The 72089-nt window shown below is 40.9% G+C and overlaps 4 long non-coding RNA genes across 6 annotated transcripts; all 4 read right to left on the minus strand.

Moving 5' to 3' along the window:
• Positions 1-11535: 11535 nt before the first annotated feature.
• LOC107310837 (uncharacterized) lies at positions 11536-18069 on the minus strand. Of its 3 annotated transcripts, XR_014944477.1 has the most exons (4): positions 17683-17747; positions 16258-16455; positions 16007-16104; positions 11536-12571 (listed from the first exon to the last, which is right to left on the minus strand). It is a non-coding gene; the product is annotated as an uncharacterized LOC107310837 (long non-coding RNA). The 3 variants fall into 3 exon arrangements; XR_004306826.2 differs by having other exon boundaries at positions 11537-12571; positions 16258-18069; XR_014944478.1 differs by lacking the exon at positions 11536-12571 and adding an exon at positions 13713-14018 and having other exon boundaries at positions 16258-18069.
• Positions 18070-24164: 6095 nt separating this feature from the next.
• Positions 24165-29710, minus strand: LOC146761286 (uncharacterized). Its single transcript, XR_014944479.1, has 3 exons — positions 29599-29710; positions 27633-27764; positions 24165-24294 (listed from the first exon to the last, which is right to left on the minus strand). It is a non-coding gene; the product is annotated as an uncharacterized LOC146761286 (long non-coding RNA).
• Positions 29711-30590: 880 nt separating this feature from the next.
• On the minus strand, positions 30591-38848 carry LOC116653267 (uncharacterized). The gene is made up of 4 exons (XR_004306836.2): positions 38630-38848; positions 35286-35381; positions 32202-32291; positions 30591-30678 (listed from the first exon to the last, which is right to left on the minus strand). It is a non-coding gene; the product is annotated as an uncharacterized LOC116653267 (long non-coding RNA).
• Positions 38849-63066: 24218 nt separating this feature from the next.
• LOC107310833 (uncharacterized) lies at positions 63067-67168 on the minus strand. The gene is made up of 4 exons (XR_001553749.3): positions 66945-67168; positions 66717-66846; positions 65579-65711; positions 63067-63347 (listed from the first exon to the last, which is right to left on the minus strand). It is a non-coding gene; the product is annotated as an uncharacterized LOC107310833 (long non-coding RNA).
• Between the last annotated feature and the right edge of the window lie 4921 nt (positions 67169-72089).

The following is a 72089-nucleotide window of genomic DNA, read 5'->3' on the forward strand; positions in this document are numbered from 1 at the left end:
TGACAGGTCTGTAATTACCAGGGCCTTCTTACTTGCCCTTCTTGAGAGCTGAGACAATATTTGCCAGTTTCCAGTCAACTGGGACTTCCCCAGATTCATGAAACAATAGAAAAATAATTAACAGAGGTCCTGTGATGACATCAGCCAGCTCTTTAAGTACCCTGGGATGAATCCTATCTGGCCCCTCATACTTATGTGCAAGATCTGCTCCTCCAGCTGGATGCATAATTTCAAAATCAGCTGGGAGTTTGTGGTTAACACAGTCATGGTCCTCAACTCAGGGCTCCAGGGGGTGAAGAACACATAACTGGTGGGGAAGACAGATGCGAAGAATGCATTAAATGTTTCTGTTTCATCTGCATCCCAGTTTGTGAGGTGACCATCCTCAACAAGTAATACATCAAGTCTGATCCTTTTTTTGCTATTAATGTATTTTAAAAAAATATCACACTTCTAATTGTCCTCTAAAATACTGACCAGCTTCAACTGTAATTGAGTTTTGGCTGCTTTTATTCTCTCTCTACAAAATTGAACAGCATCACTGTTGACCTCCAGTGTCATATGACATTGCTTCCAGTGGTCACACCTTATTTCTCCTCCTAAGCTCTAGAAGATCACAGCTCTGCCATACCAACCTTCTGAGCCCACCCATGTGACAACTTCTGACACTTTGGAAGCATCAGTTCCTGTGATCTTAAGAGGTGGTACTTAAGAAGAGACCAGCACTGATGGACCCCATTACCTTCAAAAGCAGTTCACCAGGGGATGCTATTAACTAGCTCCTCAAGCACCCTGAAACTCACTCTCCCCGTAACTATTTAAAAGGCCTCCTGCTCTTTTGCCCCTCTCCCCTTTGATTTTTATGCTTCTGCATCTGTGCCACTGCAGCAATGTGGGAAGCAAGCTTGGGAAGCACTGTGGAGTTAGGGTAAAATAATCATAAGAACAGTAAAAGTATCCAAACACCAACACTTCCTTTTTAACCTAACATACTAATGCAACTTTGTAGGGAAGGGGGTATCCTTTACGTAATTTGCAGTGAACTGGGTGCAGGCATAAGAGCAGAAGCCTAGTAATGAAACAGGAGGGGAAGGTGGCAGAGGATCTCTTAATCACAGCTCATTAACAACCTGTGACTTGACCCAGTACAATAACCCACCCACAAAAAAAAAAAAAGAAAAAGTACAGGCTTGCTTTTACTGTTAATGGAAAACAGAACTACTTCAGCTGAGACTTTGGGGCACACATCTAAGGCTCTGTACTGATGGTCTTGAAAAAGACTATGATTTCCCTATGGATTTTATGGTCCTTATTATACAATCCAGTACAGACACAGAACAAGTGTAATAAAGCAGATAAAGCATTAAGAAATGCTAGAACAAGTACACGACATCACACAGACCTGGATTCCTAACATGGGGCCAGTAGAAAACTTACAACCTTGCATATTTGCCAGAGCAAGCACACAATCTCTAGACACACAATTAAGTCTTTCCACTGTAAATAAGCACCTTGGGACAGAGCGCAACAAAGAAGCCACAGTTTAAAAGCACATTTGCAAATTACAAAAGTAATTCTTCCAGTAGCGTGCACTGGGCTTGCAGCTAGAAAAACTAATTGCCAGAAACCAAATCCCAGGAGACCAAAAAAGGACTTTGTAGACTTTGCATTTTAGTAAATGGAAGGAGAAGCTTGACTTTGCACCTACTGGAGAGATGTTGCAACACCCTGCAGTCACCAGAAAACACCTGCACTGAGAAAGTAGTAGCTGAGATTCTTTGGTCTTCCCTCAAAGTATTTAAAGATACCCAAATACTGACCCAAGCAGATCAACAGGCAGGTAGTAACAATCAAAAGCACCACTAGCTAATCTGATACTTTGAGCAGTGGGTAGAATTAGGGCCATCACATCCCTGCACTTCTCTCTGCTTTTCACATCATTTTTCTTAGGGAGAAACTATCACCTACCCTCACAAAAGCCACACAGTTAACCAGGCAGGACATCGACCATTTGGGAAAGGGACCGCTCAAACCCAGCACATCAAGAGAATTCAGGATGAAAGGCAGAAACGTGAGACGATCTTAAATCATTTGCTCTTTACCTTATTAACAGCACATAATGCTATAACGGGATGGAAAGTACCACATTAATATCAGGGTAGCAAAAGTCTTGAGCTACAACAAACGAGAACAAACTCAAATGCAGCCACAGACACAAAAGAAAAGAATTTCTTACCTTGGAAGGCCTCCAGTAGACAGATACCACCAGCAAGAGATCCCCTTGCTGCCACTGCCAACCCTTAAATGAGGCCTGGGAAGGGGTGGATACTGGCTCCACCCCTCTGATCACCCAGCTGCACTGCATAATTGCATGCACCTGAGCTCCCCCGGGGGGTGGCACTGCCCTCCCACCAGGTGCTCAGTCAATGGTTCTTTGTCCACTCAGAAGGCAGTCTGCCCTCAAAAGCCTCAGATTAACCCCTAGTTTGGAAGGAAGTCGAATAAGAGCACTGATCAACCCCTCACATTTTGCAAAGCTGTTGACAGGATTATCAAGAGCAAAGGGATGCTTCTCACTGCCAAGGCATACACTAGGATGCAGCACACAGCTCAGCAAACTGACAGCAAGATTCACTGCATCTGTCAAACTACTGCAGCAGGACCTATTTTGCACAGCTTCAGTCACAGCGTGACACTCGATGTCAAAAAGCATCTGAAACCCTTTGTCAGTCACAAGAGTCAGCCTGTCTGAGAAGCAACTCATAGGCAAGGAAAAGAAAGGACAGCAAGCTAAGTTTCCTTGATGGGGAATCCAAAGTTCATCCCAGGATATCAGGTCCAACAACAGCCTGGTGAAAGCCACAGAAACTTTACATATTCATTGGCTTGCTGATGAAGTAGAACAAATACATCAGTGTTGTGGCCTTATTGTTGGGCCAGATTCATTCACGTATTCATTCCTCCTTGAGCCACAAGCATTATGTTCAAAGTTTACATGGCAGCTCTGGACTAAATGGCTTTTGGCCACTGTTGTGCTTGCACACTGCTTAGAACATAGCTCAGCCATGGTGACAAGTTCTGGCTGTCAGTATGTAATCCCAGAGCACGGAAGCTTCAGCATACCCAAAGTGTTCAGAGTCAACATTAAACAGAGGGCGTGAAAGCAGGGGGAAAAAACTGCGCTTTTTGAAGACCAAAGCAGTTCCTCCATGGAGAATGCAGTGTTGGCCAAAAGAGGACATGGGACTCTACCAGCTTGGTCAGGGTGGGCGGCTGAACAATAGCTCCAGCTCTGTTGATAGATGGAAGCATGCTTCTCCTAGGAGATGGTTTACCTCGTATTGCGAGGACAGAATGTCTCTTTCCTTCTAAAGCTCGGAGTGCTTGATCAAAAGTCCGTTTGATAGACATGTTACAAGCTGACACATATTGATCTCCAAAATACACCAAATGGCTTCATTTACAGGAGGTTGTGAGGGAAATCCATTAGAGGGAAAAAATAGAACATAATTAGAATCATAGAATCCTTAGAGTTGGAAAGGACTTTTAAAGGTCATCTAGCCCAATCCCCCTGCAATGAACAGGGACACACACAACTAAATCAGGCTGCCCAGAGCATGATCCAGCCTTGCGTTGAATATATTGTGCCTCTGCAACAAGCTTTGCTTTCAGGAAAATCAATTAGACACAGATTTCCTGTACCTCATCTCTTCTGAGACTGCTTGGTCACAAGCACTGGTCTCCACCAACCTGAGCACAGCCATTGGAAACTGCCTACCGAAAGGAAACCTTTTGGTGCCTGAAAATGAAGGCAGTCAAAATGAATTGTTTCTGTTGAAAATTTAACCTCTCTGGAAATATAAAATCTCTGATAAAGAAATCAAATAAAACTTTGGAGTTCATTGGCTTTGCAATCAGCAAAAAGTTTTGGCAGATAAAGGTGGTAAATAGGCCCATTCCTGCTATACTACTATGGGAACTGTTGATCACAGCATGAACCTCTAATTGACCACCTGAGGCAAACAATGAGTCAGCTGCAGGAGCACAGGTGAAGGTAATTCAGTTGTGCCACCAAAGGGTGGAGTTTGGCTGCACCTCTCCTAGATCCCATGTAAGGACTGACTGCCACTAAGGCAGGATCTCTCTCTGAAGGTGGTTGCTCCTGTGTGGAGTTTTACTGTGAGCCTTCAATGCTGGTGAACATTTTCAATTATTAAAGTTATCTTTCCTTTGCAATAGTCTTACTTAACCAAACATCTGTATGAGTCTAATCTCTGTACATTTATTGATTGTACAACTACTTTCTTCTAGAGGGATAAAACAGGCCAGTAGCACAACCAAGAGCACTGAGAAACGTCTTTCTGGAGGATCACAGCCCACCCAGTACCACTGCCCAATTTGTGTGAGGCAACAGTGGTGGTGCTGCACTGAAATACCTGCCTGCATCCAGTTATTTCTGAGCTCTGTCACTGCCAGGCCTGGCCCCTGACTTGCTAGGTATGAAAGTCTATGTTTAAGGGACGGAAGAGGCAAAGTGATTTTAATTGTATGAGTGTAAGGCTGTATTCTGCCTCTTGTCTTCAGGTATGGAGAAATGGCGGTATAAAGGTGTAGCCACAATCTTCAGTGAGATGGACAGCAAAGATACAACAATAGCTCTCTATCTGAAGTACCAATAAAGAGTGATTATAGAGTCAAACAAAGTCACTGTAAGCCGATCTCCCTCTCCCTCCCTCCCTCTCTTTTTCCCCTAATTTACATGCTAAGTGGGATTTGACATAAGGAAACATTTTCACACATTAGTTTCAGAGCAAAAGTTTCATTTCATCCCCTGAAGTAGAATACTGATTGCTTAAACCACATATTTTCCAATACATGCCCCAGCTTCAGGCCAACTACATTTTCACAGGCATCACTCCAGTGTCTCTCAATTTTCTTTCTTGCTTCTCTCGCTCTCCCCTATTTTTGCCTTCAGGAATCTGAATACTGCTAGCATTGCTTCTGGGATTTATCATCTATATTTGAAGATGTAGTTGTAAATCTAACGAGCCCCTTTAGAACAAGAAATTCTCAAAAGTTGATTGTGAAAGATAATATTACAACAGATATGTGAGTCAATTTGTAATTTATTTTATGTTCATCTCAATTCCGCATCATGAAAAGGTATAAAGGGAAAACAAGCCCCTTTTGCTTGGACTTCCAGATGCTCACTGGGATAAAGAACATTTACATATTCTTTACTCCAAGAGCTGGGGAAGATTATAATGGCTGGGCACTGAGTAACACTGGAAAAGGGACTTTCCAGGTGGCAAGACTATAAAAAGTAGCTTTGTTTTAAAAAATGAGAGGTCAGATATTTGCCATGTATAAATAGAGGAGATGGGGATGCAAAGATTCTACTGTCCTGTATCAGTAGTTTTCAAAATCTCTGAAGCTGAAGCTTCTTTAGCTACACAGAATCTCAAAGACTCCCAATATCTTGTGTTTGATAAATGTAGGAAGTTTAAGACACATGCTTGCACGTGAGCCATGCAAAGGCACGACTACCCAGCTAAATAATTTGTGGCCCTGTGGATCAGAAAAGCCTAGAGAATACAGGGTTTCAGAGACACCTTAGCTTTCCAGGTTACAGAAAAGATGGAGGACTCTTTATCAGGGATAGGACAAGGGATAATGACTTTAGATTAAAAGAGGAGAGATTTAGATTAGATACTAGGAATAAATTCCTTAGTCAGAGGGAGGTGAGGCAGGCCCCGACATTGCTGCCCAGAGCTGTGGGTTGGCAGCCCAGGTTGGGTGGAGCCCTGGGCAGCCTAATCTTATGGGGAGCAGCCCTGCTTATATCGGGGGGGGGGGGAGGGGGGGGTTGCAATGAAGTGGTCCTTGGAGTCCCAATGCAAATCATCCAATGACTCTGTGAAGTCAGATCACAAATTTCCTAAAGCAGTTTTTGAAGCTCCCATGGAAGAAACAGGCATTGAACTGAACTTCTGAGAGCAAGGGAGCTTCGGTTTGTGTGCTGCACCTGCAGAATAGGAGGCCTTCATAAAACAGTATTTTTCTTTCTTTCTGCAATACATTCTCTGAAAACATAAGGTATATAATCATAAATGAAGTCCTGCTGCACCTTACTCTGCCAGGTGAGAAAAGAGCCCCAAAGCTCTCACAAAAATTAAAGCAAGACAAACGGTGCTTCAAATCCCCAGAAAAAAAGAAAAAACATTTGAACTGAGAAAGGTGATCCATTTCAATCCTATTGAGCTGCAGCACCAGGTATTCGTGTTCCAATGGAAAACGGTGGTGTATAACATCAGCATGGTATATGACACCCCAGCAACATGAACAATAGCCTGGAGTAACTGTTTGGCTGTCTGTTACTGCATCATGTTTACTAAATTTCATCATGTCAGTGTACTTGAAAGGTTAACACATATAACAGTTTAAGTGAAGTGGTCCCAACTTGGCATATCCTTTCCGTGCTTGAAACTGCACTTCCCACTCGCCTTTGCTTCTTTATGGGACATAAACATACTAATGTGGTTTTAAGGAGCTACCTCCTAAATGTTCAGCTGAAAGTGTTTGTTGAGAATAGAGAACTATCCTGGTTTGCATTTTGTGTCCTCTCTCATACCCTCCTATTATACAAGCATCATTTCAAAGCACTCTGAACATATCCATTGTATCAGGCTTTTCTATGCTAAAAGAAGAAATGCTTTATTATTATTCCTTGCCTTTCCCACAGAAGTTATACCAGGGTTTGGAGATATATGGCTATTGTTTCTAGAACAGAGCCTGCAGAACTGCTGCATGTAAGTTACTTCAAGCAGCCAATAATAGACCATTGTTCATAATGCACTGCCATGTGTAAACGGAGCTGTGCATTCAGTAAACTAGAAGATATTTTATATCTTTTGACTCCTTTGCTCCTTCACAACTCATCCAGTGAGCTAAATTTAAAGGTATTTTGCACTAAGAAGACTACTCAGGAAAAGACACAGACAATAATAAAGCTGCTACAGCAGCAGTCCTAGCTTACTGTTAGTTAAAAATACTGTTAATTACTTAGGCATTAAGATCAGTTTAGCACCTCTGCATTACCAAGCATGAAAACCATTAGCAGCTGGGCATTTGATGTTGCTGTTTTGCAGCTTTATTAAGAAGCTTTTTCTTAATGCTTTTGGTGAGCTATACAACCCCTTTGAACTCCTTAACTTTTCCCTCCTAGCCAACAGATGGCAAACACCTGTATTTTTAAATACCTGAGTCACTGGACCACACTTTGTCTTCTCCCACAGCACAGGTGATGACAGATTGCAAGCAGAAAGATTCCTTGGATGGTGCTTTCTCTTAGTGTGAACAAAGCCAGGGGACTCGCATGTGGGAAAACAGCCCCGGCAACAAATCTTTGCACTTTGCACGGCATCAGAGTGGGAAGCCCTTGAGCCAAGGGGGTGCTTTAGGAGTGCAACAGTGAGCAAACTCAATTAGATGGCAAGATCCTGGACACAGCTAAGTGATGTGTGTGCTCCTCATTGCCACATGTTAGATCATTGATGTTAACACATTTGGAGGGAGGCAATCATTATTATTCATTTTACAAGTAGCGCACTAAAGAAGAGAGAGAGAGAGAGAGAGAGAGAGAGAGAGAGAGAGAGAGATCTTTGCAGATGTAGTCTCTGGGGCAGCTATTGACTTCAGATATTATGTCCTGAATTACAAAATTATCATCATTATTATCCCCGGATTTTGATTAGTCATACGTATAATTGCAAAGAAATCTGTAATCAGCAGCTTAAATGGTGTTACAAGAAATGTAGGATACGAAGACTGCAGAGCTTTTGGGTTGGCTTTGCAAATACCATTTGTTGCCATGAAAATTCATGATAAGGAAGTTCATGGAAATTTGCCAGCTGTATCTTGGGCTGCATCCAAAGAAGGGAGGCCATGAGGGTGAAGGGATTTTTGCCCTCTGCTTTGCCCCCTTGGTGCCCTACCTGAAATGCTGCATCCAGGCCTGGGGCAACCAGCATAAGAAAGATGTGGAGCTGTTGGAGTAGGGCCACAGGAGGGCCATGAAGATGCTGGGAGGGCTGGAGCACCTTTCCTACAAAAACAAAAGTTGAGGGAGTTTGGCTTGTTTAACTTCGGATAAGAGAAACCCCAAAGAGACCTCATTGTGGCCTTCCAGTACTTGAGGGGAAGCTTATAAACATATTTAATATGGACATATTTAATACGGACATCATATTTTTAATATATATATTTATTTCCCACATATTTCAACTAGAATTTACTTTAAAATCACAGCGGTTCTTCACAGAGGGTTGAAATCTCAGCTCTTGTTCTTCTCACTCCCCTCTTCCCATTTAATCTTAGGCGAGCTTCAGTCTCTCCGTAAAATGGGAGTAGTTACATTTACTTATTTGAGTGAAGAACAGGGTAAAACTCTTAAGGGCACCACACTCTGCAAGCAGACACGTTTGAGAAAGCAAACCAGAGCAGGAAGTGGTGCAGATCTCAGTCCTTGCTTGTTCCTTTCACCACATGCTGGTGAGCAGAATGAACACCCTTCATTGCTGCATTCCCCATTTAGTGGAGCTCTTCTGATAGAAGGATCCACTCTTACAAATACTAAAATGTAACAAGTTCAAGTCTTATACCAGCTGTAAGGGCTTCAGCGAGCTTAGTTAAAAACCCTGCCCTCAAGTCTTTAATGACTAGCCTTAGATAAACTGAAAATACCAGAAAAAACAACTAGAGACAAAAGTACAGATAAATACCACAACGGGGAACTTCACACCAAAGAAAACTGTTTTTCTGGGGAAAAGGTCTCCCTAAGAGTTGCATGGCTACTAGTTGGGTAACAGCAATAGCACTTGTAATTTCCAATCAATTTATAGGCTCTCTGAAAAAGCCCAGGTGTTTTAAATCACTGAGTCAAGCACCTCAGTCTCCTGTGTATATATCCAGGAGGGGGAAAAAAATAAAACACAACCGTGGAATAATGCATGTTGTTTTGGAATAGCTAATTTCAAAATCACACCTTTCTTTCTTTGTTCTATTTGTAAATCTTACAAAATGAGACAGTTTAAATGACTCAGCTCACCCATTGTGATGTTACTACAAGGATAAACAACAGTGTGTTGTGTTTTAGGAGGGAATACATGGCACTGAAGCACAAGCAATTCAAAGATTCCTGAGTAGATTCTACTTCCAGCAGCCAGAAGCTCTGCCTGTGGATTGAGTCCAAGCATGCAAAATTTCAGCCTCAATGAATTGGCCAAAATTGCAAGCATGTAAACAACAGGGGCTTTGTTGTGATAAGGACACAACACACACCTATTTATGCTCTAAACAGAAACTAAGCCAAGTTAGGATTGTTTGTGGATTCTCTTGTATGTTAGTATGTTGACAAAACAAAAGATTTATAAGCTCAGATAAAAAGAGGTAAGTGGAATTTGGATGCTTTGATGCACCTGGCTAATGGTAACTGGTTGTGTGCAGACACACAATTCAGATCTACCCCAAAGCCTGGTTTTTGTTTTACTTCACTGTCTAATGCTTACAAATGCAATGAATGAGCAGGTCTTGGTTCAGCCCTGAAACCACAAATGGGTGCTCTCAGCACCAGCACCAAGGGCTCCGTTCCAAGGCTACCAAATCCATCCAAATTCCCTTTGCACTTTTGTCACAAACACCTACTGCTCGTGGCCCTGGTCCCCCACAAACCCATTAGCCTGCAGCTGCAGGCAACCTGCTGAGGCAGAGCTGCGTGCAGTGAGATCAGGGTGCAGACCCGGCAGCAAAGTCTGTCCTTTGGGGCTCCCTCCCTGCTGTCTGTCAGTAGCTGACCTTGCACGCTCCCTTCCCCATCACACCCCTGTGCCTCACCCCCAGGCTGCACCGAGTCTCACGCTCACTGGACTGTGAAATAGCTCTTTTTTTCATTTGTGTCTCCTTGAGGAGCTGTGAAGCAGACACAGTGAAGGAGGCGAGGGGCTGTGCCAGCCCTGGCGAGAGCTGCTCTTCCAGCCCTGCTGATGGAAATGTTTCCCTGCAGCAATGCAGGCGTGGGGAAGCAGCAGATACAGCCAGCCCTATACGAATCTCAGAGTAACATATGGGCCCGTGAAAAGAGAAAAAACTTTGCCCACTGAGGCAATTAAGGGCACAGCAAATGTCTCTCCCACTGCTGCTTATGTTATGTTCACCCCATCCCCTGGGATGTGCTGGCTGGCTGTGTGCCCCACTGTGATGGAGACTACTATTTTGAGGCAGTGCTTTACCCACAGAAATGACACTACCATCAGGACTGAGAGAGGTGAAAGAAGAGAGCTGTTCTTGAGACAAACACAAAAATACTTCAAGGCAGGAAAAGCCTTTCAAAACTTTGGATTTCCCTGCTTTGCACTTACATAAAGAGGAATCGGCAGGCTCAGGATGGAAATGGCCCTTTGCCTTATGGGGATGCAAAGCAGCAACAGCAGCTTCTTCATGGCAACAAGCCTGTGTGATCTTAGCAGGTCCATTCTCTTCTGTCTTCATTGATAGCTTTTACCACAGGCTGGGATCCACATGCCACCCTGCACACCATATCCTGTCTTCTGGATGTAACCCCACATTTTCTGTCTGAGCTCTAGACCGTGTGGTAGGAGCTCTAGGAGATCCCACTGTTGTCAAAGCTGTCCTGAAATCCAATGGTGTCCAACATTATCCAGGCAGAGGCATGGTCTCTTCCTCGTCCTCCAGGTCCTGGGCTGAGTTGGGGAACGTGGGTGAGCCTGCTGAGATGGCTGCCCCCAGACAGCTGCCACTGGCATCCTGCTGTCCTGGGTGGGAGAAGGAACCTGCCTGCAGGCAGCCAAAGGCAGAATTAATGACCCTTTCTTGCCTAACTATCTGGCAGTTTAGGTATTTAGTTTTGGCAGAACAGAAAAACACTCGAAGCTTCTGTTCAGTATCTGATGCCTTACTACTACAGGGATTTTAGCCGAGCACTTTTGATGAGCCCTACATTCACCACCAATAAGTATATATCTTGGCTCTTGTAGAAAGTGTCTTAAAAGGAACTTTGAGGAAACCTTTGATAACTCTTCCGTTGCTTAATAACATCCCCTTTGGTTGACAAGGTGATATCAAGTCTTCAAATTGGAAGCTGGTTCAAATGAAAAAGGATGAATTTATCTTAACAGTAATCTATATCTGCTATGTCAGACACTGTGCTGCAGTGTGCCCTGCTGTGTGCAGCATGCCACTTAGAGAGCAATGATAAACCTTTCTAGACGGTGCCTAGCACAGAATATAGATTGCTGTGAATACAGTTAAAAGTTGCTCACAAATAAGAGATCACAGAGGCTGACCATTTGTGAGGGGAACAATGCTGATTTTTGTTGGTGGTTTGTTGTTGTGGTTTTTTTTGTTTTGTTTTGTTTTTTGGGTTTTTTTTGTTTTTTTTTTTTGCCACCAGCATCTAAGTGCAATAAAATATCAGTGAGAAAGAATTGCTATAGCAACAAAGTATGTTCTCTTGATAGAGGCTGTGTGTAACAGCAAATTGCCGCTAGAACTTTAAGGGGAAGAAATAAAATCCATCACAAAAGCAGGAAGAGGAAAAGCATTAAAAATTAAGATTTTATTGTTGCATGATATATGGTTACTTACTTCACATCTCCCTCCAGATGATCTAGAATACTTCTGGTACCTCACTGCTCCTACTTACTGTTTCACACACAAAGTTTTGGGATCACAGCAAGACAACTGTGTGAATGATCCATCTGTAGTGATATAATGACAAAGATTTGCATTCCGTGGTAGTTTTACTGCTAGAAATACTAGGAATTAGGATCATGGAATCACAGAATGGCTTGGGTTGGAAGGGACCTCAAGGATCATCAAGCTCTAAACTCCTGCCACATGCAGGGCTACCAACTACCATATTTAATACTAGACCAGGCTGCCCAGTGCCCCATCCAACCTGGCCTTGAACACCGCTGGGGACAAGGCATCCACAGCCTCTCTAGGCCGCCTGTTCCAGGACCTCACCACTCTCATAGAATTCCCCCCTGATATCTAACCTAAATCTTCCCTTCCTCAACTTAAAACCATTTCCCCTCTTTCTGCCATTATCTACCCTTGTAAAGAGTTGGCACCCCTTCTGGATGTTATATACCAATACCTACACAAAGCAAGAGACTTTGTGGGAAGGAGATTTACCTCAGTCAAACAAGAGAGAAGTTGCCGCTGAGAGATGAAGTAACAACCTGAAGGTCACTCAATGAACTAGTGGCACTGTCAGGACAAGAATGGAGCCAACTGGTTCCCTTACCCACTCCTAGTAAACTCATCACAGTTGATTCAGGTGAGCTACATACACAGGGAAGCTGGCTTGTATCCAAGTTAGCTGTTAAACTATTTCATGCACTCAAGTAGAACCAACAAGCTCTCATCTTCACTGGGGCATTGAAACTATCTTCCTTTCTTCCTTCCTTCTCTGTGGCTCCAGTAGCTGCAGGGAAAACAGGGACCACAAGACAGGGGGAAGATTTTGCCTTCCATAGTCATGACACAGGACCTGGAGAAAAAAAGAAAGATACTTTAAGGAATCCAACTAGTCACAACTAGATTTCTGCTTTTGGGCTGATGAAACTTAAAACACCTTCCAAGCTGTTTTACACTGTCAGAGGTAGCCCTTGTCCTGTGCTGGTCCTCAAATTATAACCTAGGTTAAGAGAAATTCCTTCTTATGTGGATGAACAAATGGAAACACTACACTAGGGTTTGTGGCACAGCGGGGGAAAGCAGCAGCACATTCTGAAGAGCAGAAGTCCTATAGACCTGGTTGAGCCTTGACAAACCCCAGGCAGAGAGTAGCAGAAGGAAAATCAAAAGGCTCTTTGGAAAGATTCTTCCCCACTGAGAAAATATTTTCTGGAATATTTTGCTATGAAGCCCACTTTCTGTGATCCTATTTATAACTCACAAGTCTCCATAACAAACAAGCTCCTTAGAGGAAAGCGAGTGTGATTTGAATAGTGCTGTATATCACAGTTCCACGTTCCCAGTCTGGCTATGATTTATAACGAAAGCACAGCATCATGGATCAACTCATGAGGGGCATTCTGCAGCAAACAATATTGAATAAGTTAAAGTTTTCTTATGTACATGAAGGGCATTTTTCTTGAAAGTTAAAGAGAAAAGGGCTTCAGGCTCACATCCTACTAGACTAAGTATCAGGTTTTCCCTGTGTTTTCAGTATAGTTTCTGATTAAGAGTTCCTCCTCTAGCATCCTTAGAACAAGGCACTTTACCCACTTGTACCCATTAATACAAAAGCTGGGATAAGAAGAAAGAATGTAATTCACTAACAGAAAAAAAAAAAAAATGAAAAAAAAAAACCAACCAACCAAACAAACAAAAAACCCAACAACAAGGATTCAAACAGTTTGGAAATGACAGAATGAAACATTTTGACTATTCGCTGTCAGTGAAAGAAGGAAACAAACACAACAACCAAGATGGGAGTTTCCCATAGACAGCAGAGGGTCAGCTCAGGTTGAAGTCATGCTGGTAAGAATGAGCCCTGAGCAGAGCAGCCAGCAGCTCCTTTGGTGTGAAGGGGCAGTGAGGAGGCAGATGTGCACTCCTGTGACTGCTCCCCTAAACCTGAGGCACAAACAGCTGCATCACTATTTATGGTGAACACAGAGGGGACAGACAAACTGCCTATTTGGAAAGAACAAATGCAGCATGTGGCCCATTCTTAACAGACACTGCAGCTATAGGACATGGTGAGGATGATGATACACCCAGATGATAGAATGAGGCCTGTTTTTCTTACCAATGTAAATGCACGAGCAGTGGAAAGAGCAGGGTTCAGAAAATCAGGGGCTGCCTTCTCCCCGCACAGTGTTGCCTAGTGATCGGAATTATGCTATTTTCATCCCTCTCTGGTCCCATTAAACTTCTATTATTTTCTTGTCCATGGCCTGGCTGTTACCACCATCTGCTCGTCTGGGTGCCTGTCACAAGGAGAAATGTACCGTGGGGTTGCCTATTTCAGAATTTTTTTCTAAATGTTGATTTTCTAAGGGGAAATTCAAGTGTCCTGACTGGATAGAGTGCTTCCCCAGTGCTGCAGACACTGACAGGGTTAATGAAGCCCTGCTTGTTTCCTACTGGTCCTCAGCAACTTATTTTGGGTATCACAGTGAAACACCTATTTCTCCTTAATGGAGAAGGCCAGCTGGCTGAATCAGGACAGTGAGCTCCAATAAGGAGCCAGACAAGTAAACTACAGGCTGTCCAGTTTAAGCTACCACCCAACAAAAGGAGTTTTGAAAGTCTCTTGCCTGTGTGCATTTTCTCTGTAGAGACGAAACTAGCTTTGTTAAGAAGCTGAGCACATGCTGAGCTTCCACTTGATGGCTTTGCAAGTTTGTACCCAGCTGGGAACTGTTTTTCCATTCCCAAAAGATGAAGTTTACATGATTACAAATGACGTTATTTACAGTCTCATATGTGGAAGAAAAAGCAGAATGCATAAGCAGTTTGGACAGGTGAAGAAATGGCCCCATGTGCTTTTCATCATCCTTGTCTTGTTGTCCTCATGTGCCAAACTCATGTCTAGGCACCACCAGGATCTGAGGAAGAAAGCAAAAGCTTCCATGGTTCTCATATACATCTTGTTACAGCTCTCAGTTCCTAGAAGAAGCTCGTGCCATTGCAAACCCCAGAACTAAAAGGACCAGCACAGTCATTCTGGAACCTACGCAATATGGTAACGCTCTGTTCTTCTTAAGAGACTACTGACTCAGTTTAGATGGGTGCACAGGCAACCAGTGCCTCTTGAGATTTCCTATACATGGGTCTAGCAGCTATGAGCCATCATCTTCAAGACATAGATGCTCTTCTCCAAACAAAGCAGCTGTAGGAGACAGCAGGATCCACTGGTATGCTTTAAGTGCACATGTGCAGAGCCAGGCAGCTGACTCTTGCTTCATTTTTCAATGGAATATAGAATAATTAGAATTATGGAATAGTCTGGATTGTAAGGGACCTTAAAGTCTATCCAGCTCCAACCCCTGCCATGGGCAGGGCAGCCCCCACCAGCTCAGGCTGCCCAGGGCTCATCCAACCTGGCCTTGAGCACCTAGGTACCTCAGCATGGTCCTTTCCTAAATATCCTTGGTTTTGGTGTATCGCTTATTCGCCCATGGATCCACAGCCATCTGAGCCTGGACCTGCTCTTTCCCCTTTAAGAACTTCCCTCACCGAAGAATGTAGCGATACATTCTAGCTCTTTGAAAGAGTTATTAGGATTTGCTAGGAATAACATTTCTTGCTCTAACATGACTAAATATTAAATAAACTACAGGGACTCCTTATGTTGTTGTTGACATAATGGGCATTAATTGAAGTTACAACAGACTTTGCTGTTTTCCCAGTCTGCAATTCTACTACCATAACTAGTGCTCAGTCAAGCTTTTCTAACTTATTTTCCTCCTCAAAAAGAAACAAAAAACCAACCCTGCTTTAATTGAAGAATTATTATACATTGTTTACTTTAACATGAAGGCATATGAGAAAAACATAAAATAAAGGCTCGTTCCTCAAAATGAGTGTTATAAAACAAAACAATTAAAAAAATATCCCTTCCATTTACTTGGCTCACAGATGATCTCATTTGTATTGCAGACACAGATTTACCCTGTTCAGATCAAATTTCTATGAATAGAAGAAAAAGAAAAAAAAAAAACAACCAAAAACCTGTAACTGTGATAAACACCCACAATTATAGCACTTGATTTTCTCTTCCATAATTCAGCACAGCTACAGCTGGTAAACTCTCTCTTCTCAGGAGAGAAAGACGTAATGCTGGAATTTTTGCACAAGGGTTTGCAGGGTATACGGTGTACTTCTCTGACTCATTCCATGCTGCCAATGGTGCCCTCAGCAGACACTGCCAGTCGTACAGAGATGTCATGCAGGGCTGTAATGCAATACTCACCATAACCACGGGTTGCTGGGAACAGATTGTGGATCTTGCCTTACTGGTGAGCGGGTTACTTGAAGTCTGTTGCTGTTTTTGCCCGCTGCTAATTGTTTCTGTTCAGTAAATAAATAATAGACTTCAGAAAGATACATTTAAAAATAAATACATAAATTTAAGTGTAGCAAATACTTAGGTGTCTTGAAATTACAAGTGAGAGAAATATACACAAATCAGCCACCCTTTAATAAGTACTTTGTGCAGCTTACCACTCCCAGGTGAGAGAAGCATTAGAAGCAGAAAACCTGCAGACATTCCCTCTGCAAGCTTTCTCTTCCTGAGAGGAACTGGGCAAATTGTCCTGCAGAGGACAGGAGACAGTGCTCACTGCATCACTCCATGCTGGTGTGCTCAGCTCCTGGTGAGGGAAGGGCTGTGCTGTGGGGCAGGAAACCATTCTGCTCCTTCTGCAGGGCAAAGAAAAAGCACAGGGCAGACAGTAAGAACAACAAATGGGAAGAGGTGGATCTGTGGAGTCAGGAGTGGTGGTTCAGAGGGCAGAGAAACCAGCACTGTGACAGGAGGGATAACTCTTGGAGAGAGTCATCATAGCTGTAGAGGGATGGGCTGGGTAGAAGAGAGTGGGAAAGAAAGAAAGTTGAAAATAAACAAGTGAGCAATGGTCACAGTGGCAGAAAGCAGAAACCATTTGCAGTATCAACCAGCCAAAAAATGGTTTACCAATCCTATCCACCCTATTTATTCATGAGATTCCTGAGTATCATTTACTAGCATTTTTCTGAAAGCAATGAGAACACCTAGGGAATAAAACCCAGGGTTTTCTTCCCTTCTTTCTTGTATCTACATGATGAAATAGACAGTGCACATTTCAGGGAGGGGGGTTTACTATAACAGAATAAATGAGCATTCTATACAAAGTGTTCGCCGTCATCGCAATTCTCATTTTCATGATGAGCTGTACACTACGATTCTGGCCCCCATCAGTTTGTTGTGAAAGGAAGTCTGCACATTTTAATTAAATCTGTGATAACAAATTTAGGATCCTGGCTGGGGCCATATTTGTATGAAAATTGTCTGTGGTCATTCAGTCCACAGTTGGAGTCAAGGCTTTCTCCTTTTCATGTGAAATTTGAATAACTTGACTTGAAACGATTTGAAATAATTTCCATTTCTCATAATGAGGAAGGAGCTGCAATAATGAAAATGATCATTAATATTTTAATTGAAGATTAAAAATAAAATAGTCTTCAGATTTCTCTTGCACTTTGTTAAAAGTCCCCCATACTGTAACAGTATTGTAATTTATAGCAATGTATTGTAGATTCACATATTTGCTATTCATAAAATTCATTGATGCCTTTTCTCAAAGGTGCTTTACAAAGGATTTAGAAACATCTTTAATCTTAGAAAATAACATTGCTGTCTGTGATTAAATATCTCTACAGCGTAGCTGTAAAGATACTCTCACACATCATAAAACCAAAATCAGGATATAGCATGATAGTAATGCAAAGCTTTTTCTTAGACTGTCCATTTCTACTGGCAATAATATTTTATTCACTACCCTTCGGACTGCCAGATCACTACTTTTTGTTACACTCCTTACCCAAACACAGAGCCCTTCAGAGCAGCTCATTTCACAACAGCCAGAGGTGATGCTGGAATCTACCTACCTTGCATCAACATTTCATACTTTGAGCTTTAGTCCAAGTGTTCCTATGTCCTTTTAGTCCAAACCTTGAGTTTAAAATAAAATGAATTTTCTTTAGTGGGAATCTGAATAATCAGCCTGAAATAATACCTTCTTAATGCTTTTTTTCTGTTACCTGTCTGTAAGCTTTGTAAGTACTGGAATAAAACATGTTTGCATCTGATGCAAAGTCTAAAATAGTGATTCACAGAATGTAGAACTTTATTCAGGACACTAAGGAGAACATAACACCAATGAAATATATCCTGCTGCTGTTACACAGCTCCTGCCCTAATATCCTACAAGGACTGCAGGAAGCTCAAAGAGTTCCTGAATCATTCTAAAACATTTTGCTTTTAGTGCTGTTTAATACTTCACATACAGTCAGAATACTGTAAAAACAAAACTATTCCAGTATTCAAAAATAAAATAAAATAAAATAAAAAAATAAAAATGGAAGGACAGAAAGTTGGTTTCATCTTTTAAATTGATATTCTTCCTCAGTACTATACTAAGGAATGTTCAATTTTTCATCATTACTGTAGTCCAACAGGATATTTATCTTCTGCTTTCTGAGAACACCCAGAGATGAAATCCTCTCTGACCAGGAGATACAGGGAGCAGACCAGGAACTCTTGTCAGCAGAGCCATTTCCACAGTGCTCTTACTGAGGACAACAATATACAACTTAGAAGCCACATACATTAATGCATGCTCTCTATGGAAATTTTCTGGCTACCAGAAGTTCAGGTCTAATAATTACAGAATGCTTTTAATACTAATTAATTTTATTTGCAGAGAAGTGAGGTGCTGATGTACACCAATTAAAGTTTTTACAAAAGCACAATTATATTCCTTCCAAAACCTAGCATTGCAGAGTAGATACTGGCCTCAGTAGGAGCTATGACCACATAACTGGGGACTAAAAGCTGCTTGATCTCTTCATGCAACACCCAGAGGAGGGTCCACATCCAGCTCTTACACGCGCACATGCTTGGCAGTTGCAACTCTCCCAAGAGAAGCATGATGATCCAACCTGAGCCTTGCTGCTGTATGCAAGCAAGAAATATAATTATATGTCAAGAGGGCACATGGGCATTCTTTGGAAATGAAGAGCTTTTTATCTGAAAGAGAAAACAAGCAACACAGAAGGGAATTTTGGGCATCAGCTTTCACCTTCCCACAATGATCAAAAGGCTCCACCCAGAAGAATAATCATATCTAACCTCCTAGGGCCTAACAAGCCGCTTCTTATCACAGTCAGTGGATGCCGACTGCTTTGCTTCATTCCTCACCTCAGCAAAGAAACCAGCTCAGCTTTTAATCAGTTTGCAACCAGGAAGAAACATTGGAGAAGCAGGTACTGGGCTCTCCTCCCTTTATTTGTGCCCACTGCCTCTCCCTCCTGTCTCAATTCCCCTTGCCCTGCTCCTCATCTGCCACAATGCAGCCTTATCTTGATGAGGCAGAGCAGCTACTCCCTCCAGATACTCGGCCAGCGCCAATAAGCTGGCAGGTGGGGAAGGAATAAAGGTACAGTTACAGAACAAAGAAGTAAATGCCTCTTTCAGAGACTGAACACATCACCTTCGCCACCCTAAGGTCAGAAAATACCAAGTTGTTCTGGAACTTTCCTCTGTGTGAAGGTGCAATTAGGCTGGTTAATCGTAAAATGCCTTCAGCAGCTGTCATCTCCTTTTTTACATTATCCTTAAAACTTTTCAAACGGCAGGCACACATGCCGTGAGAAATAATAGCATGTATACACAGTCCTATAACAAGCAATACACCTGCTTTGTCCACTTCATTTTTACAGGTTTTTGTGTGTTTTCTTTTTTCTCTTTCTGAAATGGAATGAACACCCATCACGCCACAGCTTAAATGCTGCAGTGAAATGTTCTTTTTCTCTCCTTCCCTCCACATTATTCATTTTTTGTTGTTTGTTTTTTTTTTAAAGCCAAAGGTGTGCAGCATGCTAATGGTAAACAAAGTGTATTGTCCCTTGGGAAACTCAGCATAACCCCGGCACAGCACTGTTTCTCCTCTCAGGGCACAGTCTTTGTACTCCCAGCACAGTTGCTCCCTGCCATTGAGTGCTGCTGATGCCACAGGTTAATTAACACAGGGGATGGAGTTAGAACCTGCATAAATAAGAAATACAACTGTATCTGAAAATCAATTTTGAAGCCCAGTAAGAGCAGTAGGAACGAGACAAGCAAGGAGCCCTCAGCCCAAGGCATCTAGAAACATCAGCAAGAGAAGCACGCTTTAAGACAATGCAGTTTCCATGCTGAAATGTTTGTTCTCAACCATTTCTCCTTAGTTTAATGGGGACAGGTAGGGACAGACTATAGATTGCAGGAAAGGAGAAGCTTTGGGAACTCTGTGCTGGCAGGGGTGTCCTATCTGTGGTCTTACCCCAAAAGTGAAAGACAAATAGCAACTCCCTCTAAGAAACTGCTTTTAGTACCATTGCTCTCCAGTGGGTGCCCACAGTGCTCGGGATGGGAAATACTGACTGACTGTGAAGGATGGTTCAGGCCCCTTCACCAGCTCAAACCAAAAAGAATGCGAAGAGGATCACTAAATGCAAAGATGCACCAGAGATGGCAGACCAGGGATTGTCTGATCATGCCTTTTCATCCTTAAAAAAAAAACCAGGGGGGATGAAAACTATGAGAAAATCATGAGGACAATAATTATTGCGGGTACAATTCTGCATCTGTTGCTCATTCTAAGGCCTGCCCTGGCATCATGAAGGTTGGCTCTGCCTTCCTCTGCCCAAAACCCTTCCTCCCTAGTTAAAAGCAATCTGTTTCCAGAGAGAAATGTTATTTCCAATTCCACAAGTGCTGCTTAAAGCAAAGGTCACCATTAGTTCTGGATGTGCTAATGCACTGTACATATAATAGTTCTGTATCAACAGTATATTTCAGAAGATGAGGCCATTATATTTATCCCAGCTAGGATTCTTAGCAGCTTTTTCAAACATGTTTTCATTAGCTGGTGGAAGCCACTATATATTTTAACAAAAGGCTCTAAGGATTTCATCCTAGAGTTTCCAAGGTGGTTTTATTTTATGATTTTACTTTCAGCCTATATATATTATTTGAAATTTAAAGTTTGGAGCTCCAGCAGTATAAATGTTTCCGTGACAGAAAGAAATTAAAAATATAAGTACCAGCATGCGCTGTTGGAAAGAAAAATTGAAGGTCAGATAACATTGGACAGCCAGAGCTCCCACATGATTGAATAGGGGTATAGGTAACTCAGCTCCAGACTCTGGCATGAACTGCTCAAACAACAGAAAACTCTCTGCAGTGCACAAAGGAAAGTAACTACTCACTGAATATTAGGGCTAGGGTAACATACTAGCTCTCTCTGAAAGTAATGCCTCCTCTTTACTGCCACAAAGATTACAATACATATGAAGAGCACAATAACACTATTTGATAGAGTAAATGCTCAGCTACAAAACACTATTTCTTAACACAGTCACCATCCTAAGCTGTGTATTTTCATTGCTGATGAGCAAGAGGCCTGCATGCCATACTCATTCAAATCTGCATGAGTGCAAGTGATGCTGTCACTGTCTGCATTGCTGAAAAGCATCACCCACCACTTCACTATGCTCTCATCCATTGTTGCATCTTTCATAAACATTCAGCAAGTGTTGATGAATGTCAACAGATGCCTTTTCTTCTGCATGGAGGAGCCCAATTCAACCCCTTTGCTCCATGCTCAGTTCTGTGTCAGACACCATTCTGTCATACTGCCCACCCTGCTGTCACGTGGCAATAAAACACAATGGAATACTGCTGGAAAGATTCAACCCCTTCTTCCATACCACCATCATGGGCCAATATAATAAAATGAGAGGCATTACTTTCAGAGCGGCCCTCATTGGGTACATGCATATGTTCACTCGCAGTTAACTGACAGACACAATGCACTATTTAGCAGCTGGCATTTTTTGTAATAATCTTAAAGCAGTTAAGCCATTTATAAGGTGTTCCTTTTACTGAACAGGTTTTCATTGAAAAAGTAGATAACAGGAAATAACATGCAACAGAAATGAAGCTTAATATTTCAAAGCCCTTGAGACTCTGATTAGGCCATTGCACTCTGTACATAATCTCTTACTAAACTAAATTGATGGCGCTTTGTCGGAATAAAAATAACACTGAGATTTTATATCTGGAAAAAGCAGGACTCTATGAGCTCCCTAGTGTGCAAGCAAGAAAAAGGAAATATCTTATTTAACTAACAAAGGAATGAGATAGGGATGAAACACATGAATGTTAAAATAGACCAAAAATTGATTGGCTCAACATTTGTACTCTAGCTGTAAATTTTCTGAGCTGACTGCACTTTCTGGGCAGATGAATAATTACATGCTTCTTGCTCTGGAGTCTTTAGGCTGCACTCAGTTACTGAAATATAAATTTCAAGTAAATCTATTGATGTTATTGATGTTGCCATAGAGTTATGCCAGCTTCACCGAGGGCAGAATATGATGCCTTGTTTACAAAATTAAACTCTGAAAGGTACATCTGTGTGTGCATTTTGATTTGCCAATAAAATAATTTTATGGAGCTAAATTTATGCAAATACTCAAAATTTAAATCCAAAGGAGACCTTCCAGTCTTGTATTCATTAAAGATTATGCACCGTTTTACAAGACGGTACTCAAAAACACAATATAGATTACAATTAAAAAGAAGAAATTCACAGAGGTTTCATATTTCACAAAGTCTTTAGCAGACTGTTCCCTGAGGAACAGGGAAAATATATGTCCGTCATCATCTTTGTCCAACTAACTCAACCAATATTAATCAACTTCTCCACTGAGCGGCTGGGGGAAGAAGACACCATCACCGAGAGAAAGCAGGTGGTTCGCCAAAGGCCAAATGTAGCGCACAGAGAGGAATGCTGTCCTTCTTCACTATTCCCCTGATGGAATCCAGCCCCTTCTTTGGAGTTTCAACATTGTACCGGGGAAGCAGGAAAAAACCCACATTGATATGGAATAATTTCTGCCTAAAGTGTCGAGGCATTTGTTTACTTCTTCAGGTAAACTTACACCTGAATTAAAACAGCTTCTTCTGTTTTATTTTCAGTCACTAAAGGCAGAACACTTTAAAAAGGACCACTGCTTCTTTTCCTTGCATGGAAAAATGCAGCGCTACAGGTGAGGTGTTTGGGGAATGCATTCCAGGATACAGAAACCACATCAGTCTCCCAATATGAGGATCATACATAGGCTTTCACACAACTTATATGCTTAAACCAATCCTGCTAAAAAAAATACAAAAAAAAAAAACCACCAAAAAACAACCTTGAGGGATGGCTGGATATGAAGGAATTCATTTTTAAACAAGGCATTTGGGAAAAGTGGTGAAGGAAGAAACACAGTTCATTTTTTATCAAAGAAACAAGACATCAATTCCACAATGAATATATCCACAAGTTGTCATTTGTTTCCTTAAAAAATAAATAAATAAAATTGAATAATTCTCTCTAGCTTGCCTTGACAGCCCTGCAGTACTCCTGCAGGCTGAAGAACCACACTCTTGCTAACAGCAGGAGCTATCACACAGAGGGTGGTGACACACTGGAACAGGTTGCCCAAGGAGGCTGTGGATGCCCCATCCCTGGAGGCATTCAAGGCCAGGCTGGATGTGGTTCTGGGCAGCCTGGTCTGCTGGTTGGTGACCCTGCTCATAGCAGGGGGGTTGGAACTGGATGATCATTGTGGTCCTTTTCAACCCAGGCCATTCCATGATTCAATGATTCTATACAGTTGCCAAGAAGCCAGCATTACTAACATGTTGGAGTAGTGAAAATAATAAGTAACGCCTATCTGCCCATGCTACCAACCCTTGTGCTTCCTAGCTTTGAAGAATCACTCTGCATGGATTAAATTAAATAATATTTATGCAAAGAAATCTACTGAAGTGCATGTCTTGTAACTCACACCCAATTCCTACAGCTTTTCCGTGCTGTCCAGTACTAGAAGACAACCACAGAAATCACTTCAAACCCACTTGCAGAGAGCTACAGCTACCTCAGCTAGAGCAACCCCCAGACAAAGCACTACTAGCCAAATGGATTTTAATAGGACAGAGAATACAATAAGTCTTCAGGGCAGACTGCAGGCATCAGACAAGGCCTAAATTCACCAGCACTGTGCCCAGCCAGAAGAATGGTGATACCCAGAGCATGACTTGTGAGACAGCCAGTGCTATGCACAAAGCACCTTCTGCAGCACTGTCAGACATGACCAGGGGAATACTGTATAAATAAATACATATTTAGTAACACGTGTATATGCTACGCTATACAGTCTTTTTGTTAATTTGAAATATGAGTATTCATGAGCTGAATTTCTAATTTGAATTAGTATCAGTCAGACTGGAAGTTGCTCTTTACACATTAAAAAAACAAAACAAAACAAAACAACTAAGATAATCCTTACGAACCTCCTGACCACGTTCTATCCGTTTCCACCCAGCATCTTTCCTCGCAGGGCTCCTTTGCAATGAGTGCAGCCAAGCGATACACGTGTAAGGAAAGCCAGAATCTTATCTTTTTCCTGAGAAAAGATGAAACCATAAGACATGGATATTAAAAAACAAAAAGCAACAAGAACAAAAAAACAAACAGAATAAACAGATACTCACTAAAACTGGAAGAAAAACTGTAGATAGAATTTCATCATTTTACACTTGCTTTCAGTCCAGTGCAACTCTGATGTCACTGTCTGTACAACATAAAGCGTCCTTTCCATGTATCAGAGCTATGGTTCTTCAAACAGGAGTGAAAACCTTCTCTAATTCTGAGCACAATAGAATTTTCCATTTCGAATGACTATACAAGAAGTATCTGAGTCATTTTAGAGAATGCTTTTGAAGAAAAAATGGGATAAATAAGTCATCAATCCTGCCTCACAGATGAGAAATCACATGGAGTATCCAGGAAAAAAGAGGGTTTTCATGCTTCAGTGCTTCTCCCTCAGCACAGCACTGTGTTTATGGAGAATTGATCAGCTGAAAAGAAACAGGATGCAATACTATTGATATTTGTAGAGCACAAAGGCTTGAAAAACCCTGATTTTTGGACTAGGACACTTGCTGCTTGTAGATATCCCATTGAGGAAGATACCTTTGCCACATCAGTGCGCTGTGAAACAACCAGATGCACTTTTGTGACAAATAGCATATAGGAATATCAGGCTCCCGGATGCTTTGTAGTACTTATATATCTTACATCCCCAAGCTGAAGCATGGAAGGCTTTGCTGAGCTTTAGGAGATGCACTTGCTCAGCCTCCCGTGCTGTTGTGCTAGGAGCCAGCTAGATGGTGCTCATGGGTGGGAGCCGGTGTCCGAAGGCTGCTCTGAGATTCTTTTCTGGTCTTTTCCCCACCTCCGTCATCCTTCACGATCCAAGCAAATTGTCACAGATGGAAAATTAGGACTGGGAGGACGGGGACAGAGAAGGAAAGGAAACCGTGCATCTCAGATAGAGTGCAAGCAGAGAGCCTTACAGAGACGTACTGGATCTGGAAGGCTGGAATGCCTGTAAGAAGCTGGGACTAGTTTGATGGTATTCCCACCTGGCAGCCTGAGAAGAGCACATAGCTGACAACTTGGGAAGGAAGCACATTGTTGGAGAGACCTGACACTGTACAAGTTGTATTTCTTGTGCTGGACAGCAGCTCAAAGCCATAAGCTGCACAGTGATCTGTGTCTTTATTGGTGTTTGAAGTTAGAATTAGCTTTTTTGGTCTGTGAAGTTTCCTAACTGTACCAGATCAATTGCCTACTGCAGCTAGTAATATTTAAAAACACATAGCTCTAACTCACAGTAAGCATAAGAATAATCAAAGTACTCAGGGACCATAGTCAAAGATTTTGTTGTGGACACAGCGCTCGGGGATCTGCTGAGTGGCAGAATACTTATTAATTCTTAAATCTGAAGATCCCACTTGGTCCCCTGGGCTGATAGCTTGTATGAAAATTTCATTTCAGAGTGACAAGCCCGTATATGCACAGGAATGGTTTTCTAAATAAAACTCGATCATTTTTTATTCATCTTATGTCTAAAATGCCCAGAGGCATAGCTCCATAAAAGTTTTAAACTTTAAACAAAAGCTCCTTTTAAGTTGCAGGGAAACAAAACATTGTGAAAGCAAGAGTTTATATTATTTATTGTGATGCTTACTTAGTGAGAGAAGCTGATGAGTTAATTCTCTGTGGAAATGCTGAATTACATTATGAAGAGAAACCCAATTAATTAAGGATCATTTCCTATTGATTTCACCATGCTACAGAGCAGACTCAAAGTAGCTGATATACTTTTTGGCACTATGTAAGATATAAATGATTAATAACAATATACTTAGGCCACCTACTGCTGTCCCGATGACCTATAATTCTCACTGAGGAAACTCTTTTTAGGCTTTGAAGCAAATGCAACAGGAGACACAATGATTCTTGAAAGAGCAAGCACAGGAAAAGCCTGGAAGTACACAGAGGCACAATGCATACTCCAGATCAAGAGGACGGTCAAATGAACAGATATGAAAAATGGATGAAACTGGAAATAGGCACATTTTTTTTTCCAATTCAAATGGGAAAATACCTCATTTCATGCCTTAAGGTGAGAATCATCTACTCTGTACAGCACAAATACTGACTACATTCAAGAAATGTACTAAGGCTACACTTCAAGAACAGATTCACCAAGAAAATTTATTAAGAGCAAAAATCAAGCCCTGGAAACCTGTGTTTGACAGCTTAGATCAGCACACTGCATAGTGATGAAGCACCAGGGCATGTGCTCTCTCCTTACGCGTGCTTATCTATCCTGGATACCAGCTGGATTTCCACACTGCAGTGTTCAGCCCTTCATGGCCCTACTGCCAACAGTCTCTCCATATAAAGCAGCAAAGCAATCTGTTCTGTTACCCAACCTCCTATAAGGCTGTGATGAGATTTGGAGTGAAGTTCTGGCTCACTTCAAAGTTGCACAGATAAAGATTATTGCAGAAAGACAGGTGTGTTTAACTCAGTCTGGAAAAACAGATGTATATTTTATTCAGTCTGGAAAATACAGCAGATATTCCATGCATTGCCACAGTACTCCATTATGAAATTCAGAAAGTTTACTATTCCTTTGGTACAACCATGTTTATTTATAAAGAACGTACACAAAATTGTATTCCTGAGAGGAAAAAAAAGGAGAAACAAGTTGTCTGTCTACAGTCTCCAGATTTCTACTAGTGAGACTAATGCCTGGAGGTATGCTGCCTCTGCATCCTCCCAGAGCTCATTTCTCCCAGCCTTGTCTCGGTCAGTTGCCTCTTTCTTGACTGCTTTCTGCCCCTGAAGTCCATACAGCAGTATCAAATCTATGCCCTAGCTTCTGTGTTTGTACTGACTCACAGTATGACTACTGGGCCATAAAGTTTCAATTTTTGCTCAAGGTTGCAAGGCTAACTAATTACTGGCTACTACAGCAGCTTCTCTTTGTGTGCTCAGCGCTTACACTGAATTACATTTTCTCTTCACTTAGCCTAAAGAAATGACAGATAGTACACCCATGAACTTTAGCCATGTTCAGAACTCAGAGTGACTGTCAATATCCCACAGAATGGAAATAATAACATGGAAAATAAAACATGGATCTTCACTCTGACACTATGGAATTTGGGCAAATAACTCAAGCTGAGTCTTCAGTTCTGATAAACAGTACCTATCAAGGTATCTAGCTTAAAAGATGTGTAAGTACATTCATTATCTGCAGGAGAGGGTAAAACTCTACTCTGTGGATGTGGCAGGGAGAGGTTGCTGGAAGCAGCTCTTGTTATATCTGTGGTCAACATGCACCCGGAGCAAGAGAATAGGATGACTGCAATCAGTCTGACTCACCAGGAGAGCATCCATCCTCCTAGGCATGAGGTCTCCTCCTTAAGTGCAGCTGCATTAGCAGAGCTCCAGCTCTTCTTGGCCAGGCAGCAGTTCTTTTGGTGGGGCTAGAAGCAATCGGTCTGGTTTGAAAGCCTGGAGAAAAGTGAGAAAGAAGGGGACAACTGGGAAACTCTCAAAGTCTTTGACTTGTGCTCATTAACCACCTCCACTCAGAGCTTAGTCACAGCAGGAGGACATGGAAAAAATCACAGAAAATGGCCTTTCCATTTCTCCCTCTGGCTAACATTTGGGTTTGCTCACAGAGAAATGTGAAGAAGGGTTTGACTTGGTGAGGCTATTCTTCAGCCTCAGGAATGAAAGGGCTCAAGGAAGTGACCAAATTCAGTAAAAAGAAAAAAAGAAGAAGAAAGAAATAAGCATTTTAAATGCTTACCAAGAGCGCTGACAGACAGAGACGAACTACTCAGCATTGCATAGTGAAAGGATAAGTGGTAGTGATGGTGTTACAGAGAGGGCAAATTATGAGTGGAGCTAAATCGAAATCTTCAACATGAAAATGGCCAAACAGAGTAAGCACCCAGGAAGGCGGAGGATCTCAGTTCTTGAGGATTTCTAAAAATCTTTATTTTAACTGCAAACCAGGGCTCACAGCAAGTCAAACTAAAAGCTCAAATTGAAGTTGAGACAATTTATATTGGAAAGCTGTAGATGCGTATCGCATTCCTGCTGCCACTGACAATTTTGACACAAAGAAGTCAAGCAAAGAACATTTTTAACCACGCAGTTAAGAGTCTATCATACGCCTGACTACTGACCTCCAGGGCAGAAAGACAGATCTTAGAACAACTAGATGTTCCTGCAGTTTATATTTTGTTATGGTTCTTTCCAACTAGCAATAAACAAACAAACAACAACAAAACCACAAAGTGCATACTATTGGAGAGACACAACAGGAGCTCACTCCACTGAAAACAAGACAGAAAACTCACTGCTGCCTTGCAATTACTTAACTCCCTCCATACCTCATGCACTGGTTAGCACAGAGAGAGCACAGCGTGAATGTGGAAATGCTATGAGATGCATTTGCCCATACCTGGAAAGGGTCCTGAGAGAAGGTGCAGTGTGCACAGCATCCTTTCTCAGCCATAATGCACATTTTTACATTAATTTCTGCCCAGTGAGCACCGGCTGCCCGCTGTGGTGCTCTGCCTGCATGACCCCGTGTTAGGGCAGGTAGGTAAAGGACAGACAGCAATAACCCCTCAATCCAGCCCATTGCGCGCTGGCTGCAGAGAAGAGCAGCACAGTGATAAAGAACAAATCAGAGATGCTGATAAAAGAGTGGGGGTAGGAAATAATCTCCTGAATGTAAATTCATAATCAGAATTATTTGTATTATCGTTAGCTTATTAACTGCATTAATAAGCAATGCAAATAAATGCAACTATCAAAATAGTCTTGAAATTCAGCACATAAGTGTCTCTGCTCAAGGTTTTGCTTAATAATTCATTGTACTCAGAGGTTCAGAGTAACTTCCAACAGAAAAATAACAAGAGACCAACAAAAAAATCCCCAAACAGAGAACACCACTGTGCATGCTGTGAACTCCCATTCCTGTAGAGTCTTTAATGTTTTGGAACATAATATATAGCAGACACAGTATTTTATGAAGTTTCTTCACACTTCTGCTTTATTTAACATGTGCTCCTGTTGAGCTGACTTCTTGTTAGAGTGAACCTCAAATATTTGTGGAAGAAACAAAACCTCATGGTAGCAGAAGAGACAATGTGACTGCAGAGTACGATGGTCGGCACTACAGGGTATGCACTTCAAAGACACATCCACTCCATTGAGCCTCTGTGCCCACTGAGACCAAGCTCTGAAGTGAGGGCTTCATGCCCCAACTGCAGGAAGTACTTCTGCAAACTGTGGCTGAGGTTCATCAAACCATGGGCAAAAATGGTACCTTCATAATATTCACATGAGAGCCTGCCCTGCTAAGGCTTCATTTGTGATACCACTGGCTGTAGGGATGCACTTCCTTCTTTTTGCTTTTCAGATCTGTGCAATTGTCCATCTGCTAGAAAAAAACGTTAGGGAAAAAAGTAAGTGAAGTTGGAAATACTTTTCTTAAATCTCAGCACAACCACAACTATTTTCTTCATTGTAAATAATGTTACCATCAGTTTATCATTTTCCATGAGAGATGCAAATTTCAAATCGCTTGAAGATGGTTTCAGCTTTTTCCAACAGTATCATTTGAGTACAAAGCAGCATTAACATGGGAAAGAATGGAAAAATAGAACGGTGGTTTAACTGGTTTCATTTTATTAGCACATTGCTGCCCACACTGATCCTTTTCATTCATTAACAAACAGTAAAGCAGGTTTTTAAGCAGGAGGAAAGCAGAAAATATACATATTTGGAAATTTTAATACTTTGGGTAGTTGAAAATTTTCAGAGGAAATTAATTTTTACACAAGTAAATTAACTTCTGTTCTAATTCCTACTCTAGGAAGTGTTTGCATTTGGTGGATAAGATCTGATTTCTTTTTGACTGCTAAGTATAAAAGCGTGGAAATGAAAACGGATAAGCCAAAACATAAAAGGGAGTTATTCTTTAAGTTATTGCAACACCTCAGCAAATGGTATTTCCAATAGCTTGTGTTCTTTTTCCATCTACAGGCACACAGTGAGCTTCCCAGCTGAACACTGCCCAGTAGAAAATGAGCTCCACGCTGCAGGAGCTCCAGTCTATGCCATCCTACAGAACATCCACATACCAAAGCCAGAACTCTGAGGTGCTATGGAAACATTTTTGATGAAAATGGCTGATTTTCAGGCTCAAGTTCTGTTTAATTCTATTGATTTAGAGAAACTGGAAAACAAACAAAACTGAAAGAGAAACAAAATAAGAACAATGGCAAAAAAAAAGAAAAAGAAAAATCATTTTCTCACCATAACAGTCTTACAGAGCTGAAGTCACTTGTCACTTCTTTGATATAGAACTGAGACCCCCCCATAGGTGAGGAGACATCACACATACCTGGAAAAGATGCACAGAAGTTATTACACAGAACAGCTGCCATGGACCAGCCCTGCATCATTCAGCTTGGTAGGGTTCAGCAGTTCCCTGACACTCAGCCATCCCCACAGCATCTGCTTCCAGGAGGAAGATGGAGTACTGAGGTACATTATGACAAGAGGAGCACCCACGTGGTAACTACACCAATTTGGCTCACAGCCCAAAGGTTTACATCAATGACAGTTCCCATGTTGTGAAAGACGTGTTGTGAAAGATAGGTGCAAAAAGACCTTTTGAAAAGAATGCCTCACTGCAGCCACTCTTACCAAGCACAAAGTGTAATTTACAGTGCATTCAGTGTTTTGCTCCTTTTAATTTAAATTGTCTCAAACCCTTACCCCTGAAGAAGATAGGCAATTTGTCAAACTGCATTTTATACAGGCCACTTTAAATGTGACTTGGAAAGTGCTGCAGCATTTAGTCTAAACACCAGCACACTGGTGGGGACTTGGATCCAAATCCAGATTCAGCAATGTGGCATGACCTTATTTCCACATGGCAACACAGTGCTGCTCCTCCGGGGCACAGGTGATGTGTTTATCACCTGTCTCTGCCTATTCAAGTTAACACTTTTTAACAGTGGATGTAATCTTCAGTAAAACTGAGCTTTTACAAATTGCTTTTAATGTGAATCGCGCTTAACTTGTCTAGCTGTCTCTTCTAAAGCTTATGTTTTCCCTAAAGCTGTTTAAATTCAGAATACCTACACACTAAGTGAGCTTGGATAAGTGAGCAGGTTATCAGCATCTCTGGGATGGAGGGTGCAGGACTCTGCAACGCTGTCTGAGTGACGTAAACATGCCTGATTTACATTGTATGGGAGAGGCTGGAGGAGCTCCAGCAGGTGTTGGGGATGAGAGTGTCAGATGATGTTTCCAGACCTCTCCCAACAGCTCAAGGTGACACGACACTGCCACAAAATGAGTTTGGGTCACTGCATTAATTTCCACTGCTCTCTGCAAGCATGTGACACTGTATGATGACAAATTTGGAAGGACTTCACTTCAATAACTTTATATATTTTTTTTAAATGTACCAATTGCATGCTGTAGTCAAGAGTCAAGCTACATTAAGGCAGTAAATCTGACAAACTAAAGGGATTTATAAATTGACTGTTATATGACTTTTCAGAACAGAGAATAGCAGGCTCATTGCTTTTAAGCCACCAAACCATTGTTGCATACCAGTGCCAGTGTTGAATTTTGCCTGGTATTTCAGAAGTCCCCCAGAGTAACAGACCTTTCCATCTCCTAAGGATTTTGCAAACTGTTCAAGTCTGTACTTCATTATTTTTACCTGCTGACATTGGTTCATTTCTAACTGAATTCTATTTTACTACAATAAATCTATTGCTATTTTCCATTATTTCCAAACAGGAGTAGTTTTCTTCCTTGTGTCACCAGTGGATGAATCAAAGGCTAGTCTACATTTGTTTTGTCTCCCCGCTGCACCACAAAGATTTGCATGAAGCACCTTCAACTTACCTACATGGGAATGGCTTGTGTTCCACTAATGTACACTCAACTAAGAAATGGTGAGGCACCATGGAGTCATTTTAAAAAATCCAAATATACCTGTAAACAAAAAAAAAAAAAGCATATTTTATGTTACCAATTTCAACCTCTCACACTGGCAACTAAACATCAAGAATTTTCTGGAAACTGGAGAGAACAAAATCCTTGGAGGACATACAGAACTGCACAAAGGTGGTAATTTTCAGTGAGCAACATGTTTTCTGGTCCTACAGTCATGTGTCTTCTCAAATGCTGTTCCCAGCCATACCAACACAGTGTTTGCTATGGGCATGACTGTTAGATCTGCCTAACAGTAAGAGTACCCAACACTTTCCATTTTAAACACTCTTTCAGCAGCTAATGACTTTGCCAAAGTTTCATCAATTGGATAGAAATGTTCTATGCCACTTTCTGCCTCAAGTTAATTAGTTGTGCTGAGTACAGAATACAAACATAACACCGTGCTCACACAGAGTTTTGCCCAGATTAGAAGAAATCGTAAGTGACGCCTCGAAAACGTTCAAGTTATTCATGTCATGCTTTGATGAAGGGGTTTGATATATAAAAGGTGGTAGTGTTTATATTAAATATTGCTGTTGTTGGAAAAATTAGTATCAGATCAACCATATTAAATCTTTTGTATGTTGAGGCCCAGCAGTGGACTACGGTGACTTGGGAGGGGAGATCTCATCTTGTGCTGTGCTTAGATTTTGTCTGGACTGGCACGATGGGGAGGAGAAGAAGAAGAAAACTGTCAGTAGTAACAAAACAGATGGACAGGCTGATACAGAAGACATGGGAGCATTTGAGGTTAACAGCTGGGTAAAGAGAGAATCAAGAAGAGTGGAAGATAAGGGGTGAGACAAGTTAAGTTGCCATCAGGGAGACAGAGATCGGGAAAGAGATCGAAAACAGGAATGAGCTTGATAACTAGTGGCAAATGAATGGTGGAGGTGGGAGCCTGGAGCTCCTGTACAATGCACTGAACTCCTTGCTTCCAGATGCTAGTGGCTGTGTTAGGGTCAGAGGATAGGAGAAAAAAGCAAGCAAGCTCTCCCCACATCTTCCCTCTCCAGCCAAATGCCTACAATTTCTTAAGAAATAGCTTGCATTATGGAAACTTCGGTGTTGCTCAGATACTGGAGGTGGATCACCAAGAGGGAAGGACTGGTGAGAGTGTTTTGAGGTGTGGGAAGAAGGAAGTTGCTAAAAGAAGAGACTAATTTGAGCTCCTAAATGTCTCAGTACTTGCTCATGCATATTCCCAGTACAGGGATGAGACAGAAATCACTGCATATCCAGACCTGACAGCAGCTTGAAACCTGAATGTTACATTATTTTTTCTTCTTAGTGAGGTGTCAGGAGAGTGTACAAGATTTTTAGGATGGGACTCCACTGCTGGAGCTGTGATTTGAGCATTGGGAATAATGTTCCTGCATGTGCTCATGTTTCTGGTTACACAGGAATAAGCAGGTGCTTAAGTCCTTTATCCTCTCAGGACAAGTGATCACAGCTAAAACTGTCAAAGCCTCGAGTGCAACTGGTTAGTACCTAGACAGCATATCTGACCAAATATGGCAAATAGGGAAAGAAAAGCCATAACCTGCTAAAACATAATAATTTTCTTCATCTCCCCCACCCATTTCATCCACTTCAAGGAGCAAGGGAATAAATCAAGTCACCATCCAGAGGGTAATGGCAGGCTAAAGAAAGGCTCCTAGGTCCTGTGCAGGCAAGCTTTGGTACAAATCATAGCTTTTGCTCAGCTCTGGCAGCCAAAACCTCATCTCAGTAATCTATACCCTGGCTGTGGACTTCTCTGCTCTAATTATTCTGCTAGCATCTCTCCTCACAGCCTGGAACAGACTTTGTAAGGGCTGAGGCCACTGGAACGGGGAAGATTTATGGAGCCAGTCAACCTTGGCTTCCCTCTGCAGAACCTTCATTAAGAATGAAAAGACTCTTCTGAATCTTAGGGGGAAGTTTCCCTCTGCACCGAGGATTACTCATTCTTCCTGGTGCACTGAAGTTGAAGGATTAAGTAACTTTCCCCAAATATAGAATGTATCACCCCCAGTCACACAGACACGTACACACTGCTGCCTTCTTAAGTGAAGCATCTAAGGAGGAAAATGAGATTAAAAATTTAGGAGTAATAATGAGATCAAGTTAAATTCACACCATTTCGCCGCCTATGCACAATCTATGTCGTTAGAAAGGATTAATTTCTTGTTGCAATTTCTAATCTCATTATACCTTTTGTCACAAGAATGATTTATCAGAATTTCAATACTTAATGCTATACTTTTTTGAAATACTGTATTATGTTCTTACACAGTACCTTCATTTGACTTTTCCAGTATTCTGTATTTTCATTAGCTGGTATCCACTCGCTCATACAGCACTACTCAGCATGGCCATAAATAGAAAGACCAGCCAACCAAGTCGCACAATATTGAAAAGGTCAAAGTAGTATACTACATTACTGTAATTTAGAGAATACTGTTGGCAAAGTATTAAAACTTTGACACCTTATTTATGTGACATCTTAAGTAATGAAAATAGAAGGCATTGGAAAATGATTGCATTACTACCAGCAATCATTGGGAGACTGAGGAATTACAAACCCCTCAATGTTGTTATCTTTATGGCTTCATATAAATTAATGTTATTCTTTAAGTACTGCACCTTTTATGGTGAAGTCTGTAGTCTGTTCAGCACTTCTGATATTGTTTTAACTATAAATGTATAAGGAGGTCTTAAGGAATACTCATAACTATTTTTGAGTCGTAGTCCTTTTCTTTCAGCTAACCAAGAAATACAGGTAGGGCAATAATAATGAAACAAGGAAAATATAGCTAGAGAGTCTTATTACTGACTACTTCTCCCCCACTCCTATTCCTGCATCCAGATCATTTGTTAAAAAGACATTGAATAGGACTTCCATGTATGCTCGGAAGAAGTGATGTGTCCTGATAACTGTATGATCCCCCACCTCTTTTCTTGCACCCCAGGGTTCCTCAGACAACAGAGACACACTGCAGAAAAACTTACAAAGCAGCAGTTAGTTCCTTAGGCTCCTCTGAAGATGACTTCATCATCAGTCCCTGTATCCAGTGCTATCTGATGTTCCGAAAGCCTCTGGCTAATCTGAAAGTCAAAAGACACTGTGTCAAGTCATCTCCAGACATGCAATTTTCCCCAAAGAACATGGAAGTACAGCCTTATTCCTATATGCTAGAAAAAATCACAGAGCAGAAAGCAGATGTTCTTTTGATTGTCTACAGGAAGAAAGAAGGAACAGTGTGCAAGAGGCAAGGTGAGAGAGCATCACCTAGGCTTTTTGAGATAGCTGCAGGAGAACTGAGGCTTAGTATGCAGTCCATAGAGCTCACATCACAGTGTGCTCAAACCCCTGCTGAACCCTTGGGCAAAAGCATGCACCCAGAAGCCAATGGGACATGTAAGATGTTCTGCAGGGAGGTCCCAACAGGGACAGCGGGAGAATCAGGGGCAACTTGTACCTCGTCAATACACATTTAATTTGATCCTGGCATTAAGGAGTTCTGTAGTATTGGGGTGTCAATTACATTTCAGCAAACTTCATTTATGAAACTGCTATTAGCTTAATAGATAATTGACATAAGCTCAGCTATATTAAACCAACAGTAATCAGTGATCTAATTCATATTACTCTCATTGTCTCCACTGGTGGGATACCCATTTGCTAGGGAGCAGGGAGGCCAAAAGAAGCCATTTATTCTGAAGACTACTCATTAACCCTAGTTTGAAAAAGCCTATTGCAATAATGCACTGCAAGATTTCCTAGCACAGTCATAAGAAACTGACCTGGCATCATTCTCCCACAGAGACACTGTTAGAACTGAGTGCCCAGGCTACAGCAAGGCTGCAGTGTCTGCAGGCAGTACGGCTGAACAGTCATGTGTAATCTACCAATAATAGGTGACTACAGGGCAGAAAAAGAGCCTTTGTCTTCCATTTTTGTACGTGAGGTTTGAAAGGTTATTTTGTTATCTATTTTTTTGCTTTCGAGTTGAGGGCGCTGGGTAAAAAGCAGCAGACAAAACCATATGTTGGACCTTGTCTGCATAAAAATGATGTCTTACTAGAAGCCAAGAAAGTTCTTTCCCAGATGGTCGCGCTTCCAATACAGATGCTATTATTCCAGTGCTGTGGTTGTGCTCACTGCTGACTGGTTTAATCAAGGAAGCGGTTGTGCTCCGTCTGAGTTATATAATCACCAGCCCGGCTAGGAAACTGAGACTATATGCTTAATTTGACTGAAAGTCAATCGGCAAGACAATATATCAACTTCCAAGAGGGCAATTTAAAAAAAAAAAAAAAAAAAAAGAACTACAAATTGGCCTTTATCAGCAAAGGTCACCCAGGAGCAAGGGAGTAGCAGAGCAGCACATTTCCCAGCTGATCCGTGCCTCCTGCTGACTCCCACCCTGAGCTGGTGCCTTGGCATCATGCTGGCAAGGCTGCAGGCCCCCCAGCACAGCAGGTGGCTGTGGGCGGCACGCTGCACCGTCCTCCCACACTAAACAGATTTGCTGGCACTGGGGGCGGAGAAAGCGAGCTCCACCTGAACAAACTGAACCCCCTTGCTTTTGGGATGATGGCTGGAGGGATGGAGTGAGTGCCTTATGGAATTTTGATTTCAATTTTGTAACATATGGAAATTCGTCTGCAAGAAGAGTGCGAAATATTTAGAAACAGTTGGAAAGGCTGTCATTGAAATTTATCCTGGTTATGTCTAAACATGGAAAAGGACAACAGAAACCAACGTTAACTTAAGAAAAATGTAAAGAGAACTGACTATGCAACAAGCAGAAGGCTTATTTCTTTTTAAGTATAAACAATCTGGTGAGGAGGAAGAAAGGCAGAGCTATAAAAATAAGTGAAAGCAAGGAAAAAATAATGAGGGTAAAAAGAATAATACCATGCATCAGTTTGCAGAGATTTTTTTCTCCCGTTCAGCAGTGTGCAAATATAACTTTCTTAAGGGAAAAACCAGACAAAATATTTCTGTTCCAAAATGTCATAATGGAGAATAGCATAAAAGGAAGATGTGCTGGGGGAAGAGGATAACCTTTAGCTTTGGACAAGCTTTCTGAAACACCTTCCTTGGGAGGCTGATCTATCTAGCTGCCTTGCTCAGTCTGTGGAGAGAGACGTTATCCTCCACAGGGCAATTCAAAATTCAGGAATGCAGGTGGATGCAATAATGATAAAACTATGAATCATAAAACATAGGTCATTTTCTTGCATTGGCTCATGACATTTAGTGGTTTGGAGAGTGTGAGAACACATCACCCGTTTTTGATGCCTCTTCCTTTTTTCCTGTTCATTAAGAGTACCACTGAGCATTAAAACGCTGCATTCTCATGAACTCTTTGCGTTATTTTCCTCTCCTCAGGACCGTAATGTTTGCCCTCCCTCCAGTGCCACGGGCAGTGGCAGGCAATGGGAGCTGGTTTTGTCCATGGATATTCTTCCCTACCTCTGTCTTCTGCTGCTGGAGAGGACCTAGCCACGGGGAGCAATCCTTTACCCAGGACAACATCTCATTTACACCTGCAACTGGAGCATCCTTCGTATAGCAAAGCAAAATTACTTTGTTCCTATGTTAACCTGTAGAAAGGCCATATTATAGAGGAAGTGGAAACAGTGTGGAGGCAACCTAACAAAATATTTGAAATTCCAAGATTGGCAATGACTATAATCAAGGGTAAAGACAGAAATAGAGAACGTAATTGCTTCTAATTTGAACACAGCATTTACTCACTACTCATAGATGCCAAATAGGCAAGAATATCCAGATTTCTTTTGAAATGAGTTTATCTTTGAATAACTGGCTTAGCAGATTGACAGAACAAGTCATATAAGATACTTGGATGTGTAGCACACGACTGAAACACAAAGTCAGGAGAAGCTGTTATTACAGTTATTACTGTACTAAGTTGCTGAATCTAACACAGCATAACACCAGTGCAAAGCCTGAGTTACTCTTCCACCATGGTAATCTGGAGAGGCAGAGCAACACAAATTGCCCTCTTTTTCCTTGAAAATCAAGTACCCTAAGAATATGTATATACCCATATTTTGGAAAAATCATAGGATTCTTTCATTTTCCTTTCTTTCCACATATCTGAAAATACCAATTTCTCCTCCTTTTGCTTCACTTATCTATAGGACTCAGACAAAGGTGCAGTTAAGCTTTGGAAAACAACTCATTGTGTTTATTCACTTTAATCTTATTACTTAAATTTTTGTTGTGCAATTGCTTAGAAAATACTACTTGAAAAAAGTATTGTGTTAATGCTCACATTCCTGAACATATATGTATAAGTAATCCATTAACCAACTTATACCTTTGAATTTCAGCAGATAACTTCTTTTCAAATCCAAATGCCCAAATTTGCTGGTTACTCATAATGCATTCTGGCAGAAGACAGGAGCCATATCACATATTGTATTTTGCCACCTGCTGCAATACAAATTGTCAGTAAATGTTCACGAGCAGTGTGCAAACCACGGTCTATTGTTGGTAGAAGCTTCCTTGATAAAACTTCAGTGTTGCTTAGAAATTTCTGCAAAAATAAGTTGAAGAATTTGAATCAATAACACATCGGCTCTCTGCAAATATTGGGCAGGTTTTATGGATCTCTGAAAAAGCAAATAGGAAAAGCAGAAATATTGGCTGAATAATACATGCTTTGTAGTATATTACCTCAATTTCTCAAATCTCCCTGACTCCCAATAAAGCAAGTAAATCCAGTATTGAAGAAACGTGGTATTGCCTGGATTTCATTGCACACGAGCTGACGCGCCATCTTAAGTCAGGCACCCTGTGATACACAAGCAAAATGTACCCGACGAGGATCCCAGCAGGAAGGATGGTAACATAACAAACACATTTGGACAGCAGAGTATGGACCATAAGCAAAACTATGCGAGGCTAGAGCTGGAAGGAGAAAAACCAAAGAAATATGGATTTGAATTAAAATAAGAGCGCAGCCCTGCATCATGATGATGCAATCGCATGTAATGACTTTCCAATTTGCTCATATGCTGGATATTTGAACAATCTCATGCTGTTTTCCTTCCAGCCTTCCCATATTCTCTTGCTGCCTTCCTCTCATTGTACCTTCTTTTTTGAAGTCACTTGTGACATGTATTGCTGCATGCATGAATAAGGGCCACAGTGCTAACTGCACACTGAAAGAAGGAATCTCCTCTAAGTCTCAACCAGTGGACAACAAATAGAGAAGGGCAACAGTTTTACTTTGCAAGTAAGTATTCCCTGTGAGGTGCTTTCCCCCTCTTTCCATAGGTTAAATATACTTGTTCTTTGCATGAAACCCATCAGCTAAAATATACAATACGCTCAATAGGACCATATAGTTGGAACACATTAGAACCACATTAATGTGTCTTTCCACACAGTGACATGTTAATAGGGCAAAGAGCTATTAGGACCAAGCTGTCAGACATATACAATAGCTGAGTGGCTGGGTCAGCATGAACATTCATTGTACTATATAATTCATAAGAGAATATCATTAATGTATGGTGATGCAAGTAGACAAAAATGAAACCAACATTTAACCATAATTTTCAGCCTTTCTTCCAACTTCTTTTTTACCCTTCCAACTACTAAGCACTTAGAAGTTGCCAACATTGTGTTCTCATTTATACAACATTTGAGCACATGTGCAAGGTTTGAGTACATGACTGGTATGCACTTTCAGGGAGATCAGTATTTCGGTACTTCTTCATTTTATTAAGAAGTTTAAAAAAAAGTTAGTAAATCTGTACTTACCTGTGCCACTCAATCAGATCTTCCCTACATGGAGATTTTCTGTTGATAATTTGGACTTTGCTCCAGTAACATTAACATCTAGGGAAGAAGAATGACACTGCATGTAGAAAAGCAAGGAATAAGGAACACTGGTACGAGCTTGGCAACAGTGTGCACAGCTGTATTTTCTTTCAGTGGTACATACATACTGACTACACTAGTCATGCACACATATGCTATTAGGTGTGAGTATTTTCTTCTTGACTCTGCTATCAACTTGCTACTTAGCACATCTTCTATATGTTGCCATTTACACACTCTCTAAACTACAGGATGCTGCAGAACATATCGTGCTTGCTGACTTGCTTTTTGTAAAGGAAATTCTTACAGTCAGCTGGCCTGCATGACATTAAATTTCACCACAGGGCAGAGAATGAGGGAAAGGTCTTTGTGACAAAGGAAGTCTCACAATGTTCTCAACCCAGTTCAATGGAAAGAGAAGGGACAAAAAAAGCCCAGCACAACAAAATCCAACAAAGAAAGTCCCAAAGGAAATCTACATCCCAATCACAATGTATGTAATGGAAAGAAAATTAAATATTTTGTAAGGCCCTGAGTCTAACAGAGGTTGAGACCCTAAATCTCATAGAGGCCAACGGAAACCGGAGGCCTTTAGCAACCAGCATGACCAGTCCCAATGCTACAAACACTATTCAAACTTGCTTCAGCATTTAGTTTCTAACAACCAGAGGAGATCAGAGGAGTTAACAGCAAAGTAGTATTTGGGGATGGCAATAACAACACTTACTAACTGCTGAACTCAAATCAGAGACTGTCATCAGAGCTCCTTCAGTGCACCCTTTCCACAAGCAGGTTGATAAAGATGGAAAAATATTCAGGTTGTCACAACATGCTCCACAAGAGCTGCAGGAATGAACCGGACAACAACAGGATTCAGGAAGCACTCAACTTCAGGCATGTACTATTGAGGTCAATGTTCAGATCTCTGTTCAGCGTTCTGTGCTCAGGCTGCAGCTCTGCTGCATTATGAGGCTTTATCTTCTGCTGTGAAAGGTGAGCAACATCTCTAAAGTCAACAGAGACATCATCTGCAACTGTTAAGATCTTCACCTGAAGAAAAAGTCAGAGTTACAAATTCACACTGTGATTCACACAGCAAAATGTTTTGTACATTTCAAAGCTGACTGAGGCCCATTTTTGTGTTTTTTTTTTTTAAATATAGCTAAAATGTCTCACCTGACAGAGAAAAATTAACATTACATCCTATAAAAGTGGTGGAGTTTAATAAATTATGTGGACATTATATAAATTGAGGTTTACTAAGAAAGAAAAGAACAATCTAGAGAAAAAGAAGGTTAAAACATCCAAGCCAGTACTATGAACAGCAAAGACAGCACTTTATGAGCTCACCAAACTGTGCCATTTTGGGTAAGTTGTGGTATCAGATGGATATTGAAACGTGGGTGGAAATTCATGACTGTTACCTATAGCCATAATAATAGAAAGGTGTTAAATATACCACAAACACCTTCCCCAACAATTACTGCATGAATATTTTTACATACAGTTCAGCAACATAAAAATCAACACTCTCTTCTGTGTGCAAAGCAGATGATAAAAATGAAGGAGCTGGACCCACAGCACTGGAACCCATTGTGGCAGGTAGTTAAGAAACAAATAAAAGATATTGTGCTGCTTCAGAGCAAAAGAGGACAAGACCCCTAACCATCACAGAAGGGTTGCAACTGGCAAAGAAATGAGTTTGTGCTGAAGAGGCACCTCCAATTGATTGAGCCTTTTGGCTTGGGTAGATGATGAGACCATGGCAACAATTATGACCCACACCTATTGGAAAGGTCCAAAAAAATCCAGGATGCTCCTATTCCAAGCACTACTAATTAAAGCTTTCCTTGCTTATGCACTTTCTGTACATTTAATTGACACCTTAAACTGAGCTGTGACACAGCTTAAGAGACCCCCTGGCATCCCAGCCCCACCTGTGCTTGGTGTGGCAACGCTAACTCAATTCTTCTTTACAACCGGCTGCAGAATTGTCCTCCCAGCACTACTGCTTCTCACAGATGTGAAGGAATATTCAAGTTAAACAGAGACATCTGCCTGTGTTTTCCCCCAGCTAAATTCCCACTAAATACAGTTCACTTCTCTAAGCCTCATCAGCTACTGCTCTAAATACATTCCTTCAAATGAAAAGAAAAAAATAAATATCTACCTGCTTTTAATAAAATGCGTATCAATAAAAGGAGGATTAAAAATCAGCACTCGTAGACCACTGAACAAACTTCTTTCTGCCTCAGTTTATTCAACCATAAAATGGCTGTAATGTTTACTACAGTATCTCAAAGAACAGTTAAAAGGCTTAATGTTATTAATTCAGGAGCACCATTTTTGACTCGCTAAGGGGAATAAGTAATAATTCCAAATCAATATATATTCCTAAGATTTATAGTTTATGGTTTTGGGCCATTAGAATAACATCATTTGCTAGGTTAACATCCCCATCCCACAGAGCAGAATGGAGTACCTGTGTTTTAGTTAAGATCATCTTTTTTGCATGCTAGTTTTTCCTACCAAATCTCTACTGTTTATTATTCGTATAAGACAATAACATTACTGTGAGCTTATTTCTAGTACTTCTAGTCTTTTTGTTTGCTCTTAATTAGCCAGGTCTTCCTGAGTCAAAACATTATAGAAATCTTTTCAAAAAGAGTTTAAAAAAACAAGGGGAAGGCTGCAGAAATCGCTAAGCACTCTTAGAGCAGAATGTCACTGCAATACAAATCCAAGAAATACCATTCCTAAAATGACAAACCTGAAGCTGTTCTTTCAGAAAATGGCAACTAACTCCCGAGCTTGACTCCATGGGGATTATTTACTATTACACTAACAAGGGAGAATCAGCCGTCTCTCTGAAGAAAAGAGGTCTGGATTTTGCTGTACTTTAAATCCTGTGTAAGAATTAGTCTGATCTGTTCAAGGGATGCTTGTCAGCCATTTCCAGAACTAATTGGACTAAAGTACGGTGTGACCTAATTTTTAGCACATGCCACAGTTCTGAGATTCCTAAACGTTTGAGCCATGAGAGTTTTGTTGTTTTCTGTTAGTTACAACTTCACTGTATCCAGCTGCCAGCAGAGGGAGAAAATGTGATATGAAGTCTAGAAATGTAATACAAAGCACCATCTCTCATCTGCACTACTGAAATAAATATGATGCGGCTTCAACCATTGCTTTTCTAGGACAGGGTACGCTCAATGTCAGTTCCCCAGCCCACATGTAATCTTATTAATTCCCCCTCCTCCCTAGAGCTTCCTCCCCCCCCTCCCTCTTGCCTTTTGTTCCATGCAGGATGAATCCTTATGAGATGTATAAATAGTGGAAGAATTATGCAAAGGGATTTATTATGAAACTGGAAATCATTTCATTGACATCAATGGGAAAGTCTGTCTTTTGGAGAGCTCCACATTTCTAGATGCCATTTCCTCTTCTCAAGGTCCCCTAATGCAATGAACCAGGGCAGGATGCAAATTGCCTTACCTCTGCTATGCTTCAGAGCCATATGTATGAGATGGGCTGCTTAAGGACTACGTTTTTTAAAAAAATATATTTAATAAAAGCAGTAAGTCCTCTACATTTACTTGCTTTTGTTTTACTGAACAATTTGCTGATCTTATTGGCACACATGCAGTAACTTCAGTCAGATGATTATGTTTCTCCCCATAGCTCAGGATGTGTGGGCTCTCCATGTATATGCCATGTAACAGTATTTAAATAACGTGTTTCTCATTCCTTCCTTAGGGGTAAACCAGCCAGCTGTAGCAGAGAAACCAAGAAAGTAGCTCTTGCTGCCTCACAGCTTCCAGCACCTGGAGCTCAGCTGGATCAGACAGTTTTGGTCCCCTCCATGGCCATCCTCACACTCCAGGGCAGGATATAGTATTGAGGCGGACAAGTTAGATACTCTCTCTGCAATATCCCTATCCCCATCAACTGCCTCAAGCTTGAGGCCATGCTCTGCTTGCTGTAATGAAGGAGCTGGGGAGGCATTGGCACCAGTGAAGCATAGGGCTGCCAGACATAGATTACTTGTTTATTGTGCTCATCTTCCTTAAACTCTCTGCCCCTTCAGGTTCTTACCAGGTACAGTGTGTTATACAGAGATGGTCATGGACCTTCTAGCAAGCGATGGCACTGCTAAATCATCCAACACTTCTAGTTGTCTACAGGTACTCATGAGTCATCTGGAGTTCTGAGAATTTTTGTTCCATGGCTAAATTAAACCAAGCTGGGGGTGGTAGTGAGGAATGACAACCAAGAAACACTGCATCAAAACTCCCAGATCATTAAGACACCAGAAATGGGAAAACCCCAGATGAGGTCTTTTCTCCAGAAGGAATCAGAGGTTCACATCTGAAGTCTTCTGTACAGCAGCATTGCAAGTACTCTCTGAAATCAGAGTTCGGACAAAACCCTCCATTCCTACTTCTGTCTCCATAGGTGAGAAGAAACCTCAAATACTTCAAGAAGAGAAACTTCAGAAAGACATAAAAAGCCTCAAACAGGGCTGAAAGGGAAGAACGAGGAATAGCAAGCAGTTCATAGTAGCAGCACAGGGCAGAAAAGATCCACAAGGTTGTGCAGAAAAGTCCAAGGTTTAATACTTGAATCACATAAGGGGTATTATTAAAACCTGCTACCTACAAAGGCATCCAGAGGGGGATTGGCAGTGGAAAAGGTGATCTGTAGCATCAGCACAGGGCTCTTCCAGAGACATAGCAACAGCAACAGCCTAAGTGCTCAGTCCAAGCCAAAAATAAATAAATAAATAAAAAGGGCTATAACAGATTCAGGACAGTGTGACAAGCTTGCTGACAAGGCCATGGAGGAGAAAAACCAGCTGGCCCACATGCTGTTAAATGTGACAAGTAGACATGAGCAAAGTCCTGAGGTTTCTGTCCCCTCCAGCCTGGCAGTGCTGGACACAATGAGGCAAGGGGTTGTTCTGCACCTCTAGTCATCAAGTCATGATACAGCTACCATGGCTGGTGAACTGAGGGACAAAGCATTGTGTGCTGTCTTGACCAAGGTCTGTTTCAGAGCTGGTCTACATACTTTAGAGCATCCACAGACTCTCATGCCTGCCCCATGCAGAGCTAAGGGTACAGGCTGTGTGTGCTACCAGGATGCTGCATGCAACCTTCCAGCAGACATAACAGCCAAACACCTTCAGCCACATGACATATGGTAACACACCTGGGACCTCAGGAGCATACTTAGGCCAATGCTTGGACTAGTACCAGTCTAAGCTTTGCCTCTCACTCTGCCACTGAGCTTTCACAACTCTACACAGGAGCATAAAGCGATATACGAGCAGCGCAAAGGACCAATAAAAGTTCAATCAGCACACATGTATTGCCACTTCAGAGAACAGCACTGAAAGCAAAAACACCACCTGTCTTTGTAGGAACAATGCAGGAGCTCCTGCTGCAAAACTACATTAATCCAGCAAATACAACTCAGTGCTCAGCAACAGGCACTAAACTTCAAGGACCAGGCAATACTGATAGAAGAACGGTGCAGATGGCTATACCATCTTTACCTGCATGTAAATTCTGCCAATTTGAACTCAACCTTCCGCAGGGATTTCTCTAGAATCCTCCCATGTCAAAGGGGCTTACCTTCACAAGACACATAGATTACTCAAAAAAACCCTCTTTGCAAGCACAATCAGGAAGAGAAGTGATGCACACACAACTGCTGCACTTCAAACACCTGCCACACAGGTATGTCTGTTGAATACTGATTGTCCCCTACAAGGTTGTTCACTCAAGTGCAGCAGCTCAGTGCCACTACATGAGCTAGCATCTAACCAGAAGGATTGTGCTGTGTCACTGTCTGGGGTAGCACGTAACTACTTTGGTACCCATAATCGATTTGATGCCCATAAAGGCAAGCTCTGCAGGACTGACCTGGATTTATGACTGCAGGCTGCCATGGTCGTACTGGTCATTCACTGGTTACAGCACCAGTGAAGCTAACACTACTTTAAGCTGTCCAGAAATGGAGCTGTGCCAGGGGATGGTCAGGGGGTCAGGGAAAGGCTCTGCCCCAGAGGGCGGTAGGCACAGCACAGGTTGCCCAGGGCAGGAGATCAAAAGGTGTTTGGACATCACTCTCAGATACAGGGTTTGGATTTTGGGTGGTGCCTGGAGCTGGACTCAATGATCCCTCTGAGCCCCTTCCAACTTGGCATATTGTATGATTCTGACTTGGAGCACAAGGCTGCAGGGGATTTATGTCCTAGGAAATCAGGACCTTGGAATTCAGTGAGGTCACTGCAGCACAAAGGAAAAGTAATTCAGGTGCAGGCTGTGCTAGAAATGGCTCACGCAGTACTGTGGATGTATTTAATTCAACATAGCAAGGACTATGTACCCAGATTATTTATTGTTTCTTTTTTTTTTTTTTTTTTTTTTTTTCGTATAAGGTTGTGTGCAGCTCATTTTCCCCCAAAAAAGCCACTCTCATTTGTAACTTGCCAGGGGCAAGTAAAGCACAGCAAATACAAAGAAAGCAAAGGCCTAGCGGGATAGTTCATTTCAGACTTACACTGCTAGTGACATTTGCTGCTTGCCTGAACTTCTACAAATGGGGTAGGCATAGGGAAATTGTTTCCCAAGTAGCAACTCAGTCATATGGCATATTTAGAAAGTACTGATTCACTTCCAGAGAAGCATGCAGACCATAAATAAAAGTGATAGATGTGGCAATCAGCACTTTTCTTTTTTTAAACCATCAACGTTCTACAGACAAAGCTACAGCCAGTGCTTGTGTACTTATTGTCTCCCATGCCCAGCCCTTGGAAAAACGTACGATGTAATTAAAAGATCAATCTCTGGAAAACAATACTTAAAATAAAACGTTATTCTGCATTTTCAAACATCCTTCTCCAGTTAATTTTTACTGAGTTGTTTGTAAGCAGCTACAAATACTTTAAAAAAATCAATGTCTGTATAGCTCATGCCTGCAATCTTGATTCTGTTTTCACTCAGAGCAGCACAGGCCTAGTGTAAGGTAACTGAAGTCAGCGTGGAAACAAGTAAACTAGAGCAGGTGAAATATGAACGAGACTGATCTACAGAAACATAGAAGAAAAAAATCCAGTTTCGATTTGCTGGCTCCATCGAGCCAAAGTAAGAACAGTATTGGCAGAAACAAATATAGAAGACATGGTTTATGCTCTATGTATAAGAACACCCTCACTTCTTTTTTTTTTTTTTTTTTTCTTTAGAAGGAAACATGACAGTAGCTGAACTTTTCTTCTTAAGGGAATACAATTATGATGCGAGAGCCCTGACTGTTTGGGGAAATTAGCATTTTTGGCAGTGCATTAGATGTCATGCTGCAGACCAAATTCTCAACTAATTAAGTGGGTGCAACACCTTCAGTTTCAGTGCAACTTCATTCATTCATAGAACTGCTCAGTACAAACACTTCCATGGAAAGCGTTAGTTTAAGCCAACATGACTTAACAGCATAAGCAAAGCAAACTTTGGTAGGGACCATACTACCACTTCTTAATGCTAAGAATGGGAAAGATGATCACATTATACAGTCTGATTTGCTGGACAGCACAGTCTATATACTGAGCCAAAAAGCTTTTAATTAATTTGATCCTGAGCAATCACAAGTACCAGCCAAGTAGCTGAGAACGATGAAAGAGAGAATGAACTGAGAGCAGCATCCATTCACAGCCACCCAGGCCTGAACTCTGGTCTTCTTACAGACCTGATTAAAGAATAGGTGAAATAAATAGGTGTTAAGAAATTTTACAACCTGCAGGCAACTCTCTGAAGCACTAGATTCAGCAACTAAAGTAACTACCTGAATTCAAAACTGAAATGTTGTGAATACACTGAAATTGAAGTTATATATATAAATATATATATACACACATACATACACACATATGCATATATATAAATATATATCCTTTGTCATTCTTTATCTTTCATCCACAGAGAGAGGCATAGACTGAAATACACTGTGTAATGAATTTGAAAGGTTCCCAGTGCCCCCTCATCCCATTAACTACCTTAGCATTTAATTATTCTGCTCCTAATAATTGTGCTCTGATGGTGTTCCTTCACCATCCCTGTGGTTGAAAAGCTCCCTCTCATACAGAAATTGAATTATTCAACTTCACCTTCCAGCTACTGAACTGTGATATACCTTGTAATAGTTGCTGTCATATCACTTCCCATGTTGCAAGGCTGATTTGCAGACCCCTTTGAATATTTTCATTGAAGAGACTTGTGCATGCAAATAGTTCAAAAGTCTGTGATAAACCATCTGCTGCAGCCAGTGGTTCAGTTCCAGTTTCTTTACCTCATATTATACAAATCTCTTAAAAGAGTAAAAAAAGAAAAAAGAAAAAAAAAAAATCAAAAAATTCAGTCTTTCTACATACTAAACTGCTATGCCCAGAACATTTCTTCCTGTCATTGTTGTATCTTCCCATTTATTCCTCCCCACATCCTACTTCAAATTCTTAAAAAAATTTCACCCTATTTCCAGTCCTCTTTTCTGATGACTTGCAAATCACAACCCTATGCCACTGCCCAGCATGTCAACAGAAACACAAAAGAGCATCAGGCTCAAGTTTCTATGGAAAGCTACTTCTGGCCATGTCTCTTCCACAGATCTCCATTTGCTGCGTTAACTGTGGACCAGGGAGATTTTAATTCCATTAACATTTTGAATAAACCTCAGAAGGCAAACTTGCTTGTTTCTTTTTGAATTATAGTACAGTTTCTGTACTTAATTTGTACTTGATTTCAAAGATGCTACATCAACCAGACAGATCTACCATCCTTCAGAAAAAGAACAGCTTCCCATCACTTCTTATCTCCATTATGTAATGCAAGCCTATAATACAACTCTCGCATATTTCTAAGTCTTAGCTCAGAACAGTCCACTGTGCTGGCTAACATTTTTAAGGAAAAAAATGAAGGAAGAAAGGGAGCAATCTGTCATTTGACTGTGCAGGTCACTATGACCATTCTCAGCACTGTGGCTGAGGTCAAATTTTTCCCCATAGGATGAAAATTTCTCATCCTCCATTGCATGGACTGGATTTACACTCAGGTTGCGCTTTAGTATGAAGCATCTTCTAGCTACTACTGCTACTCCTAGTTACTTCTTTTTCCTGTTTTACCACTTGCATCTACCAGTTGGTGACTGCCCTTTGATACTTCACCGATCTCATTAGTTTCCCACAAGGGATCAGTGCTTGAGTAGCATGTTTTAAGCGCTGGAGTTGCTTAGAGATACCTCACACCCAATGCAAACAGCCATTTTCAGATCATGCAAACAAACTTCTTCAAAATGGGTAAATAGTAACTGTTTGCTCCACTCTTCACCAAAACAATATCATTTCTAGCTAGAAAAATACACTCCTCTACATGAAGACTGCCAGTTCTCTCTGATGGTAGCTTTGGCTGTAGAAAGCTCTCAGTAAAGCGGGGGCATTAAAAATAAATGCAAGACGTTTCACACATGTTACAACATACTGAACCTTCATAATAAATTATTTATAACAAAGGTAGGATGTGCCATAATAGCATCTACCCAGCAGCTAAGAAACATACAGGAAACGGGAAAGCAAACTGCAGAGACTAACAGAAAGATGCCTGACAGCTACAGCTGCAAGCTTGATAGGAAGAATAACATATGCTTAACTAAGATTTTTCAAAGAGGGGAGCAAAGTGATTGCCAATTCTTCTTGTTCCCACCACTTAGTAATAAATCTACAACAAAAACACAAGGATTAGAGAACTTAGCAGAATTACAAGTCTGGTATATATGTTCATGTTATGCATCTGTATTTCTATGCAAATAAAAAAAATCAGTTGCCAAGCCTTCACTTAAAAAAATAAAAAAGTGGGATAGGAGATTTCCCATACACTAATAATATACAATTTTTCTATTAGTATCTTATTTCTTATATGGCTTTTATCCTTATATTAACTGGCACCTTCTAGTAGTACCTATATAAGAGCAAGTGAGAACAAGAAAGAAAGTAGAACTCAAGGACTGAGATATAACAGTTTACTAAGGTTGAAAAGGAAGAGAGAAATAACAATGATATAAATATATGATTATTATCATTTGTGTGTGTGTGTATATATATATACACATACATACATAATGTATATATATACATATATATAATGTGTATATATACACACACACACATATATACACACACATATATACATTTTATATATATATATAATCATTGTTTCTCTGTATGTGTATACACAAACACAAAGTCATGCACAAACCAACTGCTCATCACCCACCAACCCATGCCCAGCCAGTCTCTGAGCAGCAGACCTTCCCCCAGCCAATTCCCTCACTCTCAGTTTTATAGGTTGATTTTTTTGTTTTGTTTTGTTTTGTTCCCCCTCCACATGACACAGTTTTGTATGACATATCCCTTTCACCAGTTTAGGTCAGCTGTCCTGGTTCTGTCCCCTCCCAACAACTTGTGCCCCCTCGCCCCCTTGTTGGCAGGACAGTACCAAAAGCTGAGAAAGCTGAAACATCCTTGGCTCCATACAGCACTGCTCACTCACATACTTTTCACAACTAGAAACATCAGTGTGTTATCAAAATCTGTTTTTCTCCTAAAGCCAGAAGACACACTCATACCAGATGCTATGAAGGAAAATAGCTCTGTCCCAGCTGAAACTAAGACACAAATACAAGACTGGCTTCGGTAGGTTACTTTCTGAAGGTATAGTATCACAGAATATTTTGAGTTGGAAGGATCCTTACAGACTACTCAGCCCCAACCCTGCATGGGCAGGGCTTGTTCTACCACATATCTGCCCATGTGAAAACTCCATCTTCCTCCTATTTATAAGCTCCTCTTAAGTACTGGAAGACCTCAATGCGGTGTCCCTGTGGACAAGCTGCAAATGCAATAATAAGATCAGTTCCTTCAGGTGAGGTTTGCAATAGGGAGATGATGGCGAAAAGTACTACTCCACATCTGTATCTTACACAGGTGCAATGAGCAGAGCCAGGTACACCCTTACACCTGAGTTTCAATGATAAACCATTCTACAGAAGGGAATCGTCCAAGTACCATCTTCAGGGCCATCTGTACACTATTCATCACGCTTGGTGAAAGCCCCTGAACTCAGTAACACCCTGTTTATTGTCCACTACTGTCACCTAAATATAACAGAGTGCAAACTAATCATTTTTACTGCTATCACAAAACTGAGCATGGGAGGTGAGAATGAAGCTGAGAAGCATGCCAAATTGCAATAAGGAACCTGAAGTGCTACTTCAGAGATTTTCAGAATGGCAACGAAGAGGCTGCTCTGCACTGTGGGTTGCTTTGTAGCCTTCAGTGGCAAAAGTGACTACTTCATATTTTGCATGGACCACTTTAGAAACATGCACGCCCCCCAGAGCAATGGGGCTGGTGTCCTACTGCCAGTACTTTACTAAGGACAACACTGTTCTTTCTCACTGTAAACAGGTGGAGCTCTATGGGGTGGGTGAAACTACACACACAGCAACCATTAATAGTATTGGCTGAAACCAGAAGCACATTTAACAAAGCAAGAAGCATAGGAACAGGTTTATAAAAATCGTTTAACAGTCAAACAAACTATTCAAACCTACATTACACTTCTCATCAAATACATTTGTGCACTCAAAAAAACCCACTCCAATTTGTGATTGGGAAGCAAATCCCATCATGGTAGTTTTAGATACAATTCTCTTATTAAACCCATTGTGAATTCTGAGTAATTCCACTGACGTCAGGGCTATAATGGTATAAAGAGCGTGAAAAATATGAGGACAACTCTATCCAACATCACGAACAGTATCACACAATGAGTAATGGACAAGCTGGGGCAGAACTTCAGTATAACCTTGCAACAATGAAATGCACAAGTTATTTTATACCCACTATGGATGTTGGTCTGTTGTCAACAATATTTTCTCACATTTACATTAGCATACCTGCAAGGAACAACATAACTTTTTTTTTTTTTTTTTTTTGAAGTTCCATTAAAATCACAGGGGCTATTTGAGTAAATTAAGGGCTTGAGCAGTGATTAATCATTTCAATATAATTAAAAGTTAATTGCATGCCTAAAGAAACAATGTCAGACATTTATTCATACAGTGGGAAAATAGGATTGGACAGCTTAAGTTAGAGCAGAACTTTTGTCCTTCCACGAAGGGAGAGAATTAAATTACACAATGATTTTTAACCAACACCACCTTTTATGCTGCAGCATTAAACACAAAGATTAAACTGAACAGCTGCAGCGAAGAAACTGGAGCAATGGCATTAATAAAAACACGAGGGCCAGCCATGTTGTGCACCACAGGGAAATTCAGTTTTGCACAGTTGGTGTTTTAAGGCACATGTGACAATTAGTATAGCAAAATAACTTTCTCCTTGCTGAAGCATTATACTGCAAATTGAATCATTAATCTCATTTACAAAGCATGCACAATATCTAGTACACCTTGATTGGCTGAGGCAATTTCTTCTCATTAGTGGGTAAATAGCTCAATCTTGTTCACTTTAAATGTGGGTCACTTTATCTAAATATAAATACTTCAGCCTCAAGACCCTGTAAGAACTTTTCCTGTATTTATACAAGCAATTTAAAGTTCCAACATGTTGCGGGTGCTCTGAGCTAACACCTGCTCGGACCCCATTGATGCCGTGGTAGAAGGCTTACTGCAGCCATCATTGTGAAGATGAAGGTTCAAAGTTCAAGGGAATTGGGGTTTAAATCCATTGAAAGACTTCATCTCCAAAAGAAAGACAAGTTGACTGAGGCTCCTAAATTGACACTTTTTGACATAAGCTCTCTGCGGTATTGAAACCATGCTTTCCTGCCACACGTGCAGAAGGGCAAAGGCCAGTCCCTCACTAGTAGAGGACTGCTGTCAGTAAAACCAGGTCCCGAAGGAACAGTCTGTGCTTTCTGACAGCAAATGCAACTCAATCACTTGTCGCCTTGACAGGCTGTAGCCTCTGGCTTCACTAGGTAATCCAGCCTGCTTCTACATTCACTGCTTTTCTCTGGTTTTTAAGGAACCCTTATTTTTGTAGAGTAAATGTTAGGTGAATAGGGGAGGGTCAGAAGCTGTGACTTGCCCTGGGACATATAAAGGGAGCTACAAAATTTCTAGCAAAACCACCCTTTCCCTGGGGAAGCTTTGAACACAAAGCTCTGCATAAAAAAAAAGCAATACAAGGAGTCACCTGCATTCCTCATATGCCTTTTCCTTCAAGTACTTAACATTAAAGCGTTCCTCCCCTGCAGACATAACCAGCTGGATGATCAAAATTGTACTTGTTTTCATTACATCACCTAATGTAACAGAATAGCACTGACACCACCAGACACTGAGAAGAGACCACCAGATCAGCAGTGCACTAACGTGCATCCCACAAAGACAGCCTATGCAGGAAGATAGGAACACTACACCTACCTGCCACCTGCTCTCCCACTGACACCCAGCACAAGCTGTTTTTGAGTGCTTTCAACTTAAAGTACATCCTCCTACAACCTGTTTGGAATTTCAATCCCCACTGTGTGGCTTCCCTTTCAACAGAATAAATATAGGGTCAGGTGTGGTGTAGAACAATGCAAGCCTCCTTCACCTGGAGCATGCAGCAAACTCCAACACATAATGGCTCTGAGGTTTGATTCCCATCTCCTTTTATGTCTATCAGCCTTATTTAAGCCAAATAATAAGCTGCCAAGTAGAAAAGGAATCAAACTTTGGCCTTCTTGTATTGATCATAGGCAACTCGTCTTCTGTTTCCAAAAGCACTTCTAAGGCCAGCCACCAAATCCTATTACTCAGTGGCATCATCAGATCATCATACTACAAAGCACCTTATTTGTAGAGACTGAAAAACCTCCTACAAGGCAAATGCATGAGAAGAACCTTTAAAACACTATAAGAAACTATTACACGCAGAGTAACAATCCTTCTGGTTTTAGCTGGGAGAGAGTTAACTTACTTTCAAAGTAGCTGGCATGGAGCTATGGTTTTGATTTAAGACAAGAATAATTTTGATAGCGCACCAATGTTTTAGTTGTTGCTGAACAGTACTTACACTGCTACTTACAGTAATAGCGCTTACACTGGGACTTCCCAGCTTCTCCTATAGCCTTGCCAGCAAGGATCTGGGGTTGCACAAGAAGCTGGGAGGGAATGCTACCAGGACAGGCTGGGCATGGGTCAGAGGGAGGAGAGAAACTGCGCTGTGCATCACTTGTTTTGTATATTCTTTTATCATCATTATTATTACTATTATCCTTTCATTTTCTGCTTTACTATGCTGTCTGTCTCAACACATGACTTGACTTTGTTCCAGTTCTCTCCCCTGTCCCACTAATGGGATGTGAGCAAATGGCTGTGTGGCTTCCTTGTGGGGTTAAACCACAACACCTCAGCAAAGAAAAAAAAATGAATAAGTAAATAATTCAAACTGCCTATTTACCTAGCTAAAAAGGAAGATGTTAGCCTGGATTGCTGTAAGCCTCCTACCTTCTGCCTTGGGACCTGCCATGGCTTCCCTCTCTGTTTAAAGGCCCACAATCTCAAGAAGCATATTTAAGGAGAGAGGCAGCAATGAGGCTAGAAGTGTTTAGGGTAAATTGGGAAATTGCTGTTAGGACACTGTAAGAGGGTGTGTTATGAGCATCTGTGGTCTGCAGGCTCTGCTGGGACAGAACCTTCTGCTCTACTGTATTGAACTTCTGTCTTTATACAAATAGAGCTGTATAAAAATTGATGTCTAGACTTGTGCTGTCTTGTTCAAGATTGATTTTTTTGATATTTACAAATGAAAATAAAAGTTCAAAGCTTTTTCCTACACAGAATCCTTGGACTCTGATCTGAAGCACAGACTTAACAGTAGCAGCTCTGGCTGAGAGATCCATCTTCTCACACAGCTACCACTTTGGCTGTACTGTGAGATTTCGGGGCTAGACATGGCCAGATGCAAAGTGTTTCCAAAGATACAGCAAAACAGGGTCGTCTGGCTCTGTGAAACCTCCAGGCATTTCTTCACTTAGCTAGTCACAGTAAACAATTAAATAGTGCATGCACATTCTGAGAGTTTAAAAATATTAGCATTTTAACACTCTTATGAATTTTTAACTGTCACTGCACTTCTTTGATCCAATCGAAATGAAAAGTTCTGTCACATCACAAGCATAAGCTTTTTGTGCTAGATCAATCCTGGAAGGAAGCGAAAAAGATGATGGATCTCCAGGAAAAGGATCACATGTCACTCAGCTTCTCAGACCAGTAAGCCCCAGAAGACTTGTCAAAAGCTCTGAATTCAGAAATTCTGAAGTACTCCTATGATACTACAAACAATTTTGTCATCTAAGAGCAGGATTACATTTCTTTATAATAGTCTTTTGTGTGTGTGAGTGAAAGGGCTTTCTCATCTGCTTCTTTTGCTAGGCAATACTTAACTCTCTTGGGCCAGTCCTCACTCAGCCTTACAAGAGGATGCAAGGAACAATGTTAATCTACTGCTGAACGTACCTGCAGGAGCTGAAGCATGACACTCACTGAATACCATGAATATTTATAATTGTAACCCAGTGTGGCATGTGTTTTCTGTTTGTGCTTTCATCACATTTCTAGGTGATATACAATTTTTTGTTGTTGCTGAGAGTAAATACAGGAACTCTGAACTATGAACAATTAGAGCTCTTACTGCTGTTCATGAAATACTAGCTGACCTACTTCATTGCAGTTTTAATTAGGTATTACTCCCCTGCTGGTCTCGCCCCTGTGGGCATTACACAGTTGGCACAGATATAAGCATTTCTAAGGCAAGGCAACACACAAGGAAAGATGTGTAGAAAGAAATTCTTCAAATCAACAGAGCACTGCAGGCACTGCAGTGATACCAGGTTCCCATGAACCTCCCTGCTCCCAAATCAGGATGCAGCAGTTCCAAAAGGGAAGTCCAACCCATGAACCCACCTGGGATCAGTCCTGAATCCCCCAAATACAGCCTCGGTACCAAAAATACTGAAAGCCTGGCACTGTGTCCAGGGATTTGTCACCTGCAAACTTAGATGTAGCAGTGTATAGATGACCTGCAAGAATCCTGCAAGTCACTCTAACAGCCATCAAAGCTGTTGCTTAATATTCCAAAATAGATCTTACTGCTTCATGCTTCAGCAACTGAAATCATTCCAAATGAATCATTTTTAGTTTAAAAGAAGTCTTCTGAGGAACAGCAAGGCACAGATCTTCGATTATCTACTTATATCTATCAGTAGAACTATGGTATTTTGTTGTTCCATTACAGTAGTTCAGCTGTACACTGCTGCATACAAATATATGCTGCAAAAAAATGTATTCCCTGAGAATTCTTACAGATTTCATTATCCTCTTTTCCCCCCTTTTGCCAAGATGAATAACTCCGTATGCAAAATTTCAGTGTTCTTTGTCCAAAAACAAGCAGCAATATATTGAGCACGAATATGATTCCATGTCACATTAGGCAGATAAAGTTGTACACACATCAAAGTAATTTCAGAAGCAATTAAGGATGAAATAGAATTCGGGGGAGCCTGTTCTCTCATTGAAGTGTGCCAGGAGAGAAAAAAAACCCTCAATGGCCACACTCCTCTAATTATATCTAATGCCACTGTATAGGATACAAAGAAATTGCTACCTATAGCTGCATCAGTAGGCATTCAAAAACAAAAGGAAAAGTTAAAAGCTTCCTCAAGCAGTGAGATTTTGAATTTCACACAACAGATATGTTTTTATTACTTTTTTTTTCCTTTCCAAGAGAGAGGTTTTGGGGTTGTTTACCTCATAGCTGTGCCTCGGGCCATGATCCTCACCAATTTTCATTGACCGATGGCAGGAAACATTTTCCCTCCGTTTATGAGTTTAAGAGTGATTGAAATCCCTTAAGTCTGTTTTTCCTATCACAAATGAACGTCAAAGTGGCCACGGCCAAATCCAATTAAACTGATGGCACAGTCTGACCTTTCATCTTTAAAATCAAATCATTTTTCATTAAAGCAATTCAGAAACCTTGAAATGAAAGGTGAGCAGCTGGAACTCCAATGCTTCCAAATTCAGGTGCAGATGAAATGAAGCACCTGCATGTCCAGTTAGGAGGCCTCACACCCAGCATGCTTCTCCATTTGTTGCAAAAGAGGATATGCCGTCATTTGGCAGAATTTCCCTTCTACCTTTTATACAGTATGCAAGGCAAGAAAAAATGATGGTCTGGGGAAACAGTATATAGTCTGTTAATTAACCATTATAGATTATCCCTCATAAAATGTTGACTGAGTAGGTGGATGAATACGCACAGTCGTGGGCAATATGAAAGAGCTTATCCAGCCACCCCTTCATGTGGTTTTGCAAACACCTCAGCTCCGTAAAGGGGAAGCCTTCACTCACATCATCATCTGCAGACTGCATGTGCAGTGCCTCACATATGTACAGACTTCTGTACAGCCACCTCACATCTCCTGCCATTCAAAGAATCTTTCTTTCTCACATCAAGCGAGGTTAGCCTCTGTATTTGATTGTTTGGACAAAACTGGAGCTCAGCTCCCAACAGAACTGTCACACTTCTTGCACAGTGGCATGGTCCCAACAGGAATAGAAGAAGTGAAAGAAAGTGGGACTGTAATGCCACACAAGACACATTTACACCCAGGTAAGGACAGCACTCAAGAAGCTCACTCACATTGCAGTTCACTTGCCACAGGGCAGCTCTCGCAACCTGAATTCTGCAGCCAGCTGAGGATGGTCCAGCTTACTGTTGGTGCTCTCTGGGTAAAGCAGGAACAGGCAGACCGCACATAACACAGCCCATGCTGCCAACAAGTTACGTATTAATGTAGTTGTCCAGGTACAGTTTCATCTGTAAGGAAATGAAAAATTGGCAGATGCACCATGGGTATGGGAAAGAGGGGCAGAGCACTTCTAGCTACTGTAAAGCTGGACAGCTGTAATAGTTACCCAAGTTTGGGACACACCTGTAATACTTTAGTTCACTCATTAGGCTTTATTTTTGTTAGCATGCTAGTGACTGCCTCTGCTTGTGATATGACACTTCAATAAAGTTTGGGAGACTTAATGAAGCAGTCTTTCATCCCATCATCTACAAACATCCCGTTAAACCATAACAGGCTTCATTAAAGTGACAAAATGAGTAAATTTCCAAGGCTTTGTAGGAGAATTTAGTCACAAAACTTCACAGTGACATTTATAGGACTTGCATGACAGGAATCTCATACAAAATACAGCAGTGCGATGCCGGGCTTACCTAAAAGTAGTCCTCAGCTTTCCTCCCCTTCCCTGGGAAGGGCTGCTGGCAGCACCATTTTGTCATGATCCAGGAAACTTAAGGGGCCATACCTGAAATAAGGCTCTTCCAAAATCAGTGCATACTCACCACTTCTCTCCCAGATGTCACTGAAGTTTTCTGGGCTCAGCTGAAAGAAACAGAGGGCAAGTGTTTCTAAAGCCATCAGTAGAACAAGATGCTCCACCTGGAGGTCTCAAAGATGTTGCCAGCTCCACTATTTCTTCTCCCCACTCCTTTCTAACTTTCGCAGGGCTGACCACTGGAACTTAACTCCATTATATTAGTTCTCACTTCTTTTTTAAGGACGAATTGTAGACACCAAGAGGTGAAACAAGAATTGAGGACAATGATTTCAATGGACATTTTGCCTTGACAAATCACAAGGCCAGGGTTAAACCTAAGCAATACAGTGTTTGAACAGTTACAGTTCAAAACTGAAGTTGGTGCAGCCTGGTTTTGTTTGGCACGTGCCTCACGCAGATGCAGATAGCCTGAAAAAACAATGTTATACAGCAGTCAAGCCACAGCATTCTGTAGAAAGGGTGGAACTCTCTGTGACCCCTATCATCTTGACATCTTAAACACGATGACAACAGTGCATATCTAATCTATCCATAACCCACCTTGCCACAGCAGTCAGTCTTAAGCTGATGAAATGGAAATGACTAGATGTAATAAATCTGAGTCACAATGCAGGAGCAGAGAAAAGACATTCAAAATGCTGTATGCTTTCTGTTTCTTTTTTTCTATCTTACATGTAAAAATCACCACATACAAGCTCAATTATAACTTGCTTTTCCTGAACTATAAGAGACTTGTCTTGGAGAAACAGAGAAGAAAGTGGAGGCTCCCAAAGAAATGCCACACACTAAAGACATCAGAAAACTTACTGTGAATGCTGTGTTAGGTCATTAATTTACATTGCAGGGCAATAACAGATCCCTCCGTGGTTACTCTTGTTTCAACGGCTTGAGAAAATCACAGTGTTCTGTGTTGTGGGTTATTTTTTCTGGCTGAACATGTAACAGAAAGCTCTCATGCAAGCTTATCCCTTCTTAAACAAGCCTATTAATCCTCACATTTCATCTTTAATGGCATTTATTACACTAAAGTTACATGTGCTGGCAGTTTGACTCAGCCAAACATGTAACGAAAGACACTTGGGCGACACTTTGGACAGGCTTAAAAGAAATACCAGTGAAAAATCTATCTTCAGGGTTTTAGCAGCAAGCCACTAAGAGCATAATATGCTTGCAAAGACAGCTAAGCGCCGGGCAAACTCTGAATCTAAGCAGGAATACTTTCAGATGGCCATAAAAAAATGTGCTTGTAATGAGCAAAAGGCAAATACATTTAGCTTTTGTGGAAATACACTTAGTGAATCATGCAAGTGGGCAGTTAATTCCATTTCTATGGTTGTGCTGTCTGGATTTATAAATTTCTCGGCAACATTCAGAGAAAGAAATCTTCTACAAATTATCTCATTTCTGTTGTATTCTATGTTGATGCTCACATTAATTTTCAAGCTACAAACAAATAACTAAAGACGACAGTAACAGAATTTGCTGCTGTACAAGGAGGGAAGCATATGCAGCTGCATATATTCATACAGTGGGACTATCTATGTGTGGAGATAGTGTGAAGAGAGAGGCTTATGTGAATTAATGTTTCAGAAGAAAGCCCTTGGGGTGTATTACACATTTTGCTTTATGGAACATAGGATTATTTTATCTTCCATCCTATTTGAAGCACAATGAAATCAATGTATGCTTTGCTTTGAATTCACTGAGGTTTGAATCAAATTCACAACTGTAATTACAGAGGGCAAAAAGTGATCATAATGATTTGCAACCACATAGGTGATTATAAACTGCAATGTTGATTTACCATGTTCATAGCCCATTTCCTTTTACTTGTGTGAATTGGAATTGATTCACACATGAGTAGAAAATTAATTTGAGGTTCTGCTTTTTTTCCTGTAAATCAGACCCAAGCAGACAGCCATTTGATTACTAGAGGCCACCAGCATCTGCCATTAGTGTCCTGACCTGGCAAATGCTATACTGCGAGTGATGCCTTTTCTATGAATGCCACGAACAGTTGCTCACATCTTGAGGGCTTGCCTTGGTGGGGAATCCCATGATGTTGTAGCATATGCTCCCTGGTACCACACAGAGCGCTGGGTGAGAAGAGGGATGGACATGCTCACAATCTTGCCAGCTGGTCAAGCTTACACATAGCTGTAATTTGAAGTGGTGCTATGCACAACAGGATTGACTACACCAAGTGCGCTGCTAAGTTTATGATAGTTCTGGCTAATAGTTTTGATTATATTTGCGAATACAGGCAGTCCTAAAGGCACCCTTTTGTCTGATTTCCTACCGCTGTCTTTTTAGTACTGATCCTAACATGTGCTTCTAGCTAATAGGGACAATTACAGATATGCTGAGAGTTAATTAGCCCAACACAAGGACAGGTTTTCTGGCAAGTTTCCCAGGTGCTTGACTGACATCTTGGCAGGGGCTCATCAAAAGTGCTTCATTGATCTGTGAACATGTATACATAACATGAGTAAGGCAAGGGTGAAAAAGAGAGGCTGTTTTCACCTAGTTGCTATTAGAAATAGCAACAAAAACTAGGTGTGAAATCTTTGTCATTCTATACATAAGCTTTACTTAAGAATTAGGATTTTACGAACATCCACGGGAGCACAGGACGTGGAACAAGTAGCCACCAGTTAGGATCACCTCTTTCCTATCCCAAAAGACAGGGCATATCACTTTACCTGCTGAGGGCTGCATCTTGAACTTTTCCTTCAATGGGGAATGCACGTATCACATGGAATGATGTTTTAACTCCAGCTCATAACACTGACCCTATATTTCATCTCCAGTAATCACGCACTCCAGGAAACTGTCACCTTCAGCCTCATATTGGTTCAACAGATACTGATATACAAGTACACAGTGTTCTTCCTATTTCTGCGTGGGCATTTATGGGACCCACACAGGGCAAACTTTGTGATGTTCCATCCTTTTCAAACACATTGAAGCCAATATTCAGCTCCATACACAGTTTCCTGAATGTAAACTCCTGATTCTCACTGGGGATTCAATTTCATACCCTTGCTTCATCCGTTCTTCCACGTCAGACACCTTTCTGTCAGACCACTCCTCTACTGCCATCTGTCGTGTGGCAATAAAATGTAATGGAATATGGGTGGAAAGGTTCAGCTTTAAGTGATGTATCATTAACATCCACCCTTGATGTCATGGGTCAACACAATAAAATATGAGGCATTACTTTCATAGCAGCCCTCTTATTTCCTTCCATATTATCTACCTGAGCAGACCAGAACTCTTTTTTATTTATTCATAAATTATAATTATTATATTAATTATTGCTTTATTGCATTATAATAAATTATTCATAAATTACATAGGTTAGAGACTTTATTTTCAGAAAGCCCTTTCATAGCATCTAGCTATTGCAACGGATTATGTGTGAGACTCTTTTGCATTATATGGAAAAGAAAGTCTTACACTAGTTCTGGTGCCTTTGCAAAGCTCTTTAGTTTCTTCATAGCATCATAAAATACTGGGAAACATTCTGCAGGATGCACAGTGTCACAGAAGCTACTGACAACATGATAATGTTGCTTTTTGTGCTTGTTTTTTGTTTTATTGCACACTGGCATTTTAATGTGCTTTTTAAGTGCTGCAATAAAGGACTTGAGAAACTTGGTAAACCCATGCTGAATGGTCAGAAGCATCATAGTGTTTCAAATACTGATAGTTGTCACACTGGGATATATATACATATACCTATACATACACCTATAAATGGGAGTTAAGTGTTTAGTGTAGGGTGCAGTGCTTCAAGAAAGGTGACAAATAGGATTGAATTTGGAGTTAAAATAAATAAATAAATATATAAACAAACCTTAATTATACTTTAAAGAAAGGAATAGCAAATAAATTGAATGGAATTTGATCTGCATAGTCTAGAGAAGAGAGGTTGAGCATAACAATCTATTGAAATTCCTATGTTGCTAGTAAGAGAGAAAGAAGACACTGCTTTCTCTGCCATGGCGTGCTAAACTGCAACAGGGAGGGAGCATTCTGGCTGTGAATACACTGAAGCACCTGAGGAACTATCCTGGCAGATTGTACAATGAGTATATAAACAGATCAAGCAGACGTTTGTTGGGAATGGCGTTGGACAGTCATTCATCAAGAATTTCAGACTATAACTGTCCCTTCCAGACTTATGAGAAAATCTTATGGTCTATGTCTGTTTAGGAGGAGTTAATTTATTTTCCTATGTGCAAATAAGAAGACTCAAGACTGACTTATGAGTCCTACTGAGTTTTGTTCTTTGCTTTACCCAGAATGGCATCTGCATTATGAATAAGTACCTGAATAAGCCTGTATCCTTGTCAGACTTTGCTATGATGACAAGTCTCCATCTATGTACAAAAGACTTTGGATTGGTGATTTAGCACAGCTAATTATAACAATAAAAGTGAACATACTCACTGGGAGGTACCTTCCTTTGAAGCTTGTATCTGTCCCAGTTGTCCAGTGGGTGTATTTGAAGGAGATGAATAACCATTTCAAAGCTGTTTCTCCATTATTTTCCCACGTTTCAAACCCTTCTAATTCTTCCAGCACCAGACTGAGGAGTTTGTCATTTTCCAAAGCCAACATGTCATTGATACTAGCTGAGCCAGAAGCACCCCCAGGTTCAAACTATTCAAAATTCTTTTGCAGCTTCGTCTCCCAAAGATGTACACTCCTGGCTTTTGAAGACTGAATGCCTACAGGAGAATAAGAAAAATCCTGCATAAACCTGTGAACTCTTATCATATTATATCATAGAGTGGCCTGGGTTGAAAAGGACCACAATGATCATCCAGTTTCAACTCCCTGCTATGTGCAGGGTTGCCAACCACCAGACCAGGCTGCCCAGAGCCACATCCATGCCTGGCCTTGAATGCCTCCAGGGATGGGGAATCCACAGCCTGGCAACCTGTTCCAGTGCGTCACCACCCTCTGTGTGCCAAAAAAACTTCCTCCTAGTAGCTTGTTTAGAAGTTGCTAAGAAGTGTTGTGATGAGGCAGGTCAGCTTCACATGCATGAACTAAAGCTGTTATCCCCAAAAGGTACATCTTAAAAACTGGTCCTAAGCATATTTGCAGTAACAGTGCCCATCTCTTTTTCTACAACACCCTGACAGTACACTGATTTCTGTTGCATTAAATTATTTATCTGTAAAGGGTGATAGCTTCATTATTAGAAAATATATATATAATCAGGGCAAACTGAATTTCTTTCAAGCTCTTCTTGTAGCTCAAAATTTAGGTCTGTAACTTAAATCCCACTGGTAACGGAATACTCCAGCTGTAGTCAAGAAAATCACAAAAGGCTCTGAGGTTAGGACAAAAGGTTTTTTTTCCTATTCTCCAGTAAAAATTACCTGCATACTTGAGGCTGAACATGTGCCTGAGTGCTCTGTTGGATCAAAATCAAAATGCTTAGCACTTTGCCAGGCAGTGCTCTGACAGTCTCAAGGCCAGTGATTTTTTACAGCAGAAAGCCAACCTAGCAGAGGATTAACAAGGGAGAAATAATGTTGAAAAATAACGACTTATTGCCTTGTTTCTTCAAGGCGATGACATTGCATGTCTTTATCATAAATTAAGAAAAGAAAAAAAAAAAAGCTTGTAGTGGTGTAAAGTAATGGTAATGACCGTGAAAGTTGGGCATGCCAGGCACGACATTTAACAAGTCTCTACTTCATCTCAGGCTGCATTCATTTACAAAGGAGTCCTTCACATTAAGAACAAAAGAAACAAAATTTCTTTGAATGCCCTGAGTGCGCTGACTGCCTAATGCTTTAAGTGCCACTTCACAAGCTAAGCTGACAGGAAATAATAATATAATTTGCCAATAACGACCTTCAGGTTGGGCAATTCCTGGCAGTTAACCCAGTCTTTAACCTGACAGCTCTGCTGCTCCTGGAAAATGCCCGATCCTGAGGATTCCATAGCTAGGACAACTGTGGGAGTGCTTAGAACAAATAAATTAACATTTTTATGTGTTGGAAAGTTTAAAACTGAGCTGCACATTGCCATGGAGACAGTGCTATTTAGAGCACAGAGATTTTCCGAGCGGTGAGAATGCAGCTTAATATCCAGGAGGAAAGAAGGCTTCAGGATTTACATTTTCTTAGGTTTACAATCACTGTACTTTGCATGTAGGAAGTACAGAGATAATGTTAATTGATTCTCTAAAGTTATTTGTACACTATGGAGATGTATCAGGAATATCATGTTGGAACAGTCTCTCATTCCTCTGGTCTGCTTCAGTTCTTACAGCATGGCCTTCTTGCAATACCTTAGTTGAGCCATCAGAAGACGTAATATTAAACACTGCTTAAGCATCAGTCAAAACATAGTGTAATAAAACGCCTTGAATTTGTAGTTTTTACATAATGCAATGAGTGCCCCAAATTACAAGTGTCAAATTCTGGTTGAAACCCTGTTTAAACAAACAAACAAACAAAAAAAATAACCACTAAAATATAGCATTGAAAATTAGAAGCATTCCTAAAGTCTGCAGGTAAACACAAGAGAAGCTGCATTGTTTGGATGTCAGACAAATACCTGGTGTCTGTACAAACACTGTGCAGCCCAAAGCATGAATCCAATTTACCAAGAAAACTGGTAAACTGAATACTGAAAGAAAAAGCCATCCTGACACTTCTTAGTGTTTTCTTTTAAAGTCTTTTGTCATCTCCTCAAGGAGTAAAAAACACCATGAGTGAGCTTGTCTTGTAAATATTGATTCTAAAGCAACCTATTAGAGATTCAACACATAGCAAACTTATAAGAAGATGAAAAATGTATGAGTTTAGCTCCAAGCAGTCAGATGCAGTTTGACCAGCGCTTCAGTTTTATTTTATTGGCAAAACTGTTTTGGTTTTTATTCCCTATTTCTTCATTTTAATAACTTTCGAAACAAATGATGATTTGTGAGATGGCTTACCAATGATTCAGTGCAGTGTGAAGCAGCGTGATTCACTTGGTGTCAGGATACATCTACAAGTGACATAGGCTTTCCTCGAGCACGCTTGTTGAACACTCATAACACAATGTGATGAAGCAGTCCTGCTGAATACCTGAAAGTGGGTCAAAAAGGTGGAAGAGATCTAGGATCAGAGCGTTCTGATTAATATGTAAATTGTAAAAGAAAGCTTATGTATGTAATTTGCCACAACATATTGCAAACAATGTTATGTAAGCTACAGGTATGGCAATATCAAATGAATCCACATTTGCCACATCATAAATGCACTAGACTAGACACTGAATGCTTGGATTTCAGTTCTTGATGTGCGTAAATTCTTTCAAGGCCTTTCGTATTGTTTCCCCCTCTCCAGATGTGGAACAATAAGGTGATTCTCCATAATAATCCATTACAACTGTCAAGGTAGAACTTATTGTCTTGGAGAGTGAGAAGGTACTGTGTGTTAGTTACTTTCCCCTCAAAAAAATACCTAATATTGTAAAATATGCACTACAGTAGCCTGTATATGAACAAAGATTAATGTACTCAGCTGTGCAATAAACTATTAAAAACAGCTACCCTGAACCAATATGACAAATCATTATAAACAGTGAGTCAACTTGAGAAAAATCAGAAATTGCTCTTACAGAATGCCTCCTGTATCTTTTGTATTTCACAGTACTGAGCTGCATTCAGGAGCTTCTCAGGCTAAGGCTGTGCTCTGGCTGAGGAGAAGATCTCTTTTCAGGAGGTTCTGACATTTGAGGACTGGTAGCACATTAGTATCCCAGGTGCGAGAGGGGACAAGATAATTCATGGTCACTCCCTCTCCACAAATGTTACTCCTTTATACAGCAAGTAAGTTAATCTGATTTGTATTCCAAGCTGAATCTTGGAGCCACAGTTAAGAGTGCACCAAGCTCAGCTAATAAACTCTTCACAGACCAACACAGGATTCTCTTGGTTTGGAGCACAGGCAGAATGAGCTTATGTTTTCCCATAAAAGCCCTCCTAAATACATATTTTATTGGAATCCAGATACAGGAATAACCACAATTAGAAATCCCAACTGCCTTTACTAGCAGTTCTGGCCAGTGTATGAAAGATCCCTTCATACCTGTGAGGTAAATGAGAAGATCAAGCTGAGTGTAGTGCCAGAACAAGATACCGTGCCTGGGACTCTGCCAAGCTTTGTTTTATCAGAGTCCAGAGCTGTTGTCTTCTTTATGGAAGTGAAACAAACACCACTGAAACAGAAGAGAGATAAAGTGAAAAGAGTGATAAAAGGGACTTCGTTAATTACTCATGTTCTGAACTTTTGCTCCAGTTGTGTATTTTCACTCACCTTAGGACAAGTATCTGACAACTTGTACAAACACTCCCAATGAAGCAGGAGAGACTCTGAATATCTTTCAGACAGATGCTGTCAGTTACCTGCCCTTTATGCTGTCTTCAACTGCTACAATTACACCAATAAGCAATTGCTCTCCCTCTTGCACAAGCGATCTCTGTTCCTGAAGAGCAGTAGTTCATGAAAGATTGCAAAGGAATAAAACACAGCTCTTCCCCCTTTAATAGGAAAAATAAATAAATAAATAAATTACGAACACGTGAACATTCCAGTAGAAAATATACATGATATTTAAACATTCTTGAACTCAAGGGAATGTTAAGTGCATGCTCTAGGCATCAGATTATTCCAGGTGGAATCCTGCAATAAGATGTCTTACTGTAGGGATGAGAGACAGTCTGACACCTTTCCTTTCTCCTCATGTAAAAGGGAGGTGATGGCAAAATTAGCAAAAAGGAAAAAAATAACCAGTTACAAACAAAACAGACAAAACAAAGACAACAACAACCATTGTTCTATGACATACAAGCAAAATCCTTCCGCGGGTATCTCGGTGGAACAGTGGCAGCAACACATTTGCTGAGGAATGGAACAGAATTGGCACCAGTGGAAACAGAGGTGCCAAAGGCTAGCTGGTTCATAATGACACAATAACCACTAAGATTATTATTGCCTATTATTCACTGCTTAACAAAGCAAAATAAACATTACTGATCTATTTTCCCAGCTGAGGCTCTGAAGAAACAGCAACAGTGAAGTCAACTATTGTTTTCATTCACTTCTCTTATGACACGAGTCATCAGAGTTTTATGTTTGTTCCTAACTTTAAGTGTCTAAATAGACTGACCAATCTTAATGGGACCACTCAGATATATAGGTCAGACACTGAAATGTGTGTCTTGCAGAATGAGGGTATCAAAAGTTCCTGAGTTGACAGCAGTGCAAATCCTCCTAATTTTAATGGGCATGCTTCCAGGTCAAACCAGAGCACAAGAGGAACATGTCATGCTAGAAACATCTGGTTCCTGGATGAGTGTCCAGGGTAAGGCATAGGAAAATCTATTAAATCAGTGATAAAATCTTTACTTGCGAGCCTAGAAAATGAAAAATTTTCACTCTCTTGCTCACTTCAGTGTCTTCATCTTCCTAACCCTCACCCTTCCCTGACTAAGGCAGGGATCAGCAGAGTGTACAGATTTTGTGCACTAACTCCCACTCCATCACTCCACAATTTATTTACATGATAAAACTTTGAGTTATAGCCATTACTGCAAGACCTTATGGCACTACTAATAGACAGCAGGATGCCACCCTGCATGTAGTTGCCTAAGGATACAGGAAGTAACACCAGCTGTACCTCCCCTGGGTACTGCAGGAAATTTAGACCAAACACCAATAATTTCTGGAATCACTGAAACTCCATGTAACAGCAGCAACAACAAATCATTCCTGATGCAGACAAAGTTGCTAGATGGGTCCCAAGGGTGATAAATCCCTTATTCTCAGTAAAGTCAGTGGGTGCAAGATACTACCTCATTTGGAATCTGTGTCTCACTTGAGATCTCATACTTCGGTGCAGCACTGCATGACCAGCTAAGGCAAAACATTCATACTCTAGCAATTGTGAGTAGCAGAATCAAGCAGTGATTCTACACAACATCCATCCGTTCCCTCACTAAAGTCTTACAGCTCTTTTTCTCTAGTAATATCCTTTCTAATGTCATGTCCATTGTTTCTAGGAGCTTGTTAGAACACAGAAGGAAAATTCTCACTCCAGAGAACATGTGAAATAAAAGCTGAAGTTAATGGGGTGATTCTTACCCACTGAAAAACAAAGAAGCTTCTTAATGCATGTCCTTAGGCTACACAAAGGAAATTCAGTGTTACTTAATCTTCAGCGGTGAAAATCTATCACATATACCCTAAGGCTAAAATAAATCAATCAGACACAGGAAATATTGTTGACAGTAATGAACTCAACCTGTAAAGAATCAAGAAACATATAATTTTTCTGATTTTTAGGTTATGTACTACGGAATAAAAAACTCTGAGTCTGGAGAGTGTGCTGGATCTGTAAAGCCCAACCTAAGAACAGAGTCCTGCTCACCCAGGACACAGGCTCGCAAATGAGTGCATTTCCAAAGGTTGACTGTACATGCTTCATGAGCCACACTGACTGTATGCCACAACTCTCCTCCAACTGCACATCCTGCTCCGACACCTGAACTTCCTCTCTTTTTCCTCTTGAACAGTGAAGCAGTAAACAGATGCTCTGCTGGAATTCGGAATAAAGGGGGCTAAAAGGGGGATAGTTAAAGGTAGATTATAGAAATAAGTAAAGGAAACTTAAAAGTAACAAGTAAAAGAAACAAGGGGCCTGAGAGAGCAGGGAGGATGCAGATAAGGAGTGAGACCTCACGGACGACCAGAAGAGGAGTTGCATTCCCCCTGATAAGAAAAAGAGGGGGTCTGTATGCTAAAGAGCTATTGAATATGTATCAGAATTCCTTGAACTAGTGACTATGTATTAGAATTCCGAGAAATCATTGACTATGTATTAAATGTACCTATATCTGTGTCACGATTTTACAAGTCAGTGTGCAAGTTTGGTGGAGCTATCCCCCTTGCACCCGGCGCTGCGCAACGCTGGAATAAACATACCTGCTTTATAACCCATCTCTGAATTATAGTTTGATTCTGCAAGTCACTCTCAAATAAACGAATAACACCCAGCAGCCCAGAAGATTACAAAGCATTTTAGAAAATCTTTACTTATTAACAGATAAGTCCTACAAGTTTATGGGAAAAAACCCAACAAACAGATGATACAACCACTAAGACAACAATACTTCCAGAAGCCCAATAGAGAAACTTCAGCACTTTGTTTGACCTTTTTCATTCTGTAATGTTTTCTGGTGTGATATCATAGTCGGTAAATTTTTCTCTTCATGCTTGGCAAGACTCCAGATGGTTTTTATGTCACTTGTTCAGGCACAAGAAGAATGGGACGTTTGGGGTGAAATTATCCTGGTGGGCATTGCTGCAATTAGAGAGATGAATGGCCATCAGCTTTAATTAGAACACTAGGTTCATGCTTCATATCCTTATTAGGATCCAGCTCACTCAGCTAGGTAGTGTGGGCATTGGATTCAATACTTGTAGAGCTGCAAACACTACTTCTAAATGAGAGGCCACTTCAACTCTCTGTTTACTTGCAAACAAAATAAACTTAGTAAGGAAAAAAAAAAAAAATCCTGATTGTCAGGAACACTCCTGCCTCATTCAGCCTAACAAATAAGAGCTGTACTATGCTGGGGAAGGTCATACAGGGATGAAAAGTGAGATTGGGACACTTGTATTGCAGTTATAAGAATACCTGTGCCAGATAACATACAATTACATATTTCAAATCTCATTCTAATGTTGGAGTTGTTTTTGTGCTGCTTGTACAGGAAAATTGGCCTTCAAAACATATTTTCTTTGTTTTTCAAGCTTCGTGAGAAAATGTTCTGTGCTATGTATCTACACAAACACAAAAGCACTAAAAGATCATTATTAAGGTCATCAAGACAAACTCTCTTAGGGTTAGGAAAGAATTAAGATTGCTAATGCTGACTCAGCTCAGATTCCCTTTTTAGTGCAACTTAGTATATAATCTTTCATGATACAACCATATCTTCCTGCCTCCTTTAATGCACAGAATGGACTGTACTCACTTAATGAGTATCAATTCAACGTGTGTGCTCTGCCTGTTGTTCAGTCTATCGCCTGAGGCTTAATTTACATCACGTTTACAAAAGGGGTTCTGAAGACAGAATTATTAATTTCCTCCTGGGTTCTTCTGTAGTAGTTCATTTTGCCACAAACGTTGTGCCCTTTGTCTGCCCGACACTTTTCTTAACTGAGGGAATGGAACCATACACAATTTACCAAAGGAAAACCAATACAAATAAATCTGAATAATGTTTTGTTTGTGCCAATCAAAAGCAGTGATTAATGAATTACAGGACTTTCTAGTGGTCTCATTTTTTTCTCTTGTTTGTCGTTTAAGACATTGCTCAAATTGCTTTGCTTTCAGCTCACTTAGCTCTTCACTGTTTCCCCTTTCCAAAATCTACCTCCCTTCTGACACCAGTTCCCAGTACAAAATGGTCTTGATAGCTCCTCAGCCAGTCACATTGCCATCTCTGCCTTTCTGCCTGATGTTGCTATGAATCCCACTCTCAGGTGCTTTTCAACATTTTTCCTTACCCGTTGATTCATTATTTTCACTGTTATTATTTTTAAGTCCAGCCAGTCTCGCTAGCTCTTCTATTTCTTCACACAAACTTCACCCCTTCCCTTATCAATTCACTTGTTCATCTTACCCAGTACTCTCAGTCTCCTTTCCTCACAGCTTTCAGTCTTTTTTTCTTCCCTCCACAACCTCTGCTCTTCTAGCTTTTGTCCCTTTTCATCCTGTCTCTTTGGTACCACTGTGTGCCCATCTCTCCAGCAAATTCCAGCTCTCTCTCCTGTGAAAGGGTTGTATTTCTGGTACTGATGCCTAGCAGGGGATTTGCTACTTGTAAAGGAGAAACAAAATCCTTTTTCTTGGTAGTGCTCAGGCTTGACCAGATGTAATTACCAGATGGGTTATTTCAGTCCCATACAACTCATGCCTCATGCAAGTAGAAACTCTGAAAGACTTAGCCATCAAACTTATGAACTTACTTGAACTCCAACAAATCAGTTATTTTCCAAAGGCTTATATTTTGACTGACAGTGGAATCTGCTATGGTTTTTCATTATTTTGTTTTCCTTTAATGGATAAGATAATGGGAGTATCCCTGACAAACTACCTGCTACACTTTGACTTTGGTTCTCACTTTCAGAGTGGAGAATCATTCACCTCTGATGAATCATCCAAATAGAAAACTTTCAAAGCATCAGCTGTTCAACTGAGCAACTTTGTTGTAATGTTAATAGTTCTACACACAGACACACAGATATAGTTTTACACAGAATTTGGATGGTCCTGTTATTGAAAACGCTGACCTCAAAACTCATGTTTGAGAGAGTTATAACATCTTATTTTCGGTTTCAAGTAATAAGAAATGTTTGGTAACTTTAAATCATAGAAACTGTTAGCAGCCATGC

This window comes from Coturnix japonica, chromosome 3 (genome assembly GCF_054131305.1).
Source record: "Coturnix japonica strain WE chromosome 3, WE-NBRP24, whole genome shotgun sequence".
In the NCBI taxonomy this organism is placed as follows: Eukaryota; Metazoa; Chordata; class Aves; order Galliformes; family Phasianidae; genus Coturnix; species Coturnix japonica.